This window comes from Dermacentor albipictus, chromosome 3 (assembly GCF_038994185.2).
Source record: "Dermacentor albipictus isolate Rhodes 1998 colony chromosome 3, USDA_Dalb.pri_finalv2, whole genome shotgun sequence".
Classification (NCBI taxonomy): Eukaryota; Metazoa; Arthropoda; class Arachnida; order Ixodida; family Ixodidae; genus Dermacentor; species Dermacentor albipictus.
The window spans coordinates 59,744,195-59,795,928 of record NC_091823.1 but is presented as its reverse complement, the minus strand read 5'-3'; the positions used below and the strand labels follow the sequence as shown (position 1 = coordinate 59,795,928).

General features: G+C 44.6%; 1 protein-coding gene across 2 annotated transcripts; it reads right to left on the bottom strand.

The window, feature by feature from the left end:
• Window positions 1-378: 378 nt before the first annotated feature.
• LOC135898754 (KICSTOR subunit 2-like) lies at window positions 379-51,046 on the bottom strand. Of its 2 annotated transcripts, none has more exons than XM_065427887.2 (10): window positions 50,899-51,046; window positions 50,400-50,543; window positions 49,761-50,062; window positions 48,761-48,898; window positions 45,522-45,660; window positions 33,072-33,164; window positions 29,786-29,880; window positions 11,584-11,746; window positions 10,535-10,633; window positions 379-579 (listed from the first exon to the last, which is right to left on the bottom strand). In XM_065427887.2, exons 2-10 carry the CDS (start codon window positions 50,466-50,468, stop codon window positions 406-408), a joined length of 1,272 nt encoding a protein of 423 aa, XP_065283959.1. In that variant the 5' UTR covers window positions 50,469-50,543; window positions 50,899-51,046; the 3' UTR covers window positions 379-405. The 2 variants fall into 2 exon arrangements, with proteins under 2 accessions (XP_065283959.1, XP_065283958.1); XM_065427886.2 differs by lacking the exon at window positions 50,899-51,046 and adding an exon at window positions 50,610-50,829.
• Between the last annotated feature and the right edge of the window lie 688 nt (window positions 51,047-51,734).

The window sequence follows — 51,734 nt, the reverse complement described above, 5'->3', positions numbered from 1 at the left end:
GTATAGACACAGCACCATAGAAGGAAAGCTAAAGTGTGTGTGTGCACAATGCTCAAGCCAGCAGAGGAAGCCGGAACTCTGCGCTGGCTACCGCAGAGTCCATTGAGCAGAGTGCGACAGTGCATCTACTTGGCTTTATCATTTTTGCAGCCACATGCACTGTGCGTTTCAAGGCCTTCCAACCCTCCACACGCAAGCCGCACGTGTCGTAGACACCAGGACAGCGCGAATGTGCCTCGAGTGTAGGTATAATTGCTACCTCAATAGAATAACATAAATCTGTAAATTTTATATTCAAGACATTCACCCGAATGACCAACTATGACAGATAGAATTCGAGGCCGCTGTGCGCTTCAAAAGCAAGTGAGGTAAGACCCGTGTATTTCACAAATAATTTATTAGCACTTATTTATTTCCCGGCTTCAGCATGCCAAACACCTTGTTGCCCCGCACATGAGCTGCAAGATCTTGCATGCACGATACAATGTAGGTATCCCGTTCTGACTTTCTTGATACATAAATGGCCACCATTGTAATCCGTGGATCCAGCTTGATCAGGAAATAGCTCTTCTCCATTCTCTGCCAGAAAGCAACAGGTGAAGGCACCAAAGTTGACTAACCTATTACAGTGCTAAAACAGGCAATCAGTTGCTCATTTTATTATGCCAAAACATTTCACTACACATCAGACCCGGACAATGAAATTAAATCAAACTGTATTCTGACAGCACGACAAAATGTCAGCATTCAACCAGCTACATGCAGATTTTGCAATATGTCCGAATGAGTCTTCAGGCTACCAAATACCTGTCCATTTGCATGTATTAAAAAGCACAAATTTTAAGGTTTACTTGTTTTGTACCAACCACATTACATGCTGGCAAAGACTTCAGGCTGCGGGCTTTCTTAATAAAGATACATAGTACAGTGAAAGAAGGTAAGTACATAAAGGCACTTTCTTGCATTTAACATTTTCTCCCCCTTTTTGCAACAAACCAAGAAATTTCACCCTGAGGCAGCAGATGATGTAATAAGGATGGTTGGCCGACAGTCTCAGAATACTAACATGCATTTTTAAGCCCAAATCAGATATATTTTTTCTCCGACAAAAATATACAGGGCATATGAGGGTGAAAATAAAAGCTCTGCGCCCTCTACCTAAGCCAAGAAAGCTGATGTGGGGAAACAGCTTTGTTCTGCTGCATAAAGAACTTTTTAGAGCAACTCTACATCAGTTCAGAATGGTACAGCATTCCCTCAAAAGCCTCTTTGGATTTCATTGGTAGATACAAGGTTTATTATTTCAAAAAAAGTTTAAGGTCAAACTTACCTTCTTTATTTCGCATGCCCAAATCACAGTACCAACGAAAATATTCTGAGGCCACAGATTTTATCGTAACTTAGTGTACCTCAGTCCTTTTTGTGCAAACAAAATACAAAACAGATGCCAGGTGGAGCCCTTGTTCACTTTTACACCTAGTGTCTGAGTTCTTTACTGATAAAAATAGTTTTAGATCCTATGCGCTGTGGGAATTAGTTTAAGCGGAGCTTTCATTGGTGTTTGTGAAGTAAGTACCTAGCTCTGAAGACAATCACTGTAACCAGCTGCCTTTTGTGTCAGCAAATTTCAGCTTCTGGCCTACTCACTTGTGAAAGCCTGAAAGGCGATTATTAGGACACAGCAGGTCTTCAAAAAATATGCCCTGAACTTGAATTGCTGTAGGTATTGTCATTAATAGAGATTACTTTTGCACACGTTGGTACATCTGAATTCGATGTTATGGTGAACAGTGAAGAAAAATATTCCTTAGACGTCGACACAACCTTTTTGGAAACACACATCAAATATTGTGTCAGCATTAACTGTTCCATCCACAATCAACCATTTTTGATGCTTCATTGCTTACTGTGATGCAAAGGTTGTGTATGTTCTGTACTTATTGTCTTTTGCTCTTTTATTGGCAATGAATCTGAAACAGCTTTCCAGTTCTTCAGTTCTCCAAGATTTCACTTATGCACCACATCCAGGCTGCCTGCTTCCTTGTGACATGCCTACTATGACATCACGCATCACAATGCTGCTATACATCATGCTCTGTACTCTGTTCCGAGGAACTGATATACTATATTACACTGCTGTGCTACGCCATTACTCAAATGCCTCTGCACAGTTTTATTTAAAAACGTATGAATAAAGGTTAGTTGGTATGATATAGAGAAAGATGTAACTGCATGGTGCAATAAAGCCCTTCAGTTGTTAATCAGCACATGCCTTTGTCCTTTGTCTTTTATGCTTTGTTCTGACATCACACACTTCCCTAACCTGCAGCAGTAGCATAGTGGCTAAGGCGTTGTGCTGCCGAGTTAGAGGTCGTGGTTTCGATCGTGGCTGCCTCAGTTCAATACGGGCAAAATGCAAAATATGCTTGTTTCTTAAAAAAAATTTTTAATTATGGAGTTTTACGTGCCAAAACCATTTCCTGATTATGAGGCACGTCGTAGTCGAGGACTTCGGAAATTTCGACCAACTGGGGTTCTTTAACGTGCGTCTAAATCTAAGTATACGGGTGTTGTCGCATTTCGCCCCCTTCGAAATGCGGCCGCTGTGGCCGGGATCAGCAGCCTAACAGCCTAACACCTTAGACACTGAGCAACCACGGCGGGTGCAAAATATGCTTGTGTACTTAGATTTAGGGGCTCATTAAAGAACCCCAAGGAGGTCAGAATTTATAGAGTCCCCCACTAGCGTGTGTGTTCCTTGTTCGTGCAAGCTCTCACCTGCATTGAAATTATGAAATTTTACGTGCCAAACCACTATTTGATTTTGAGGCATGTTGTAGTATAGGACTGTGGATTAATTTTGACCACCTGGGGTTCTTTAGTGCGCACCTAAATCTAAGTACACAGGTGTCTTTGCATTTCGCCCTCATCAAAATGTGGCCACTGTAGTCAGGATTTGATCCCGCGAGCTATTCATTAGTCTAAACTGCATTTTAACTGTGCCACGGTAAAGGCAAATCAAAATGCGCCAAGTGTCTGAATGCACTCGCTTGCTCGCGAGGAGTTAATAACTCGAAGGACCACTCAGCAGCGTCCCATTGGACATTAATGCTTTGGCATTCACAACTCATAAGAAGTTCTTAGGTGTCCTTGGATTTTTTAAACTGTGAGTGCAATTAAAGGATCAGAATTGGGTACAGTTTGTTCATCTATGCTATCCATTATATATATGTCATTATATCATTGTAATTATCTCTTTATTGTGTCAATGTCAACCCCGTTCTCAACCCCAGTTTCGCCCTTACCACAGGACAAAACAAGAAAAAGACTTCAGCCACTATCACCACTGGGATTCGAACTCGTGTCTGGCAGTGCTACTGTTGCAGCAAATGAGCCAACGGAGCTGCTAAGTTTGCTGACTATTAAATTTTTTTCCCAGCCACAGTAACCACTTACAAATTGTGAGCCCACTTCCATGCTACACGTGGCTGTCAGCTAGTGTTACGTCTGAACAGGGCCAAGGGAACTAATTAGATGTTTGCCACGAGGCAACCCCGCTCGTCCATCAGCGCTTAGCCAAAAGTCAACGCAGCATTGACACCGACAGCTGACAAGTCCAAGTATGGAAATGACGAGTTTACTTCAGCCATACAAAACTGGTGATGATTAATTTTGAATGAATTCGTGAGAACCAATCATTTCACCAGGATGCACAGCCAGAGTGGTTGTTTTAGTTACTGCCGGGAGAAGCCTCACAAGTCATAGCCCGACTAAGCGCAGCCGAGGCAGGCGTGTACAGTAAACTGGAGTCGAGTTTGCTCGTAATATACAGGCTCTCCATAGAGGAATTTTGGAAAAGGTTTTGAGAGGAAAGAAAGAAGCCTAATGAAAGCTTTGTCAAGTTTATGTGTTGCCTGAAGGATAATTTTGCACATTGGGTGAAAGAAGCAGAGGTGGATAATGTCAGTAAACTGGCAGATTTAATCTGCTTAGAGTGTTTTGACAAGATTTTGGCAAATAATGTGCGCCTTCTGGTTAAGGACGGGCACGAAGGTGCATCTGTAAAGAGTGAAGCACAGCTGGCTGATGTACTATGTGGCAAGTCACGGCTTCAGGCCACAGAGCAGTAGTGCAGATTAGAATCAAAAGCCTTCCCCATGGCCACAATCTCGCCTTCAGGGGAAGAAAACCACAAAGAAGGGAGTGTATGGGAGTCCCCCTGACAGTTTCTAACTTTGGGGCTCCCTGTGTAGCACTAATTTTGTATGCAATTATTTGTAAAGCTGACATCGTTGATGTATAAACTTGAACTTGAACTTGAAACAGCCAGCTCCAGAGACACAGTTAAGCCAGAGGAGGAAATATTTCAGATTTCCCCACCCGAAATTCAGGAAGCAGGTCAGGCTGAGCAGCCGCCAACGAGAAGAAAGAAAAGGTGCTTGGAAATGAGCATCAGAAATAGTGCTAAGAGAAAGAGGCATTGCAAATTCAGAAATGTGGCAGAGAGGGCAATATGGCCAAATAAATCGAAAGCCACTAAACCCTGTGGGGAGCACAATGAAAGATTTAGAAAGGTCCATTTGTTGTTTGGAATGTTTAGAGTCAGAGCGCGTCGGAGTCGTCAGACCAGGCTGAAAAGAAAGGGCCGTTCAGCGCGGGTGAGAACAAAAGCCAGGGGGCAATTATGTTCCCCCTCACTGAGTTCCTCTCGAGGTGTAGCCTGTATGACACGGGAAAGTGTGGCGGTCAGGAGACGCGAAGTGGTCATACCAGGCAGTGCACTTGTAGTGGCATGCCAAAAAGGCGGGCTGACAGTACTAAATGTAACGGGGATCTGAAGCAAAGGGAATGGCCTATGTGCCCTTTGTATTTCCGGGTAGACAAGTTTGACAAGAGCTTTCAGACAGTGCCTGCCTCGAGTACGGCTTAAGGAGATGGTTTTCGCACGCATGTTTTCGAAATTATGTTTTTCGATAGGTACTTTTTCCTTAAGCGGATAGGCTTCAAGTTGAGATACACTTGTACTGCCAAATCTGGGTTATTTGTTAGAAACCTGTAGTCGTGCACGTGAGTATCAGTTCACTTTTCGGAAGTGGTCGTGAGATTTTTTTTTCTTTGGAAGATAAACTATGAGACATCCCGAACGTAAACTGCGCTCTATACGCAGATGACATCACCATCTGGAGCCCGGGAGGCTCCCTGGCAGACATGGAGCAGGCATTACAGTCTGCCCTAGATGCCATGGAAGAGTACCTATTAGACTTAGGAATGAAACTATCCTCCAAGAAATCAGAACTCTTATTATTTCGCAAGTGTTGCCAAGGAGTCCGCTACCTAACTCCTCTAGACGAACTTCCGATCACACTGCACACAAGAGACAGACTAAGTCACTACAACTCAGACATCTCGGCAAATTGCTCAGACTGCCCAGAACTTTATTGCTCACTCTCGCACATGCTATGGCAATGTACTGTGTTACCAAAGGGCCCTCTCTCCAGTGAGCCCGAATGGGAAGAAGCCCTCAAAAGCCCGGACTTCAAACTCCAACTCAAGGCCGTCCAGAGGGCCCAAGAACTGGCACAGTGTCACCACATTCCTGTCCCGACTTGGGCATCGCCTACAGTTTCAGCCCGAGCAGCTCCCCCCGTTTGATCTCCAATGGCTTAAGACTCCTCAGGACCTCAATAATGTTCTTGACTGACTGACTGGATGAAAGACTTGTCCTTTAGAGGAGACATTGTTTAACTGCACAATTTAGAAAACGTTAGTACTGTTCCTTTAAGGTGTGTCTCACTCGGACACAGAGAAGCAAAGTGTTAGTGTGTGTCTCGCACATGTATTCTAAGACGACAGCATTTTGAGTATCGCTAAGAGCATGCATGGTAGTATTTTGAAATAAACTCGAATCTTTGTGTAGCTTCAAGCACGTAATATATGCAACCTATTTTTTTGTTATTTCTTTAGTGCGGGTCCTCTGTGGACAAGAGAGATAAAATGTTAGTGCGTGAGTCACACGAAAGTAGAAGATTTGCGAAGCTTACAGTATTTACTCGAATCTAACGCACACACTTTTTCCGATAAAATGGGTCCAAAATTGCACGCACATTGAATTGAGTACGATCCTAAATCTGCGTTACAATATCGCCATTGGCATATTAAAATGGCCTCCTCACACGCGCTTCGAGCCTAGCTGCCATAGCTTCTTCCATGTGCTGCAGTATGTGTGCTTAGGTTAGTGCACTGTATGTCTTCCCAGTCTTCCAGTTTTCTACGTTTGATCTATCAGCATGGAAGTGCCGACTGCGAAGACATGCCGATTTCATCATGATGCCGCAATTAAAAGGAAAGTGATCATGTGTGCTGAGACGGACGGAAATCGGGCCGCATCATGGGCATTCAGAGTTCCTGAAAACTTGCATGCGGGACTGGCGCAAACAGGAGAGGCATTTTACTCCGGCAGCTGCTGCATACGGCGCGGCTGTGCAGCCCCTATCTTGAAAGTGATCTGCGGTGGAGACAGAGTCTACGCATCTAGGCGCATCACGCTGTGTTCTCATCGCTGAGCATGTTGAAGCGAGAGACCGCACAAAGGTCAATTTGCCCGCTCCGGCTACTGCACTTCGTCCCTCCAGTGTTTTGATAGGGTCATGTTTGCTTGTGCGTGCGTGACACCATGTTTGTTAATTTAGTTAGTAAGCGAATGTTTAAAAGTTTATACAGCCGATAAAACTACTATCTACTTTTCGTAAAGCTATATACTAATTCGCTGTCGCAATTGATGCTTCACCTTCCAGGCGAAGCTGCGACTTTTTTTATTTATCACAACTTTAGTGCGCTGGGAGTAAACCTTTATTTTTTCAAATGAAACAAAGTTGTATTTCTGTATGAAAGAATGAGGTGTGTGGTACTGTAAAAGACTTTTCCTTATTTAGGTCATGGCAAGCTGGTGTGCATTGCAATCAAAGCGTTTTTTTCCCCTTTTATTTGGTCATGGAAAACGGGTGCATTTTACAATCAAGGACGCATTACAATCGAGCAAATATGGTATTCGGAATATGTGGATTGCTTTGAGAAGGAAGCTTTGTCTTCACGGCCTGCACTTGTCTTGCCAGACTCTTGCAGAGAATGCATTCTCTGGTGTGACACCAACAACTGTTGTATAGGCGTCGTCCCTGCCAAACTTAAGGAACACAGTGTAGGGCATCCCGTGCCGTACCTCAGTTGAAAACTGACACCACAAGAAGAGGTGCTGAGCACCTCAGAGAAAGTGTTTGTGCACAGTATGGGCCATTCAAAAGCTAGGATGCTATGAAAGGAATGAAAGGCATGAAATTCGCGGTCGAGAGTGACCATTGCCCTCTTGCATGGCTGAAGCAAGTGTCGGAAAAAATGGGGGACTACTGAAATGGAGTCTCACTCAGCAGAAATACAACGTCAAGGCCAAGTATAAGAAAGGGAGCCAGAATAAATATGCAGATGGTCTGAGCTGGGGGTTTAAAGCAACGAACTCAGGGTATTTTTTTTAACATGTTTTGTACGTGTTGCTCGCAATGTTATTGAGACAGGCAACTTATTTCAGTCTTGCAGAAAGCTGACAACAACGAAAAAGAAAAGAAAGAGGGACAGAGAGAGGGGTAGAAAAGCGATGCGGGGATCATATCATCTGGTAGGCGTGTTGCACGAGCCCACTGACCAGTGTGTGTATGTGTGTGCCTGTGCATTCCCAGAGAGAAGGCCACAATGAAGCACGGGCTGGGCCCTCAAGCTGCCGTGTGACATCAACCATCACTTCTAGAACAATCCCCGAGGTCGCGACCGAACATTGACACTATGCGCAACCTGACAGGTGGTCACTTTCAGGTCAAATCTCTTGGCAGCAGAGGTGTTTCTTACGTCTCAACATGGCCAAGGGCATTAATTAGACGTTTGCTATGAGGCAACCCTTACCATCCATCAATGCCTACCCAGAAGTCAATGCAGTGTTGACACCGACTGCTGACGGGTCCAAAAAAGACCTGCCCCGCCCCCCTACCACTACCTGACAGCCTGAACTAATGATGAAAAGGGCCAATGTCAAATGATACCACGGGAACTGCTTCGACCTTGGATTCCCAGGTTGCTAAACAGTCGCTTACTCCATACCATTGGAGGTAGGAGTGCATCGGTGGTGGGAGTGCATTGGTGGTAGGAGCGCATTGGTGGTGGGAGTGCTGTGGAACGATGTGATATCAAGGGCAGGGTATTGCAACCAATTCGACGATTGTAATTGGCTGCGATGCACCCACCAGTTTTCCTAGCGGAGTTGTCTAGGGAAGATAACGGTAATAAAAGCGGAGACTTTTCATGCAGTGGGGCTGACATGTCCAGATGTGAACTCAAACGTTTAACATGCTCCTGCATGGAGTGGGCTTCCGCAGCTGGAGCCATGTAACTAATGTCAAAGAAAGCCTTCTTCCTTCATTCCTACTACCGGACGTATTCGTCGATTAGCTTGGTGGATTCCTGGCCCAAACCTCGAGCTGCAACATTAGGCAGTCACATGTCAACTTTTGTCATTATTTCTGCTCATTCTAATTGTCACAACAAATTAAAAGCACCTTCAGTTGGTCCTCACTGTGTCCTACATCTGTACAAAGCTTCAGTTTGCCACCCCGATTCCTTCCCCAGCAGCAACTGCTTACAAATAAAAAACAAACATCTATGCTATATACACAGCATCTTGCTAGGATATGAAAGAAACTTTACTAATTATTTGTGCTTGTTGATCCCAGCATAATTTTTTAATCACCTCCATGCTGGCCACACAATACACTACATCTGCACAAGGTTTGAGCCCGATAGCCCAATTACTTCATGCGCAGTGATAATTTGAAGTCGTTGATCAAGTTATGGATGCTACACATGGGGCAGACGTGGATGCTGGCACAACAGATATGGTGCAAAGCCCACATTAATCCCTTTAACTGTTGCAATGAGTTTCGAAGAAAAGTTTTAAACTGCAGAATTGTTTTTAGACTCATATATTTTGCGTCAACTTTTTCTAGAAAGTATGATACCAGAAAGCCTATTGAATTTTTACAGGTCTTGTTGAAAAAAAGAAATAGAAAAAGTTATTGTGTATGAATTAATCATCAAAATTGCAAGAAGCTGGACATGTTAAAGAACTGGGGAAAGTTCATAATGAATTAACTCGTTATTGGCACAAGAGGACGCTGTTTGTGATGACAAGTTACCTCAACATTGGCAGTTAGGGGGTTAACGGTCGACTGCAACGAAATTTCACTTTGGCTACACTAGGTATAAACGCATAGTATGTACCATTGAAGCAATCTTGGCAAAGCCACTGGACTGGTATTTGTGTAGTGTTCTTGATAGCAGCCTTTAAACAGCACCTAAGCAGACAATGCGTGCGCCCGGTGGTTGTCGCTGTGACTTAAGGTCCCAGCATGCCACCTTCGAGATTTTTGAGCGCATCACAGGCAGTCGTGGGTGGCACATTATCCCACATGTGATGCTGAGGAGCCAGGCATTCTAGGCCATGCGTCACTCCCAGCAAGTGGTAATGACAGCATCTTTAACGAGAATAGCATCCTCAGCATTGTAAGACCAATTGCTTTTATGGCTGTCCAGCTATTCCACCAAAAACATGGACCAATCCCAGAAGTATTGCAGTCTGAAAGCGTCAGCCAATCCCAAAGGGGTCGTTCACGTGGGTATGTGCTACTCTTCAATGAACCTCTTTGACACCAACTCAGATATGTGCTCCTGGGGCAACTTGGAATGTGCCACTGGGTACGTGCAGCCTTTCATTGAACCTTTTTAATGCAAACTTTGGTCACTATGTGCAGAGGGAACATGTCCAGAGGGAAGCATGTAGGAAGAGGCCGAATGCAGTACGCGCCTAATGCATGACACGTTTCAGCTATTTGCATACTTGCATAGTCATTTAAGATGAGTTCTGCCTGAATTTTTTCAGCTTCGGGGTTAAATAAAGCCAATACTTTCGCAAGCTTTTCATGGCACTTTGACTTGTATTTTAATCATACAGTTTTGCACAGAGGCCTCGGTATATCTTCACTAATTATGCTTCTTACGCGGTCGAAAATTGTGTTGCAGTTGGCCTTTAACTGCTAACACAGTTTAACAGCAGGACACAGAGTAGTGCGTCAAACTGAGTGATGTCAACCATCCTGCTCTGACATATGCTTAAAAGCGAACTTGATGATGTGGAACAATTTTGGTTATGCTTCCTCTACTCTACACAAATACATCAGTTGAGCAAGCAATTACACGACGCAAGATGCAGTAACTCATCAATGAATCTGTTCTTTCTTCTCTATGTTCATTCCTAAATACTACTTTTTATGTAATCAGAGCACTTTTCATCACTTTTTTTTTTCACAGCCTTGACGCATAGTGCAACACACATACAAAGCAAACAAAGAACTACGTATAATTTTTTTTTTGTGGACATAGATTCTACTGTAGTTAAGAAATAATGAAGTAGCAAAAAGTGAAGGCCACCACCACTCACAGAATCATAGAAGTACACAATCCCCTCAGAATTGAGATCATCAGACTTCTTTGTGATGATCATTATAATATTAGGTCTGTGCTGCTTATCTTGGTGTATCTGCATGGGAGAAAACAGAGCAGTATGCTGTTGACTGAAGTCAGAGCACAAATCAAATTTCACAAGCAGGATGGAAATGCACAGAGTCTCGACATGTAAAGTTGTCAAGGTTCTGATCACAGAAGAAACTTGCTGCTCTGGATATGAATAACAATGCGAGGTCTCACTCAATGGAACAAGAGAAAAACATTTGGCAGACTTGTGCGACTCTGCAGCCAAGCTATTTAACACCCCTCTTCCCACATCAACCATTGTTCTGGGTTCAACTCGTCCACCCAAACTTATCTGGTCACCCTGACAAGTACCCAAAACAAAGGCATGAAAGTGCAGTGCATTTGTGATGACTATCAAGTGAAAAAAGGTCACTTAGACATAATGAAACTATCCAAAATTGTGCTCTTTTGTAGCCTGCTTCTATTCCCTGCTGCCAAGGGGAGGGTGAATTACTTATATAATTGCTGCTAAGGAAAGCAGTTGCTGACCTGATGGAGGTAAGTTTCCTTGTTGAAACATCAGCCTGATGCTTCCTTTGTTCAATCACTGCTGATCACTTCAAGGTCTCCATCATTTTGTGAACCCTCCCAAGATAACACCAATACTTCATTTCCTTGGTTTTCCAGACTGCTGCATTACGCTGCCACAAGACTCAGGCAAGCACACCTGCCCCACGTGTTTGCATGTTTCCTCCATTTTTTGTGCTTATGATAGACAGTGCAGCAGGACCTCACTAACCTGAACCTGACAGGATCAGGAGAATATGCATGTTTCACTCATTAGGAGTTTTGTTCACTGAAAGAATGCTCTAGCAGATATACTAGTACTTTATGACACTCTGAAGCAAATGTTTCGGTAGATTCATAGGACGCAAGATTTTTACTTTCGAACTTTTGCATGGTTAAAACATCCACAAGTCACACAGTGTTATGTATATAGTGTTTCTACAGACTTACAGCGGGATAAGAATAGATGACAGGATAGGAGTCAATTCCTTTGGGAGCTTCGACGATGTGGTCTGGGTGGCAGTAACCATGTTCATAGTAGCCTTCAACTCCTAGTGCTTCGAACAGCAACTGGACACACAGTGCATCCGACTTTTTGCACAAGCTGGCTATCCTGGAGAGTATATGAAAAAAAAGCGAGAAATAAAAGGAAGAAATCAATGAAATGAACGGTGTGGCTTCTGAGCATAAGAATTGGTCATGTCCCAGTTAGTGAAGCTCTCGAGCACACAAATTAAGGCAAATTTCCACCAATTATATGTGCAAACTCCTGGAAATGTGCACAACACTGACAGCATTAAAACACTGATGACAGCACGACGACAGTAGCACGGCAAATACAGCACGATGATGGATAACAACGGAAGCAAGATGGCTTAAAAGGGCCCCTCAACGTGTCAAAGAAAGCGTCTTAGGTGACATCAATAGCACTGTCACAATGCAGTAATTCATGTGTATACGAAATAACTATGTGCCACTGTTATGATTGGAGAAGAATGTAATGTGTTATTTGTAGCGCTGTGTGAATAGCAAAATTTTGGGTGCGAAGCAAATTCAAATATTAATGTTCGAGTGCGAATAGATTTTTAAAATTTATTTTTTAATACTGTAAGCCTTGACAGGCTCTCACAGGAGTGGGAACAAAAAATGACAAAAAAGTACAGATTGCTAACAAGACAAAAAAAGAAAAGAGAAAGAATGATCTGAAAATAAGAAATGAAAGAAAAGAAAATCCTAAGCAGTACAGACTAAAAGGAAAGATTAGACATTAGACACTGATTTCGGAATATGAATTGCAAACGGCATACACAGTAAAAAGCATACACTAAAAAAGAACTGCGATCTGCATAAGCATGAAAAACATACACTCCGTGAGCAGCACTTTTTTTTTTCTACAACAGCACAACTTGCTGATCAAAAAAATTTTCAATCTTGACAGTAAATGTGATGACAGACTCTCAGGACACAATATCGCATGGCAGTTTATTAGATAATTCTATGACTGACGGAAAGAAGGAATACTTGAATGTATTACCAGCGGGAGATAAATGGCCTGATACTCTTGTCGTGGTTTGTTCTGACCGAGCACTGGTATGGTGGTTTTAGGTATTCGCGTTTGCTTATATTACTACTGTGATGATAAAGAAGGTAGAGAAACTTTAAGGCATCAACGCATCGGCAAATTGCCAAGGTTTGAATGTTTGCCCTGTTGCGTAGTGTGGTTATGCTAACGTCACATGAATACTGCTTATACACAAACCAGAGAGCTTTATTTTGAATTCCCTCAAATTAATTAAGAGGGAAGATTTGGTGCGGATTTGAGATAATACTGCCGTATTGAAGCATTGGCCTTACAAGGGCCGTCTAACTTGCTAGCTTAACTTTGGGAGGTGCCACTGCAAGTTTCCTGCAAAGGTAACCCAGCTGTCCATATGCTTTTGGGCACGTCTGTTTAATGTGAACGCCCCATTTTAATGCGTTTGTGATAGCAACACCCAAGTATTTAACTGTGTCAGCTTCTTTTACATGTAATCCCATTAGATGATGCGCACAAATTTTAGGGGGACCTTTTTTTGAGTCATATACATGCATGAAGTTTTTGCTACGTTAATTTCCATTCCCCATTCTTGACACCACCTGGCAATGCTAGTTAAGGAGCAATTAAGTCGTATATGGTCGTTAAACGTTCATACTGTGGTGTAGATGACGCAGTCATCTGCAAATAGCCTTACTGTTACATCAGGTTCAACATGAGAATGAATATCGTTAACAAGTATTATAAAAAGAATTGGACCCAGCACAGACCCTTGTGGAACACCAGAGTAGACATCTAACTCTTCAGTGTCATTTATTTTAACATACTGGCTGTGGTTTGAGAGATAGGCGGTTATCCAGTGTACTATGTAGTGTCAATCCTGATATTCTTAAGCCTGTCAATCAATTTTGGATGGGGCACCTTGTTGAATGCTTTGGAAAAGTCTATGAATACTGCATCAGCTTGAAGTCTTGAGTTAATTACTGTAGAAAAGTCATGCGTTATTTCGAGGAATTGAGTTACGGTAGAAAGACCTTTACGAAATCCGTGTTGTTTGGGGTAAAGTAGACTGTTGTCTTCAAAGTAGGTGGTAATTGCTTTGCTAATGATATGCTCCATCATTTTACAATGAGAAGTGGTGAGTGAAATCGACCTGTAAGTGTTTACCAGTAACTTATTACCTCCTTTGTGAATTGGAAGGACCTTGGAAAGGAGCCAGTCCACTGGCAGGGTGGCTGCATGAAGCGTATATACAGGATTACATTTCTTCTGGCGCATCCTTTGTAGATTTCCTTTTGGGTGGATCACACTACGTGTAATCCATGAGTTTGTGTTTTGCATGTTTCAGTCGTGCGGGAACAAACATTCCCTCACAATGTGTTATTATGTCTTTTAGTTTAAGCCATAGATTATCCACTGTACTTTTACTGTGCCATTGAATATATTTAGAATATTTTTCGAAGCATCCAAGTTAAATTACCAAAAAAATGTACTGCAAAACATGGCCAAAAAAGCAAATTTATTGCACAACTAGTGTACTCCCACATAGTTGTTCCTAGAAAAAAGAACAGTCCAATACAGCTGTTCAACAATGGATCAAGTTGAATCACTGAATGTTGTCATGGAGCAAAGCGAGCTGCTCAACATGTCCTGGAAGTAGGCATATCCTACTGCTACTAACAACTGCACCGGACAATGAGAACAGGTGCTTGCTAGACATGCTTGTGGCTGGTATGGCCAGGTATTGCTTTGCAAGATGAGCCAGCAAAGGGCAAGCTCTTGCACCTTGGTCCAGCCACCAGCAACACAGTTCTTCCTTTCGGTGCGAAGTCACATTATGCAAGTACCTTTCTGCTTCTGCTTATGGCGATGAATGATGTTGCTGGCTTAGAAGGGAGTCACAATTCTTCCACAGTGCTCAGTTGGATTGGAAATTTTCCAATGATGCAGGTGATGCAACGTATGGCATCGGTGCAAAACTGGGTAACTTGATATTTTGCCCTTTTTAGGATGATGAAAGCTCATATCAAAGGAAACTTATTTCGCACTCTGAAGATAGCTACATTGCATTTTTTTTGCCAAACCTGTGCCCATGAGTGGTGCAAACAAAGGAAGGAGATCTTCAGCTGCACGCCGACCAGGAAAAGTTTCTACAGGCCAAAAACTAAAAAATATCCAGAACTTGATGACAAGCTTGCAGACGTTCTGAAGCAGCTCCGCGTAGAGCAAGCTTGTCAAGTTAATGGCCCTTGAATCGGTGCACGATTGGGGTGTATCCAGAAGTGACCTTAGAGCCAGTAAACTGGATCACTGAAGGAAAGGAACTATCAGCAGAATAAACTTCACATTCTATGTGGGTGTATTGTGCTTGTCTCTTTCTTTTTCTGATCATCAACATAGGTACATGCCATAGTTTTAAAAAACTCTTGTAACATTATGTTCAGGTGCATTTTTATATTGAACTCTCGAAAATTGGGTGAGCGTTACATTCAATTAAATACAGTATGAGCAGATGCTGTGCTTCACACTTTTATGCTGCACTCTTTCTATTCTGTGTGCACTGATTGAACCACCTCCTCTAAAATATCATCACAGTGCAGTGGCAGCCGTTAACCTTTCTGATAGGTCGAAGTTTGTGAGGAAAATTGAGTTTCCACGCATCACTACAAGTGCTGTGATCTGATTTTTGGCAAATGAAACCATGGTATTTATTTTCAGGAACTTCGAATACTTCGAATAGTAAAAGTTTGGTGTGAATCGAATCGAATAGCAAACACTATTAAAAAAATATTATAAAGTTCGAATACTCGTACACCCTTCGTAAATTGTATTTGTGTGGCATCGCGAGTCCAGTATGAAACGAGAACTGGCGTATAAGTACTGTGCACTAAAAGCTATTGCACCACGGGGGACAAGTCCAGTATGAAAGCTGTGAAATTATGTTTAGAGACATTTTAACTATGACTAAGATCTGAATACAAATGAAACAAGATAACCTTCACAGCAGGATGTGTTTTACATGGCATGCTTTGCCCCGATACTGACAGATGACAATGCCATACTTGTTTGACAGATTTTACATTTTGTTGTTGCTGCAAATGATGCTAATGCTTAATGATGATTTCTTCTAATTGAAATAGGCAAGTACTAGTACACACAGACATGGTATTAAATTGCATCCACTGTTAAATGCCACCTCTGTATTAATTTCAAGGCTAACAACCTGTAGCATCAAGTGGACAGTACTGGCGATGACAGATTATAGCACCATTGTGTTTCTGCAAATTCTGCATTTTGATGTTGTTGCCACAAATGAAACTGACAATCAATGATGATTTATTCTGTAAGAAAAAGGCAAGTAGTACAGGCAGACATGGTATTAAACTGCAACCACTGCTAAATGCTACCTCTGTACGAATTTTGAGTGATAATGAGCTGTCACAGGAAACTGATGGTACTGGTGATGCAGTGAAGTGCCAGAGATGCAAGCAAACATTAATTCGCATTAGCTTGTGTCAAACACGTGTTGGCCACAGAGGCACCTACATATAACAACACAAGTACTACACATAACTGCCACTCATTCTGCTTTTGAACGGAGCTGTGAAACAGACGGAGGCAGGGCCTGTTTCACTCATACGTTCTTATGATACTTCTGTTACCTCCAGCTTTTGCTGATTATTCATGTAAGCATAGCGTGATCACTTGGCTCACTCAATGCTGACATAGCTGTCAAAGTGCATCATCAAATATGTGGTGTAGAACATCAGGGATGCAGAAACAGTTACACAGTGGTGTGTTGTTTTGAAGAATAAGCAAAGTGTGGCAGAACCTTATGAAAAGTGTTGTAACTGTAGCAGCACCAATGAGGCAACGCACCGAAAGATGGGACAGCGCTACTGCCGACGTCGTCTGCATTTCCCCATGTTCACGCCGAATGCGCAATGCCTGTAACTACAGCCAGCGTCTCTGATGGCCACTCGGCAAGTTTAGACAGTGAAAGCAGAGTTGGGCTCACTCGTCGTGTAGTGTCGGAAGTCGCTGCCTCTTCTCCATCATGCAATCTTTCTGATACAACAAGTTCCTGTTGTAGATCTGTGGTTTTATGTCTTTACGCTATCGCATTTCATAAACACATGCACGCGACATCTACAGTATTGGTGACCACGAACTTTCGAAACTTTGCAACTATTTGCTGATTACAGAGAAAATGGAATCCACCGAAGACTCCAGACAAGCCTTCTCCAACCCCGCAGCGACCCAAGCAGTCTCTGCTTTTTTATTCCGACGACTCACGTTCTGGCCAGCTGACCCCTTCCACAACTACAACCATTGGGCATCCTTCTATATCATTCAGGCTCCCCAATTTCACCGGGCTTCTTCACTAGTCGGGGGCCCATGTAGCAGCACCAACGAGGCAACCCACCGAAAGATGGGACAGTGCTACCGCCGACGCTGTTCACGTTTTCCCATGTTCATGGTGAACGCGCAGTGCCTGTAACTACAGCCATCGTCTCTGATGGCTGCTTGGCAAGTTTAGACAGTGGAAGGAGAGTTGGGCTCACACGTCGTGTAGCGTCAGAGGCCTATGTAGCAGCACCAACGAGGCAATGCCCAAAAGATGGAACAGAGCTACCGCTGAAGCAGTTCGCAGTAGCTCTGCCCCATCTTTCAATGCGTTGTCTCATTGGTGCTGCTACACAACCACGGAAACGCCATCAACAAGCAAAACAAGCTTGGCAATCATGATGTGCTTGCTTTTGCTACGTAATACAAATGCGCTGCTGCTATTGAGTGCTGCAGTGTTGCATCAATGGGAGAGTGAAATGTGGATCCACAGCCGTGCAAATTCATATTGAGGGCCGCTTTCATTTGTTTGTATTTCAAAGTTCCGGCAACCAATAACTTGCGTTTGTATGCATTCACCATCATACTTTCTGCTGTTCTTACTTTTCTGACATGTTGAGAATAGATCTAAGGCAAAAAAAAAAGTGACGTCCTTGAACAAGTGTTGGAGGCCCCTTCAATGGGGCCAAACTCAACAAATTTTGGAGCCCATAAAAATTTGGAGAATGCGTAAAGGGACCCTGAAATGGTTCGGACAAATTTTGTAGACGCGTAGGGTACAGCTAAAGTTAATCATACGCACCACAATTTGTGTGCAACGTCTCATATTAAGAGAGCTAGAAACGATTACAAGTTACCCTCCTCCATAGTCATGCATTTTCTCCTCAACTTGTTCGCCGAGTAATCGGGGCTAAGCTCCGCCTTTACTGGTTCTGCGTCATGATGGCACGTCATGTCGTCGACTTCCGGTTCTCTGGGAGCGAGCGCACGAAGCCTCTCCTAACTCTCCGCCAGCTGCTTGGCAGTCGACCCCAAGCGAGAGCTATCGAAGCAGCGTGCGTTACGAGCATTCTATCGCAATGCTGAACGTGTCTGGTATTCCGTTAACCACAGTCGAGTTGGGCATTTCAGTGGAACAGTGGAGGCATAAACTCAAGCTGATGAAAGAACTTTAGCATAGACGTAGGTGAGCTGTCTGATCGGTCTCCACAGTCCAGCCACCCGTTGGTGCAGAGCTTAACTAGCCAAACAAAAGCTAATATTGCTCTAACCAGGTATAAAACATTTTCAACATTTACAAAAACAACGTGTTAACAATTACACTAGTGCAAAAAATTTACACCAGCAGCAAAGAAAACTACATTTCGTTACTGCTACTGTGTGCGGTTGAGCTCTGTGCCACCAGGTGGCTGCACCTTGCAGGCCATTCACATTTGCGCTTCTGCTCATCCCGTGAAACACACGGTCAAATGGTCAGGCCCTGTCCCCTTGCGCTTGTGTTTACTTAAATGCTGGACTCTTTAAACACTATTGCGTTGGTAATATTCCAGTGCAAAGTGACGGCCGCAAATGCGCAAATACTGACGCCAATCGAATAGTGGCAGTCCGATGCGCAGCAGCCACTCCGCTCGTCTGCTGCCTTGCAGAGGGACATATGTCACAGCTTGACATATTGCCAGTGGCTACGTTCGCAGTCTACAACGCAACAAAGTCGAATCATAGTGCTTGCGAAAAGACTGAGACCGACTCTGACCGCAGAGCTCTTGTCAAAATGGAGCACGTTGTAACACAAGCAGACTACACTTGCTGTGTGCCGAAAGTGCTTAAGTGTAGCGAGAAATTGTTCTTCTGCATTCTCTTTATGATACTTTTTTTATAGAAACAATTTAACTAGCATTCTAACTATTACGAACATCTTTTGTACACTATAAAGGTGGAAAAATTACTGGTGACCTGCCCTGGCCAGCCAATTGGATAGCTCGCCATACTGACGTCAATTGGCTGGTTTACGTCATATAGGTAGGAGCGGCTGAAAATTCCGCCGAGCAGTGTGCTGCGATCGGCAGCGACGTACATTTTTAAAGCCTTATAACAAATTACACGCTTAACGTGGAGCACTTTGATGCATCAATTAATGATCAGACGGAGCTACTCTAACAACTCAGTACATTTGTACAAAATCGTTTCAGGGTCCCCTTAAGCTTCACCTTTAAGAGTGGAATGCAAGAGCATTCAATTATCCCTGACTACTTCTCACGCTTTCCAGCAACGGCAGCTTATGTAACCCTAATGTTTACAGGAAATGCTGGCAGCCAAAGCTATGCATGAAGGCGAGCTTTCTGGTAGAAATGCGGCCTCTTGTGTGGGCTGCAATGTGGAGGAGGTGAGCGCCATCTGGAGTTGTTTCAAGGAACCAAGCACGCCACTCTGTGGCCTCCGAGATTCGCACACATTGGCGCACGCAAATCTCGGATGCCGTGGGTGGTCTGTGAATGGTAGAAATACTGGAAAGGGGGATTGTATTTGAGTTTCCACGTAACAAAATTATGTTTTCTCGTATATTCAAATTACAATCTGACACTATCATGTCTGTAGGTTGTTATAAGTCATGCTTTACGATTTTTATGACGTATTTTACTTTGAGAAATTCAATTAGTTCAGTAGTTTCTTTACGTGGTTTGGAATGATTTCTGCCGAAATTATGGTCGACGCTGGGCCCGAGACGCCGATGCTGGATTTTCTATGACATGGGGCCCTTAATGCTATTATGTTAAAAAGCCTAGCTTCAGAAAGGGCAGATGCAAAGCGCAGCCTCTGTGCAAAATTTTACGTTTGATATGTGGGTGCATGAGTCACAAAAGGCTTATAAAAGTAGACATTTTTGAAACTGACGCCAGAAGAATGCCACTATTACCACTCAGCAGAAGCGGCACACATCTCGAAATGCACGGCTCCTCAGCCTTACCTCTGAGATTACGCACTAACCATGGCACAGTGAAAAATCTCAGAGGCGACATGCTGGGACTTGCAACATCACCAGTAACCATACGGGGCATGCGTTGCCTGATTAGGTAGAACTTGATAGGTGCGAGCAATTAAACAACTCGGCTGAGGCTTCCAACTAGGTAGAACATAAAGGCTGCTAATAGAGTGTTTTAGTTGAGTGTGTTTACGGTACGCTCCGCTCCGAGCTGCCCCGCTAAGCCGCAGCGGAGCGCGGACGATTTTCACTTTTTATTTATATGTTTAGCGTAGCGGAGCGGACAGATGGATGGATGGATGTTATGAGCGTCCCCTTTGGAACGAGGCGGTGGGTTGTGCCCCCAAGCTCTTGCTATTATACTGCCTAATGTCCTACCTAGGTTAAAGGGACCCTGAAACGATTTTGGCAATTTTCTACAAACGTACTGAGTCGTTAGAGTAGGTCCTTCTGATCATTAATTGACACATCTAAGTGCTCTGCATAAAGCGTGTAATTTATTATAAGGTTTTAAAAATGCACATCGCTGTTGATCGCAGTGCACTGCTCGGCGGAATTTTAAGCCGCCCCTACCCATATGATGCAAATAACCCATATTACGTCACATGGGCGAGCTATCTGATTGGCTGACCAGGGCGCATGGTCGATAATTTTTCCAACTTTATGGTGAACAAACGATGCTCGTAATAGTTGGAATGTTAGTTACTTTGTTTTTGTAAAAAGAAAATAACTTAAAGAGAATACACAAGAATAGTTTTTTAGTACACTTGAGCACTTCCGGCACGCAGCAAGTGTCGTCTGCTTGTGTTACAACGTGCGCAGTCTTTGACGAGAGCTCCGCCGTCAGTGTCGATCAGTCTTTTCGTGAGCACGATGAATCACCCTTGTTACGTTGTGGGCTGCAGACGTAGCGATTGGAAAGATGTGAAGTTGCGAAATCGTGTCTCTCTGCAAGGCAGCATACGAGCGAACTGGCTGCTGCGCATCGGACTGCGGCTATCCGATAGGCGCCAGGATTTGCGCGTTTGTGGCCGTCACCTTACAGTGGAAGATTACTAACGCAATAGCGTTTCGCAAGTCCGGTATTAGGGCAAACACAAGCGCAAGGGGACAGGGTCTGGCCGCTTGACTGCGCCGGGATGAGCCATGAGATGAGCAGAAAGGTAAATGTGAATGGTCTGCACGGTGCAGCCACCTGGTGGCACAGAGAGCAGCAACGAAGTGCATTCTTCTTTGCTGCTGGTGTGTATTTTTCGCAGGAGTGTAATCATCAACACGTTGTTATTATATATGTTTAAAATGTTTTACACTTGGTTAGAGCAATATTAGCGCTTCGTTTGACTGGTTAAGCACTGCGCCAACAAGTGTCTGGACAGTGCAGACCGATCAGGCTGCTCACGTACGTCTACTCTGAAGTTCCTTCATCAGCTTGAGTTTATGCCTCCAGTCATTTGCCGAAATGACCAGCTTGCCTGTGGTTACCGGAATACCGGCCACCTTCGGCGCTACGACAGAATGCTCGCAACGCATGCTGCTTCGATGGCTCTCGGTCGACGGCCAAGCGGCCAGCGGAGAGGTCTCGCGCGGGAGGAGGCGTGCTCCAACAACCGGAAGTGGACGAAGTCACGTCGCATCGTGACGCAGGACCAGTGAAGGCGGAGCTTAGCGCCGCTCGCTTGGCGAGCGAGTTGAGGAGGAAAGGCATGGCTAGGGAGGAGGGTAACTTCTAATCGCTTGTAACTCCATTAATACGTAACGCTTCACTTAAATTGTGGTGCGAATGTTCTACTTAAGCTGTACCCTATGCGCCTACAAAATTTGTCCGAACTGTTTCAGGGGCCCTTTAAACAATAAAAAAAGAAAAAAAAACACTATGAACTACCACATCCAAATTTTCTGATCCCCTAGTGAACTGTGCTTTTGTATGCCTCTGTCTTTTGTCGTTTCCGTACTTTTCTTCCACCAATCCTCCGATCACCTCTTACTTTTCAGGACCTTCCGTAGTTGCAGCGACCTCTGGCCAAATTCAGGGTAATGAAAGAAAATAAATACACCTATTCATCACTCTTATACAGTAAAACATATATCTATATACACATTATATATATATATATATATATATATATAACTTATTTCTCCTTGAAGTACATAGACGTGCACTTGTAATGCATTACCGGTCCATTTGATCCAATGGAAAATAAAGTGCCGTCTTGGGGAACGCCACGTGATAGCCGGCGCGCTTGCATTCTGCATCCAATCTAATCCTTTCTGACGCCAACACTAGCCAAAGCGCTGCGCGGCATGCTCCAATCAGGCAGCTTCTAAGTGGACCGTGCTCCTCACTCCACTAGCCCGCGTACGGCTAAGCGGAAGGCGCATGCGCATTCGCGCTTCCGCTCTACTTGCTGCTTAGTGGAGCGTAAACACGCTAAACTAAAACACTCTTATAAGAAAATGGTACACTTATTAGCCCTGCAGGTTTGCCGAAATCACTACAGTAGTATATCTACATACAGTTTAACCCACTTATAACAATATTCAAATGCCATGAAAATTTCATTGTTATAACCGATCATTGTTAAAACTGGGTTGCAAGAAAAAATCAAAATAGGGAGATTGCAAAGCCGATCTTAGCGAACTATAATGGCAGGGAGGCCAGTGCTCCTTCCCACTATATCCCAGCCACCTTCCTCCATCTGGCTGCTGATTGTGCTCACTCGTTTAACTTCTTCATGGGATCACGTGTAACAAGCCGCGGCTGTCAGCATTAAAGAATGGCACTGCTATAACTGCAAAGAGGGATCATGGGTGGCAATTGATATGCGAACACCGCCGAGGCTGCGGGGCCCAAAAGGGTTTTTTTTATATATGCGAGGAGGTTGCCACGGCGGCCGGTCAGCCTGAGAAATACAGAAGAAACACTGAAGCAAGATCACCACAAACGTCTCACCACGTATCGTCGCAGTGCATTGCAAGAGAATACCCTATGTCCATCAGCCTTGCTGACATCCTTCTCCAAAGTGTCCAGGTACTCCACGTAGTGCAGTGGAAGGTTCCTTGTGAAAACAAAGCCCCGGAGAGACTGAATCATCTGTCAGGCCTCCTGCGAGGCCTCCTGTGTTGAGGCAGTCTGCCCTACCGAGTCATCGCTGCTGTCATCGCCATCGCTATCCGATGCAAGCACATTTGCGATGATTGCCTCACCGGTTACAAACAGTTAGCACTTAGTTTCCAAATCTATGGCCGTGCGCTTTCTTTCACCATCAACATTGTGCATTGCCGATTATCAGCGAGTGGGTCAGTCATCTTCCGTCTCGGCGGCGAGTCAAAAGAGACTGAGAAACCATGTGGTCAGGAACAATTTTGACGCAAAAGACGAACACGGGGCTGTTTGCAGAACTGCACTAAATGAGGAGCCAGCGAGCAAGATTTGAGCAGCGCAGTTCATTGGCGCAGAACACGAATGGCGCAGTCCATTCGTGTTCGGAGGGATGGAAGGGCAATGGGAGAGAGGCGTGCGGAGAAGGCTGGAAAATGAGTGCGCGGCGGCCGTTCGAGCAGCAGGCCACTGTGCAGTGGCTCGAATTTCTAGTTTTCTTTTTTTCTATTCAAGGATTTCGCATTTCACTGCCTTTCGGCTCGGACACCAAGCAGCCAGACTTCATCGTTATAACTGACAATGCGGCATCGGGGCATCGTAGTAAACGGGTTATTTCACCATGCAAAACATACAAAAGCTGACGGTGCAGCAGCTTCTCATTGCTATAACCGATGCTATATTGTTAAAACCTGTACTGTTATAAGTGGGTTCAACTGTGTTACTCAGGTATTGCCAATTTAGAAAAAATGAAATATCATTGCAGCTGGCCTTCATATGCTGTCATGGTGAAATGTCGCATGTGGTGCCCATATCCTATAGAGTAGATGCTATCAGTTCAATTCCAGCTGATTCAATTTTTCAGTTAATTTGATCCCACCTAAAAATTCCAGCCAACGTCAATACATTTATATGGGCCACACTTTCAATCCTGGAAATGTGCCCGACTGGCTGGATGGCGTTCTTTCTGGTCACACATTGAGCTGATCAGCATCTTCTTTGTCTGCAGCACCCCAGTTGGTGATAGTGCTGCTACAGGTATGTAACTCCTCACTAGTGCTTAGCATGGTAAAAGTATGGCACAGGAAGAATGTAACTCAGCTAATCAGTAAGAATGCATGCATGCAAAGGGGCCAGTGCTTGTCACACATTGTAAGTGTGGAACTACCGTATTTACTTGCATAATGGTCGCACTCGCGTAATGATCGCACCCCTAAATTTTGTCGTCAAAATTCGATTTTTTTTTATTCCCCGCGTAATGATCGCACCCCGAACTTGCCGCAGCGATATGTCGTGTGCTAAGTCTAGGTAATAATGATCGCGCTTACCATCTGTCGAATGCTACGCGAACGACTCTTCAAGACAAGCCAAGCGGCCTGCACGCACCAAACATTCTTAAGTAGATGCCTCATTTCATTACTTTCATCACTTTCCGCACATCTATGACAAAATGAGGTACAACCAAACTTGCCTTTATTATGGGTTGGTTTTATAATGGTTGATCTCAACAAAAACAATAAAGGCGCCTTTCGATTCTTTTCATCTGCTTTTGCACTCGTGAGCACGCAACAAATCTCGCGCGGCAATGATAGTAGCCACGTTTACTCTGATACGTTAAAAGTGTACCCTATTCATACGCCGACGCTTGTAACACAGCTAAGATATTCGCCCACCCTTAGCGGAAACGTGCCGTATTAGGATAGTAGTGAAGACAGATGTCGCAGTTTCCGCAGTACGTCACCCCATGCATTTCTATGTCACTGGCAGCTAAGCGCGCCCACCTGTTTCTGTCCCCTCAAAGTGGACATGGCTACGTTACTGCCGCAAACTTGCCGATATTAACGACATTATTCATCACTGATACGGAAGAAACTGTTTCAATACACGTAATGTACTCACGAGAAGAAAAAAAAAAAATCGCGTTCGGCGCGCTCGGCTTGCTCCGCCGGCCGCCATTTTTGTTTTGGTGTCCCGCACCCGCAATCTCGCATCCCGCAGCAAACGCGAGGCGAAAAAAAAAAATTTTTTTTTCGCGGTAAATTTAAACCGCGTAATGATCGCACCCCTGAATTTGCGTCAATTTTTCTGACAAAAAAAGTGCGATCATTATGCGAGTAAATACGGTATATACACTTTGCAAGAAAGCAGTTGCCCCTATACATAAAAGAATTAGACGGAAGAAGACATATCGCACTTCGGTGGGGAACCTCCGGCAGCTGCGGCTGCAAAAACAGCCCTAAGTGAGAAGGGCACAAGCAGCAGACAGAATAAGATAAAGGCAACATGTATAGGGATGCGTGCTAGAGGAGAGGTATGAACACCATGTGTTGAAGAACGGTTGGTGCTCGGCACAAGGCTCCCTCTATAGTCATGTCATTATCCGCAGCACACACAACCTGCAATATTGGGCTCGCGTGACCGGGACTAACTGTGATGTGCTGGTTGATTCATTTGTTCTTGCGAGCATCGCCCCCTGTAAGGCCAAAAGGAAGGGATTGCATAGCTGTGGACCACTTGCTGCGTAACTATGTTGATGATGCAGGGAGGCTAAGCCTAAATGTGTCGACGCTCGCTACGTCGGCTGTTTATGAGCCTGTTGTGTTGAGATCAACTGCAGTTACGGAAGGATCAACGTTGCTTACGTCACTGGTATGAGGGCGATGCCGGTAAGATTAGTTTGGGGCACACGGCATACCCATGGCAGTAGACAATGAGTGAAGCGTGGACTTCGCACATTTTTCGCTGTTGCATCTGCCGGGGCCTCACATCACTGAAAGTAATTGGCAAGCTGGTGCAAGCACTGTAGTTGAGGTTGTGGAGGATAAGGGCAGAGTGGGGCCGAGAGTGCCATTAGCAACATGGAACTATGACAGCACAGGTGTAAGTATGGTGTCACTACAGGAGCTACTGCTTGGAAGACAGTCAAACTTGCTTGTCTACTTGTATCATTCAGGATTATCGGCAAATAATGATGATTTGGCTCTATGATGGTTGACTTCTGCTGGCTCAAGAGTCCTAGGTGGCTCATGTTGTTAGCAGAGTGGATGAAGAACAGGTGACAGGTTCAGGACATAGTGGGGATGACATCAATGAAAATGCAGTATGATGGGAAGATTAGTCGCCTGCAGTCTCTTTGTTCATCTTATCTGCTGTGGTTCCTTGAGTGTACACTGATAAGACGCAAATTCAGTGGTGAGCTGGACGGATGAAAGCTTGCAGTGACGGTGATGTTTTAGACTATGCTGAGGTATTTGCAGTACTGTCGTCATTGTACTGCACGATGTGGTTTGTGCCTCCAAGTGAGTGGTGGTGGGCATGAGCACATCACAAGGGCATTTGGAGTGCCCGAGGACAAGTTCGGCAGGCTTGGGGGTCAGGAGAAGACACAGTAGTGTTGCAAATATGTCGTCGGTCAGCAGACCATATTTGAGAGACAGTTCAACTGTCTGTGACTGTGACTGGCAAGAGGTGCTATTGGTGGGCACACAGGTAGTGGCGCAGATGGCAAAGATGGAACCAAGCCGCAGTCGAGGCTAAATTATGGCGTTGCTGGTGAGGGAGACGTCAATGGCGTGACGCTGAAGTTAGCCAAGGCGTCTGCCTTTAGGTTGTCGTAATGTGTGGAGGAACTGAGCAAGTATGAGGACTGGCAGAGAAGGACGTCAGCAGGGAGATTAACACCAGAACTTGGTATCTGAACGGTTGGATCATGATCAAGTTCCGAGCCATGGCAATCTCCATCTTGACAAACCAGCCTAGAACATCTTGCTGCTCAAACCTGGGAAGTGACTGGTTGAACTGAGACGTCAGCCAACCTGCCATAGTCATTCCGTTTGAAGGACAGGTGTGACACACCCAAGTCCCCAATATGTTGTTGAGGTCACCATTGCTGATGACCACCAGGGCCACATTTACATGAGAAGAGCATCAGCAGCCCTGGCATATGAACTGTCCTGGCCAACATGTCAGAGTGCAGGCCCAGTAACTTAGAACATTCCTTTTCTAGCTCGCGCTCTGCTGGTCATCGACTTCCTTTGCAAACCTCCTGAGCGACTGCTAGTGGCACCTTGGTACAAGTGAAATTTGATCAAGTTGGTAGGAATTCATGTTACTGAAAGGCAGGCAAGCCTTTCAGTAACATGGACACAAGACACAAGCTGCCGCGGCGGGCCGCTATATACTGTTCTCGATCGCATGCGCCTCACACATTTTCTCAATTACATGAGATCTAGTGGCCGGAAAACGTATCATACGATCACAGTTTGCCGACGTACTGAACCCTGGTGCCGAAAAACTGTGTTTTCCGGGAATGTATGAACCGGTAAAAATGAACGTAACTCTATTGGGTCATTTTTTGTGTTCTCGATTGCGAATGTTAGCGCCGGGAAAACATATATAACAGGAACGTATCAACAAAACTCTACTCCCACGGCAGTTGCATTTCGCTGGGAGCGAAATGCGAAAACACCCGTGTACTTCGATTTAAGTGCACGTTAAAGTACCCCAGGTGATCAAAATTTCCGGAGTCCTCCATTACGGCGTGCCTCATAATCAGAAAGTGGAGAAAGTGGTTTTGGCACATAAAACCCTATAACATATATATATATATATATATATATATATATATATATATATATATATATATATATATATAAATTCTACTGTACCAATATATATATACTATAGCCCAAGATAATTTCAAGCTATCAAGGAGCCTTTAAGCTAAGATAGCAAAAAAATAGAATGAAATAAGTCTGTGGTAAGGTCTGAACTGAAAACCTTTGCGTGATGTGTGCTTGTGCTGCATGAACACCACTGTTGCATAGAGTAAAATTGAGAGAGCCCACAAAAGGACATGCACAAGCCTGAACAACACAGTTCTGTCTGTGTCCTTTTTCTGTGCTCTTTTAATTTTACTATATACTATGAACCAACTAAACCAGCAGCGAGCCTTGTTAACCCCTGAAGCTGTTGCTGTCCTTCCCTACACTTTTGTTAAAATGATGTGCATACGTATGCAACCTAGCCACGAAGATGTCAGCAAGCAAATTACTGGCTATGTAGATGGTTCTAATGGAATTGATGGTGTTCTACATTAAAAACCTATGCACTCTGCTATGAAGGCAACAATAATGGCTTTTTGTCAATCTTGAACGCTAAGAGTTGTTTAACCTGTCCTGAAATTACATACGTATAATACAAAGTTTAAATGTGAACAAACAGCGCAGGAGACTATCCAGCCCACAGTGGCACACTTCTGAAGTACAGGGTTTTAAATGCATAAGCATTTCAATGCTCACCCAATGAGAAAACTGTCTGTCTGTCCTGCAAGATGATCGCTTTCAAGATAGCGCCCACAGCAGCGAGCGAATTCACCTTTATGCTGCCTCTAGCGTCAACGCAAGCTATGCTGCAAGAACACAGAGCACACGAAGCTGTCAGCACTGTCAGAGAAGAAAGAAGCCTTGCAACAATGACGACCTAACAAAGACTGAGTTTATTTAGCAAAGAGGAAACAACGTTGCAACAATGGAAACAACAATGGCGGGAAACAACGTTGGGTACGTAGTGGCTCTAGTGGTCACATCCATTACGAAACTGAAACTGAGGATATCACACCATCGCAGATTGCGTTCGAGATTGGGGCCCATGTGTCTCTCTTCAACACGAATTCAGTGGCGAGAACACAGAGCATACGACGCTGTCAGTAGTCAGTGCTCCCTGTTGCTATCGCATTCAAGATATGGCCCTCGCGGCCGCGCCAGATGGAGCCACCGTCAGAGTGCGGTTGATCACGGTTTATAATGGTTCTGCGCCCATGGATAAGGAGCTAGAGAGCAATAACGGCTTATAGTGTAATGATTGAAACGCCATCAGCGCACATGGCGCCGTCACTTGCAGTAGTTGGCTTGTGTCATCAATTCACCTAGCGCTGCCATCGGCAGCAGTTTGTGTCCCCACAGCGCTGTCATTTGTACTGGTCGGATGAACTTTCATAACACTGATGACACCGGCCTGCGTAGAGAGGAGCAAGTGGCCGATTGCTTACACATACTTAAACAACTCCCACAGGACTTCCTGTGTGTGTGTGTGTGTGTGTGTGTGTGCGCGCGCGTGCGTGCGCGTGCGTGCGCGTGTGTGTGTGTGTGTGCGTGTGTGTGTGTGTGTGTGTGTGTGTGTAAATATATATATATATATTGCTTCTTGTCCCTGTAGGGGTGTGAACTGTAGGGGTGAAATTGGTGAATTGTTGCTGTGAGGCAGAATTCAATAGCTTCTGAGCCACCATGTAAAGTCATACAGGTCATACACCACATCATGTCAAGTCCTACACCATGTCAGGTTATCATCACTTTCAGGAATACTTTCGCTTTCACAGCAATTTGTGTGACTAGCGCTGGATGCGTCAGCACCTAAGGGTAACAACATTCCTGGCACAGTGCTGAATGTGCTAAAACAGCGCGTTTGACACTGCACCAAAAGTGCTGTATGCTGACACATTTGGTGCTAGACATGCGAAACCTCGTGAAAGTGAAAGTATCCCTGAAAGTGGCCAAATGAGAATACTAGGCCATGATTGCTGATATCCTTCTAATGTTCACTAATGTGACACAGTATGGCCACTTTTCTGTCCCATGTCCAAAAAGGTTCAGATGCAGCAGTCTCTTCAAGAAATACTCAATAGGTGTCATACCTCTGACAGTAGTCAATGGTCATCTTAGAGCCAAATGTTTTCATCTCCTGATGTGTTGCCTGCCGACTCAAGATCTTGTAGAAGTAGAGAGTATACTGTAAAGAAAAAGTTCTTCATGCTTCAGTTCAACAAGAAGTCACAATGTAAGCAGAATAAGAGGGGAAAGTAATAATCTACAATACAAGTCTGTTGGGATGAAGGTGAAGAAAGAAAACATTTCTTGACAATACAAAATGCGTAAGACACAGACATGGGCAATGACTACCTGTAAGGTATATTCATGGTACAAATCCAATACAAATCCCTTCCCCCGCACATAACATATTCACAGTGTGCAAATTAGCAGTCATGCACATTGTCTATTTTGTGTCACATCAAAAAGCATTTTCATGCCTTTTCCAATGTATAAATCAATCAGCCCAAGTTAGCACTCTGTTGTCAGTTGAACAAAATTCACAAGATGTTGAAAAGTGCTAGCTAATTAACTATTTATTTTAGCAATGATGTCTACATGCAGGTTTTTACTGAACTTCATTCAGCATTTTCTAAAAATTACAAAGTGATCTTGTAGTCTATAGCACTTGTGCATCGAGTGCAGCAGACATTAATATTAAACTGGGGGAATGTGTAAAGAACTTGAACTAGGGTCTGCTCTGAAACAAATGATAGCTTTAGGCAGACATTGCTGCTGCACCTGATTTCTTATTTAGCTGGCGAAGCTATGGCTACATCAAGAAAGTGAAGAACCATTCCACTTCCAAGCAACCAAGGCAGACAGGATGAAGGCCATTACAGGTTGTATGGTTTTCCATGATTACTACAGCATGTGCGCTAATGAAAGAGAACAGTTGGAAACAAGACACACAACGGTAACTGAGAAGGCAAAAGATACTTTTTCGGAACACACTTCACTACTTGTTCAGTTTGTTGAACTCAAGTTATTTGCAATGTGCTACTGTGCACAGTGGTGTTCTTGCCAGAAATTACATAGTCTTCTTTAACTGAAATCTTTTATTCAAGTGAAACGGCATCTATTACACATTCAAAATTTAATCAAAGAATATATATACACAAGTTGGTTATGCCAAAAATTATAATACTAACAATCCGCAGAGGGATTTGAGTAAATGACACAACTTATTTGTATATTTCAATGCAGAAAAAAGGCAATTTCAAGAAAATTACATCTCTAGTACCCAATGAATTGCTATGGTATGAATGGAAATGTAGTCTACTTCATTGTTAAGTTGCTTGGCATTAAGAAATCATGAAATATTTGCAACCGCCTGTGCATTCTATGAAACAGTACAGCTATTCTACGGCGATTTGCTGTTCCTCACAAAACAGCATCATATGGCATGTAAAGAAAACGCCATGGCTTCTCACATGTTAATGTGCTGCATAGTGCACCAGGATACAAGTAATGAAGTCAGCAAAATAAAGTGCATTGAGATACAAGTAACAAAGTTGACAAGGGAGTCGCAGGCCTGAGCAGCACATGCTGCACAGTCACAGCATAAGCTGAAGGAGCGGTTCCATAGGAGAGTGTCATAAACTGCTTGAAGACGGTGACTGCAAGTACTGAGTCCTGAGATTGCTTGGGTGCAGCCACGTGTGTAGCTCTACAATTCACTTCTTCAGGAGCAGTTCATACCTTGCGAGGAGGCAGCATAATGTGTACCAAAGAGTAAACACAAGTATTGCAACTATGCGGAGCGCATGTCTCATCCCTTGACAAGTGGCAGGATACAGAGCAACTGCTACATGTTGTGACACCTGGCAGAATACAATGCAACTGTAATGCAAAGTCTGCATGTATTGGTGCTACGCGGCACACACCTCACATTGCATGACAAGTGGCACAATGCAATGCAACTGCTACGTGGCATGCCACCTGGTGCAATACTGTATAGACTCGTGTAAGGACTGCACTCCAAACTTGACAGCCAGAAATTTGGAAAAAAAAAAGGATTTCATCGGTGATGCAATTGCATTCGGTGCTCCGATGCTGCGCGCACATACTGGCACATTTTCGCAGGCTGCATGATTCTAGTTGCCCCTAACAGATAGTGAGAGCTGCGCGTTGACCTTTGATGAAATGGTACATTCGGGGATCCAGGGTGTGCAGTAGTCATGGCTGCGCTGGCACCACTTTGTCCAATAGGTTAGGTTTTATGTAAAGGCCACACCTTGTCAAAATTGTGAAAACAAAGTGCTGCCCCTATAAGAGTCAGTATGGTAGTATGCAACTACAATGCAAAGTGTGCATGTATTGACGATACACGCACATATCTCACATTGTGCGACTCCTCACACTCTGCAACGTCTGCACAGGGCATGTTTTCGCGGCTGCTAGCAAGCGCTAGTGTGGCGCAGCTGAGAGCAGATGACCCCCGCGTGTAGGGCCAGGGTTCAACCCCGGTGGGAAATGGGTATCTTTTTCTCATTTCTGGTGACAGCTGTGAGGGACACCGGCAGCGGTAGACAACATCAACTGAAACAGCTACTGGATTGAGCCCATAACAGCTTACAAGCTCACAGATGATATCTTGATACAACATGCCAATACTACATCAAAATAGTACAGCCAGTGCTGCAGCACAGACAGCACGGATGGTTTGAAGTGCCATGATTTGGAAAAAAAGACAGCTTATACACGAATCTTCATTTTTTCTCAAATAGGCAATCTAAACATGAAGTGTACAAGTACCATCTTCAAACAAGAATACATATACAGTAAACACAGGAATTAAGGACATCCTTCCTTTACAACTGAAGTTACACAACAAACGGAAGCAACGTGTGAAATTCCGAGGCACTCAACAACCATTACATGGAGAAGCTTTTGATTGAAGCGACCTGTCATGACCTAATTACTAGACTTCATATTGCTTTCAACGTTCTCCTTCTGGAAGCAAAGTTACAAGTTATGACTGTGCAATGTGTACAATTTATGTGTGCATGCGTGCAGACATTTTCTTGTAAGAACTTAGGTTTAGGACAACGCTGCGACCTCCTGTGCAATGCCTGCAGCTCTTGTTACGAACAACTTATTTTTAATTTTCTCTAACTTTTCTTCAATCTGTAAGCGAAATGAAGCAGCTGCCTAGCTGAGCCCACAAAATGTGACTGTCTTGTTGTTTTGTTTCTTGTTTGCAGCTCAATAAAAGAAATCTCTTGAACAGAACACTCAGAGTAAGTAATTGTGTCAAAAAATTGGATCTGCTGTGGAAAAGAGCTCAATAGTATTTATTTTCTCAAATTTAGCTGCTGTATCAGCACTGACCTTTCCAACCATGAAGGCATTCAATTTGTTGACCCATGTTACCAGTTGTGGAAGCCTGTCAGCTCGCAGCAGGGATGAAGCTGTTCGACGGTTCTGCAACAGATTTGTAAAATAGGAAACAATCTGAGCAGTTTCTCATGAAACCGTGTCGTGCCTGCTAACAGTCCTCAATAGCCAAGAGAAATACGAAACTTTTCTGCTCACAAACAAATGGCTGCTTGCTATAAGGGTGGCCAGGTATATTGTTTAGCCATTGTTTACATGGTGAATATGGATACGAATACTGCCAGAAGACAATGAAAGAAAATGAAAGGAAGTAACAGGCTAATACCACAGTGTTGCATCTCTTATGGAGTTAAGAGGCACTAAAAGTTTGACGCGATCTTTTTCAATTTTCAAGGGGTCCTAAACTGTTTTCCAAGTTAATTTGTTTTTCAATGGTGGGGCCAAGGCACTGCTGCATTACTTACAATCAAAGCAATAAAAACTTTCTGCCTGCTCAAAACCACACCTTCTCATAATCCTTACACTAACACCTGAGTGCATGTGGCCCCCAAAAATATAAAGAGGCATGAGTTGGCACCAGGGTAAGTTGCCCGAGTGCTTTCTTTCTTTTTCTTCTTTTGTTTTTTTGCAGAAAAAGCTCATTAGGAATGCTTTGCCGTATCTACAATGGTCCGATGCTGGTATTCACAGGCTATAAGGAGGTGTTCAGCACAGCACAGATACCAGCCATCATGGAGACAATATAGTACAGCCAAGGAAAAATGCAAGTGCATGTCAAAAGAACTATCTGCATGAAGCAAGCTACCATAATTGCCCACAATTGAAGAGGTACACATTTATAAGGCATTCAGGCAAGAAGACAAAAGCAAGACAACAATCATTATTCACTGCATGCACTCAAAAAGTCAATATGCCAGACTATGCCAGGTTAGGCACTAGATTTAAAAAGTAACAGCTCAGCTGCCTGCAATTTGCACATGACATTGTTTGGTTAAAGGTGGGAATGACCTGCACAAAAATACTAAGTCTCTGAACCACCAAAGTGTAAGGGTAGGTTTGAAGAATAATGCACTGAATATGTTCAATATGGCTAACAGTAACAGCACGATGAAAACAAAGGAGGGCCACGCTACACGAGCATTGACTATCAACTGAAAATTAATTGGGCAAAAGGGCTTAATATACACATCCACCTGCACAAGCCCCTGCAAGCCAACAAGAAAAGCATGACAAAAAATTTGCACTTAGATCAGTTACCACGAAAGAAACAAAAGAAAGAAGAAAGGTGTAAAAATGACAGTGAAACCAGTGTGGCATGCAACTATATCAGCAATTCCAGTCATCTAAGAAAGAGAAAAAAGTTTGTTTTTGAGAGCTACTTAAGGCTGACTCGCACAACTTTAGCTTGATTTTTGTGTGCTATAAGCTGCACTTATTTTGCCTGTGAATTGATCCCATGGCAAAACAGTATTTTTGTCAGTGCAGATTCTGCAATACATCCACAGTCGCAGCAATGCATTGCTAAGTGGGGTGTCGAACCAAAATATTTTTGGGTTCGGTTCGTGTTCACGCTTTGTTCAGCTCTAGGGCTAGAATAAAAATGTTTTGAACCGGTTCATTCGGGTGACATCAGGTTCAAAGAAGAAAAAAAAATGTTTGCATGCAACTGGTCGAAAAAAACATGCAATGCTTTTGGAGAAATCTAGAATTTCCCTTGGCTACTAGCTGTGTAAAACTACTGCAGACTGTTTTCTTTCACATGGGCATTAACATTAAAACAGATTACCACAAGAATGATGCGCTGTCACAATTGTGTCAAGGGGTCGGAATTTGTACATTCAGCCAGTTTTGTAATGCCCTGTGTGCCTATACAATGCTTCACCGCTGTCACCCCTCCCTCAATTTTTCTCTTTCATTGGATTGTTGAAGTTTCCTGCACTCTGTCTGTCATATATAAAATCAACCAAATACCTAGTCTACTGTTAACTACCCATGTGTTATGTGTTTATTTTATTTTGATGAATTAAGGCAGCTAGTTCTAAGAATACATGTACGTAATATAGTAAAATGGAGTGCTGAGCTTGTTGGTACATGTTCAGGGCTGAAAATCAAGCACAAGAACAAGACAGGACAGGAGAGGCGGAAAGACAGATGTTCTCGACTCCCTCATCCCTCACAAGCATCCCTCACAATATCACAACAAGCATCCCTCACAAGTTGTGTGGAATTCACCTGTGATGTGGCATAGGAGTATGCGTTGTATGGAAGTCATTTTTGAAGTGAACTGAGAGATCGAAACAACCAAACAACTGATTATGATATAAAAGGCATATGTCAACTGGTGATAATGCATTTTCCAAAACATGTGAGCAAACTGGATCAAAGAATTTCAGATTTTGTTCAGAGGTAGTTTAGATGTTCAGTAAAGGTCTACAAAATATATTGACGAGAACTTTCATTTTTTGTTCACATTTGAGAGCAGCTTGCCGGCAGGCATGGATTCTGAGAGTACCAGATAGTCTACCGCATGCACGACATATATCTACCCCCAGTAACAGCAGTGGGCATCTTTTACACCTCCATTTACTCTGGCAGTCAACAAAGGCACATTCAGGGGCCACAGAAGGAAAGTCCTTCATACTAGGTGTCCCGTTCCAAATGTGTAAGTTGTCAATGGTTTTTAGAACATCCTCAACTTGAGATGTTGACCCAGGAAAATTATTTATGCCTACATCACTGCATTCAACAGGCTTGCTGAATATTGACACAATGCTGTGGGGCTCCCACACCGCGGGACGGTGGGTGCAACGGCCGGTCCCATGGAAGACGACTAAGCGCGTATGCTTCACGCTCTTCTTCTAGCCCGCCATTAAAGAGAAAAGTATATTTTGTAAGACTCGTCTTCAATTTATGTTACATTTTTCTGGTGGAGGTGCGGGGTACATGCTACCACGCCCAGATCGAACGCCGTCTACAAGCCCAGTACGAAGTCCGGTCGAGCTGACTCCTGTTCACCTGCCTTGTATACTTGGACGATGTCGTCGTGTTCTCGAGCACATTTGACGAACATCTCGCATGATCCGAGAGTGTCCTTGCTGCGATCCATACTGCCAGCCTCACCATCAAGCCTGAAAAGTGCTACTTCGGGTTCCAAGAGCTCACATTTCTTGGCCATGTCGTTGGTCCTAAAGGTGTCCGACCAGACCCAGACAAGTTAGCTGCCATCGCCGAGTTTTCGCCACCCACAGAAAAGAAGGCTGTCCAACGCTTCCTTGGTTTGTGCGCATATTATAGGCGCTTTGTCAAGGGATTCTTGAGAATTGCTGAGCCTCTGACACGGCTTACACGCGACAATGTGCCTTTCATTTGGGCGGATGAGCAGCAGCAGTCGTTCAATGAATTGTGCCAGCGTTTGCAGGTGGCCCCGATACTTGCTCATTTCGACGAAGACGCTGACACTAAAATCCATACTGACGCCAGTAATACGGGTCTCGGTGCAGTTCTTGTGCAGTAGCAAGCAGGTGCAGAATGCCCCATTGCTTATGCAAGCCGCAGTCTCACCAAGGCTGAGAACTACTCAACCACTGAAAAAGAATGCTTAGCAGTTGTGTGGGCAACTGGTAAATTCCAACCCTACTTGTACGGTAGACCCTTTATGGCTGTCACCGATCACCACGCCCTGTGCTGGCTTGCCAACCTCAAGGATTCTTCAGGCAGACGAGCCCGTTGGAGCCTGCGCTTACAATAGTACGACATAACAGTTGTCTACCGATCTGGGAGGAAGCACAGTGACGCTGACTGTTTGTCACGTGCACCACTCCCTATGACGTCATCGGACCCTGACCATGACTTGCCATTTGTCGGCGTTATTGACACCATAAAGATGGCTGAGCACCAGTGCGCTGACCCTGAGCTGCTGCCACTGATCGAGCACCTTCAAGGAGTTGAAGGTGCTTGATCAACAACGTCCTTTACAGAAAGAACTGCGAAAGCGGTCCCAATACGTACCTCCTTGTCGTGCCGTCGGCGCTGCGCCAAAACATTTTGCAAGCCTGCCATGATGAGCCATGCGCAGGACACCTGGTATTCGCTAAAACATTAGCAAGGATACGACAGAAGTATTACTGGCCCCGGCTTTATTCTCCTGTGAAACAGTACGTGAAGACCTGCCGCGATTGTCAGCACCGCAAGAAACCACCAGTTAAACCAGTTGGCTTTCTCCACCCTGTGGACCCTCCTCAAGCACCGTTCCAACAAATAGGAATGGACCTACTTGGGCTATTCCCAGTGACCTCTTCGTGCAACAAATGGATAGTCGTCGCTACCGACTACTTAACTCGGTACGCTGAAACTGAAGCTATTCCGCAAGCAAACTTGTATGAAATGGCCAAGTTCTTTGTACGCCACATCGTCCTACGACATGGTGCACCGTCTGTTGACATCACCGAGCGCCGTACAGCATTTACAGCCGAACTTATGCAGGACATTCTCCAGCTGACGCATTGCTCTCACCGCAAGAGCACTGCGTATCACCCTCAGACCAATGGATTAACGGAACGTCTGAACAGAATGCTGGCTAATATGCTCTCCATGTATATCGACGTAGAGCACAAGACGTGGGACGAGATTTTACCCTACATAACCTTCGCGTATAACACTGCTGTACAAGAGACTACGCAGTATACGCCGTTCGAGCTTCATACGGCCGTCACGTCACGTCCACACTTGACACCATGCTACCTCTGGCTAATAATAGCCCGACCAGCGAACACGAGAAGAGTTCGTACAAAGAGCTGAAGAAGCCCGCCAGCTTGCTCGGCATCGTATTCGGAGCCAACAGCATGCCGACACCCTTCGGTACAATAAGGGTCTACGCGACGTCCATTACAATACCGGCGCCGTTGTGTGGATCTGGATGCCCGTCCATTGCCGTGAACTCTCGGAAAAGTTGCTTCGCCGGTATTTCGGTCCCTACAAGGTTACACGTCGCCTCAGTGACGTTACCTACGAAGTCGTCCCCTGCAGTTCTGGCCCCGGTTCGCCCCGTCATTGTCCTCGCGCTGAAGTTGTTCATGTAGTGCGCATGAAACCCTACTATGCGCGTACCTGAACGCCGAGATGCACCTGAGGTGCTTCATTTCTAGTCGTCGCTGAAAGAACTTTTTCACGCAACCGAGACAGTCGCTTTTCGCATGGGTGGCAATTGACACAATGCTGTGGGGCTCCCGGACCGCGAGACGGCGCGCGCAACGGCCGGCGCCATGGAAGATGACGAAGCGCGTAGGCTTCACGCTCTTCTTCTGGCCCGCCATTAAAGAGAAGTGTATATTTTGTAAGACTCGTCTTCAATCTACGTTACAATATATACACTTGCACAGCCATGTCACTTTTCACATGCAGGCTTTCGGTTAAAAAGCACACATGCACCATCACTTGTGCAAAGCAGAAAGCTGTCGTGGAACACAAGGTCACAGAACCCTCCCAGATTGATGCGATGTACCACAAAGGAAGGTGTCGGAAAGCACAGAGTTTATGCTGTGTAGAACATTTTTTTGAATGGTGATAAAGTGCAGAAGTCACTTGCTCCAACGACATCGCTGCCCTCGTTGACTTTGTTGTCTGCATTCTGAGCTGTTGCTGTTTCTGGCAGGGTTTCAAGCCCGGTACCGCCACTTCTGGTCCCACGTGTATATGCAGAGGAAGCTGCACAGCAAGCTTGCCGTCTTGGCTGCTTGCGAGGACTCTTCACCTTCTTTGAAAAGTAACTCGGCACTCCTTCAAAAATACATGGCAAAGCATCCTTGGCAAGTCCCACTCTCCTGTTGCCCGCCATCCGAATGCGGCCATCAGTAGCTGTGGACCATGTTTTGAATATATAGGGAGGAGCGAAATGTTTTTCACAAACCCGGCCTGTGCGTTGCAGTATTTGGTCTTTGTGAGGGATCACCTGTCTCTAAGCGTCAAGCCTGGCTTGGTCGTGCAGCGGCGTAACAAGCGATAACTTCTCTTTACACGACTTATAACCCATGGTGCAGAATGGTACAAAGCATTTTCCGATTGCAAAGCACACCAGTACATTAACTATGAAACACATCGAAGCGTAAGCACACGTGAGCACGATCACAAGAGCAGGCACATCGGGGAGGGCCGGCGTGGACGGAGGGGCTTTAGGTGGGCACTAGTTTCACACGCCACCTCTCGAGGAGTCTCCAAATCAGAATTTAATTTGCCTCTCCCCACGAAGAGTTACCTCCGCGCCATTCTCTTACCTAACCTATTCTTAGACTTTGGTGTGACGTCGCAAATTTCAAAGTATATTTTTTTTTGTATTTGGGTCTTTGTGGCTCAGTAAAAGATCTTGAAAATTGTTAACTTCTGTCTTTGGCTACTTTAGAATACAATGAAGTCCACCTTTATCAATAAGAAATAACTAGGCCCAAGTAGACGGCGTCAAAATCGATGATGTCACAGCAAGCTGGTGCAAGAACTTCGAGGCGGCTTCAGAATCCCTATTTCTTTCTTGCATCTTTTCTTGGTCATCAAGACTCTTCCCATGGTGATTTTTCTCTTAAGTGTCCCTTTAAGCTGTAACTGCTTGTTGTGTACTTCTCAGATAAGATGTGCAAGCTTTGGTATTCAGCAAGTACTAGAAGCTCAATTGTGCTCTGTAGAGTGGCAATTTGGCCATCTGTCAAAACTGTGCCCTCTCCTCTGTAGCTCAAGTTTCAGCCATTACATCAGTGCGCCAACCGCCGCTGTATGCATGACTTCGAACTTCGCTCACGCGGCGGAAGAAAAAAAATTTGGCACAGACACTGCTTACATGTGGGAATGTGAAAGCATCAGAGTCCCTTTGGTGAAATGTTTTCGATTTATGTTCTTCCACGTGCATTAGAGTTCTTTCTGCTGATTCGGTGTCTATATTTGCATATATATTGGATACAGACGGGCTCATTTTATATGCTCAAGATGTGGTGCCACCTAATCCCCATTGGCTTTGCCATCATGTGCCCAATGACACAGATACTAGGCACACCTTTAGTCAGCCTGAACCGTGGAGCCGCCGTGGTGTCAGGGAAGCATGCTTGTCTCACACTTCGGAAGCCCTGGTTCGGTTCCTACCCAGACCAAAATGTACCAAATTTTCTTTTCAATGCCATTAATTTACTCTGTTTGCAGGAACCTCTGTGAGAAATCTGATGTCAATCTGAGCACTTTTGACATGTTTCAATCTTTGCGCCGTCGCTCATTTTTGGTCATGCTGCTGCCACTGATGAATTTTTGCCTAACGAGGTGTATAATGCTTTCGCACTAATTAATAATGAGAGGTAGAAGGGTTCATGGCATTAAGGGGACATTTAGACTCGCATGGCATTTCATTTCAGGCCTCTTCCTGGAGCCCTGTGATGCTCCTGCCTCATGGCAACTTTTATATTTATACATTTATTTATTTCAGGTACCTGCAGCGCCCAAAGGCATTATTGCAGGAGGGAACACACAGTTAGATAAGCTCGATAAAATACAAATCTGAGCAACCAAAAACAACACAGCAATAGAAAAGTTCACGCCGCTACTACAAATTCAACAGAAATGCTCTGAACGATGCTTCAGTGTGACAATCAGCAATTTCCTGTGGTAGCTCATTCCACTGCTATATTCTGTGTGGAAAAAATGAGTGCTTGAAGACGTTTGTTCTACAAACAATTTCTCTTGTTTTTAAAGAGTGGTCATTTCTGGGAGATAAGAAATGAGGAGGCAAAAGGTAAGTTTCTTCATCTATTTTAACCATACCGAAATAAATTTTAAAAAGCATTCCTAATCTCATGTTTTCTCTGCGTGTGCTTAATAATTCCCACCCCAAGCTATCCTTAATAGTGTTTCATTGGTTATGCTTCGCAGTTTCGCTGAACTGCAGAATGTGCCAAGTACCTCCTTTTGTGTAACGTGAGTGCAACTTTCAACACTTGGTGCACACAAAGTTGGCACATTCCCAAACCACTATGGGAGGAACTGCGCACAGCCTCCCCTGACAGGAGTGATGTAGACAATGACAGCACTAACACAAACGCAGAAAGAAACCCATGTCTGCTAGTTGAAGAAACTGCATAGGTGGTGGATGTTATGCAGTTATTAGTCACAAAAACGGTACTACTAAAAAAGTTGTGTCCTTAGTTGAATGAGATTTGAGGTGCATTGCAAGTCTAAACTGACTTAAAATTTTCAGGTAGACTTGCTGAGGTTGATAAGTGGCTGTCACGTTCTGCTGCTGAACCTCACGGCATACGGTTTTGTTGAACATAACCCCTCCATATATCATGGAAATTGGAGGTAGTCTCAAGTCACATTAAGACTGTGCTGTTGAAAGCTGGAAGCAGGCTGCATCGGCCAGTCATCCTACATTCCTGCTGTGCTTCTCTGCATTCAACGCAAGAGCCTGGTCCCCTGCTGTCACTTCTCTCAAAATACGAACACGTGTAAAGTTTGTGTGTCGCATGCAAGGTAGCCAGTGTTTTTAACAGGTTCAGTGCTGCAGCACTTATTCAAGTGCCAATTCCTGTGAGTGGTGACCCACCAGTCATCATAATATTTATCTGGTGCATGGTGACCCACAAGCGAGTCTCCAGGGGGATATATGTCTGTGAAACTTCCCAAGAATGCAGAGAGATTGTGCTACAATGTGTCAAATCAGAAGCAACAAGAATTTTATCTCTCTTTGATTTGTATAGCAGAGATGTCCCTTATGCACCGGAGAAAGGCAATCGCAGCCTCAGAGGGGGAATAACACCTAGCGCACCAGTGCACTATGTCATAGTGAACGAGTTGAAGGAACACAAAGAACGATGGGATTTAGTGTGAGCATGCAGGGCACGGCGCTTTATACGACAACCAATCACTAGATCACACAGCTTTTTAAAGATGAAGAAGAAAGAGCCTGACAAGTGCGGAATACTATGAGGAGGAGAGAGAGGTTGAAAAAGACGGACACAAGGGCACGGAGCCGAGAAGTAATGCTGTCGGTCTAGTTACGGGCTCAAGTTCCAGGACTTCTACCAGGCCAAGGTAACCATCTGGAAGAATGCTCAAGGCCACCCTGTGGCTTCTACACTTTCTGACCAGTGATCTCCAGCATTACAGGCATTATGGGTCTGAATGCAAGCAAAACATCGCCCGCCCGTCCTGCGACCACTTGGGCGTGTTTCGTACTATCATCAAGTGTCTGCAGTAACCCATACGCACAAGACCAATGCCCTACCTCTTCACTCGCACTTCGCAAGTACGAGCGGCCAGTACAAATTTCACATTACGTTGTTAACCTTCCTTAAAACATTTAAAGTCGCATATTTGATGCCATTTGTGTTAGTAAATTTAGCTTGTGTTATATTATCTACTTTATGGTTTAAATTCACATTTTCATGTTAAAACTGGCTTCACTGCCTTTTTACCCCCCCTGAGGCAGAATAGAAAACTTAAATGATGCAATTCTACCTATGCAGTGGGGTATTCACCCTCATGTACAACTTGATTGAACATATTGTACATATTGTTTATACGTGGGAGCGGGTAGACGTCCTTCTTTGTAATGCTGTTCAGATGACGGTAGTCTACACAGAAGCGCCATGTGCCGTCCTTCTTAACCAACACCACAGGTGACGCCTAGGGACTCGATGAAGGCTCAATGATGTTTTTATCGAGCATTTTGTTCACTTCATCTTGAATTACTCGGCGTTCTGACGCAGAAACTCGATGCGGTCGTCGGTGAATAGGCGCAGCATTGCCAGTAAGAATCCGATGCTTGACCGTGAGCGTCTGGCCTAAAGGGCGATCGTCGAAGTCGAAAATATCGCGGTAGGACGATAATACTTCGCAAAGGTCTTCAGCCTGCATAGAGGACAGGTCCGTCGCAACCATTTTCTTTATGTTGGGATCAACGCCCGAGGCTGGCGCAAGGGGCATGCTAAGTTCGCGAGAACCATCGGGCAATAACGCTGCCACGTATTGGTTGCTGAGACAATCAATGGTGGCAAGGCAAATACCTTGCGGTAGAATTTGCTTTGCCAATCCAAAGTTACAGACAGGCATGCGAGTGCGGTTCGCAGTGATTGTAAGTATACTGTGAGGCATGGTAACGCCATACTGTATTGGGATGTCGGGCAGAGGAGTGACGAGGTACTCGCCATCAGGAACTGGTGGGAAAGACAACAGTTCAATGTAGGCTATGGACTTTGGCAGCAGGCGAAGAAAGCCGGTGGAGCGTAAGTGGCAGTGGGGTGCGTCAGAAGGTTCTGCGAGCATTGGCAACTCAACACGAAGGGTACTGGAAGAGTAGTCAATAAGGGCAGAATGGGCGGAGAGAAAATCGAGGCCGAGAATGAGGTCGTGGGGGCAATGAGCAATTGTGGTGAAGAGGACAGGAGTGTGGCGGCTGGCGATGCTGACACGTGCCGTACACATGCCGATGATAGGCACAGTACCGCCATCCGCAACGCGGACTACGCGTGCCGACGCTGGGGTGAAGAGCTTGTTCAGTCGTCGTTGGAAGGCAGCACTCATAATAGAAAGATGTGCTCCTGTATCGATGAGTGCCGTGACAGGATAGCCGTCACCGTCAGGAAGGTTTCGCTTTGTGGGTAACGTGAGCAGAGGATTTGAGGGTAGGGTCGACAAAGCAGCTTCACCTCCAGAAGCTGCAGTGCCTAGTTTTCTGGGTGGGTCTGGGAGGCGATAGGCGGCGAAGAGAAGCGGCGGGGTTGGGGCGAATGAGACTGGTGGTGTCGAGGTGAGGGCGAGCGGCTGTAGCGAAGGTTTGGAGCAGGGGCATTAGCGGTAGTGGGTTCGTGGCGGGTGGCCTAGGGTACAGGAGGTCCAAAGGTGCGGGAATAAGTGGCGGCGTAAGTCCGAGGAAGTGGTGGCCATAGGTTTCGGCAGTGACGGGCGATGTGGCCGATGCAACAGCAGTGGAAGCAGATCGGCTTGTCATCAGGGGTACGCCATTCGGACGGGTTGCGGTGAGATGTGGCAGAAAAGGACCGCAAGGGACGAGGGGGACCGCTAGATAACTGGGGAACGCTGGGTCGAGGCGTGGAACACATGGTGTTCAGACCCATGTTTTCAAATTCCTGCCTGACTACAGCCTGAATCATTGTAATAGTGGTTGCTGGCTGATCGGGAGGCGTCGTGGAGAAGGCTGGCGAACAGGCAACCTCGAGTTCGCGGCGAACAATATGGGTGACGTCGTTGCAGGTGCAGGTGGTGGTCTGACGTGGTCGACCCTCACATGTTGACGTAGCAGCAGTGTTGGGTAGCCGCGCAATGTGGTGTGAGATACGGCGGCTTTTAGCCTGTTCAAGACAACGATATTCTTTTATAATGGCGTCCATAGTCGAGCCGTTGCCGAAAACAAGCAAATTGAAAGCGTCATCGGCGATGCCTTTTAGCACATGTGCCACTTTATCTGCTTCAGACATATTATCGTCAGCTTTACGGCACGGCATAGAGCCAAGACGTCGAGGATGTAGGTAACGTATGGCTCTGTAGATGACTGAATACGAGATGCAAGAGCCTTTCTCGCGGCAGCCTTGCGCCCAATGGAGTCGCCAAACAGTTCCCGTAGCTTTTCTTTGAAACTGTCCCAACTGGTTATTTCGTCATCATGCGTTTGGTGCCACACGCGTGGGGTGCCGCAGAGATAAAAGATGACATTGGCGAGCATAATCATTGGGTCCCACCTGTTATTAGCACTGGCGTGTTCATACAGCTTGATCCAGTCGTCGACATCCTGTCCCTCCAGGCCAGAGAACACACCTGGGTTACGGTGTGGGGCAACCGTGACAATCGGAGCCGTCGGGCAAGCCGAAGCATGGTGACAAGTTCGGTGTGCCGACCACTTCGGAGTTCCGTGGTGAGGACGGGGATCGCTGACCTCCACCAGAAATGTTACGTGTGGAAAGACACAGACGAAAGATGCTATTTACACGCTATTTACACTGGAGCCAGGCAGCCAGGCTGACACTCGCTGGTGCCAAGGGCACCGACTAACTTCTTCCTCGTTCTCGCGGCGGCTTGTCTCTTGAGCATCGCTCCATGATATTGTAATATTATCATCACACCATATCCCATTCATCCTGTCAAGTGGCTAGTATGCTTGGCCTTCAGTGACGTGAACACAGTGTCTCTTGTGAGCATTGCAATGAGCTGAATGAACTGTCAGTGACTTGCGGCACCATGCGATTGACCTGTGATTTCAGTGACGTATAGAGGAGTCCTGTTCAACACATCTGAAGACATGGTTTACTTGGTGCATCTGAGCTGGTTTACTTTTAATACTTATTGTGCACGCAACATAATTAAACAAGTATTGTAATCAAGGAGTCAGTAGTTATCTAACGAAGCAAAGAAAGCAAAACAAAAACTATCTGTCAGTAGTCTTTCAAGACTGCTACTTACTTCAGGTAATAGGAGGCTGGCATTCCACTCTCCCAACCTTGCATGAGCCTCTTTCAGGTGAAGCAGTGCTTGCAGAAACTGCCACTGGGACAACAGCACCTGAGCCTCAAGCAGGTGATGCAGCGCTTCCATCTCCATGCTGCACATAAAAAAAAAACTCATGGGTAAGCCTGTCAGAGTGCACAGAAGCTCAGATGCAACTCAAAGAAGTCAGGTTCCTGCAGTAAGATCACATATGCAGCAGTACTGTGTGGAGGCCTGCTAAGCAAGCAGCAGAATTTGTCATAAAACTGGAGGCAGTTAGCTTTATCAGAAAGATAACAGTTGATGAAGTAACGCTGTATGTCAGGGGCACTATAATGTTAAGCTATTCTATTCTTACTTTATCCCAATCTGCTGACGTCAAAGTAACATAACCACCAAGACAAGCATGCGCAGTCACCAGCGAGGTTGTTTCAACAGCACAATCAAACACTCTCTTCATTTATAGGAGGTGACTTTTGCTTGGTTTCAAAGGGAATAGCACTGCCTACTGCGACAAGTCATCCTTATTTTATTGGCTGATGGGAGGCAATGACCGCAGAGAAGAAGAGAGTGCTTCAGTGGGGCCGATCTAGCACAGTGAGAGTAGATAACTTGTAGGTTAGGAGAGTGGTGCTGGCATTTCAGATTGGTCCGTTTACCCTTGCTCAGCTTGCAGTGGCTCATTGATGGTTGCAATAGTGTGCAACATGGCATTAAAAATGCCACCTGAACTGATGCTTCGTGAAGAAAATTTGGCAAAGCGATGTTGTATGCATGCCGAAAGGGCTCAGCATTGTTATACTGCCACATAAAATTGTTATTCTGTGCAAAGAAATCTATTCTTGTTGGCCGCTCCAAATACTTGGCACTGGAGCAATCAGTGGACAGCCATCTTCTAATCTTTCCGGAAGGGAGGCAGTCTCCAGCTATTCCAAGAAAAGTCTCAGTTTTGTTCGGCATATTAAGGCATCTTTAGTGCACACCTATCGCTTTGACATGGTGAGTTTCTATGGTTTTGATATGCTGCATGACAGACAGGCAAACTAAGCATCGCCCAAAGACATTTTCACCAATTGCAGAAACTTAACGGTGACAAAGCCATAAAATTCGAAATAAATGTTCTTTTTTCCCCAGCCTAATCATGCACAATCAGTGCATACATGTCATCTTGAGATGGAGACTTTTCACAGTTTTCATGACATCTCGTGACAGACAGTGGGTGGGTCCTCAACATAAAGGAGGCCTACTTCAAGTAGTTCCTCCCCCCACCCTCTATTCCATTGCTCCCTTCCCTTTAAAGAGGGATAAATAAAGTTTTTCATCATCATCATCATCAACAAAGTTTGATTAATTGTGGAGGACTAACAAGGGAAAGGAACAGAAACAGAGTGGAATAGCTTTACTTCATAGTACCCCAGGCAAGGCAAGTGGATTAACTCGTCTAGCAAACCGATGCTTAGAAACAGCATATTTAATTTTGTTTGCAGCAGTGATGCGAGGAAACAAATAAATAAATGTTGACAAGTTGTGCCTTTTTGTCATCAAGTTCAAGAACCGTTACATAAAGGAACTGGCAACCAATTTTCTTGTAACCCATTTTTTTCAGTGCAATGGAAAGCTTACTAGTCAGTGTCTAATCATGAAATGGTAACACAGAAAATTCCATAGAACATATCTTATCAGGATTTTTCGATCTGCAGTGAGGATGTAGTTGTTCGCTGGAAGAATGCTGAAAATGGTGATAGGCGAGTGCAATAGTGATTATATGCTGGCATTAGTGGGAGGCAGACGACAAGTGCGACCGCAGCTGTGAGAAAGTATTATTTAGTTTGTCAAGTCGATGTTCCTTCGATTCATGTTTTCCCCAGTGTTGAAGTATTTCTGTGATAATAGCTATGTGTTTTCATGGTTTCCCATCCAACTGCTTTAGTATTTAAACATTCAAAACAAAATGAACCAGATTAAAAACGAAATGACGCTTTTACATGTGAGACGCAGTTCAACGTGTTGCCATAGCCATGAATGTGCTTTTGATTTCCAAAGCATAGAATGAAGCGCGAGTGTCTAATAATACACCAACTGCAATTTTAAGCAATAGTCATGCTGTACTTAATGACAGTTGACTTACGTATAGTAATCTCAGAATATATCTAAAGTACCAAAATTTCCCTGCCAGGCCTCATCACTTACTGGTTTTTGAGGCTTTCTTTACCAATTTAAATTTATAACTCCTACTTAAATCGCGAACAGCATGCTAGATTCTATCACTGTAAATCATGGTCATTTCATTTCGATAAACATCTCGCAACACATTCTGGCCACTTGTCAATCCCTTTAAGAACGCTGACATGCTTACATAGGGAGAGCAAGCACCTCACTTGTGCAAACTGAAGCTGCGCTAGTCATGCATAACAGCGAGTGCAAGTCTATGGTGTCGAAAGGAAAAATTATCATCCACCTAACTGTAGCCCAAAGCTACAAAGGACACCAAATACGGGTTTCTCAAAACACAAAGCTTTGCAGTTGAAGAGAAATCTGTCTGGTCCAAGGATCGAACCATGGACCAATGCATTTCTGGGATGCTCACTTTATCATCCGAGGTAAAACCAGGAGGTTAGCTGATCGCATGGTGAGGGTGAATTAATGGACAACTCGAAACACAGGGACACTGAATATGGCAAATCAGTTCTGCAGAAGCACACAAGGTGGAAAAAGGTTCATGAAAGGAAGGTTCATGACAGTTTTCTTTTTCATGAACCTTCTTGCATCTTGTGGGCTTATGTAGAACTGATTTGCCAAGTCTATGTGGTGTATTATTTTCTCATCAGCATGCTGTTTAGGCAAGACAAAATACGAACAAGCCAATTTAGACTTCTTAGAAGCTTTATGTGCTCCAAGCCATAAGTAGTGTCAGACCTTTCTTAAGGTCTAGGTCAACATGCTTTACCTATGTCTCATCTTCAGCACGCAAATGGAAGATTGTTGTCTCTGAGGTAGCTCTTTTGCATTTTTCTATTGCTGTGGTACAAACATGCCACAACTGTACATGTGACCTTTATGAAATGAACATCGTAAGAGCAGCATCCTGAGGTATCTACAGACAATGGTTATTGATAATGCTATGAGAAACGCTAATCCCTAGTTCGAGCAGTTATACGAGTGCTAGCTATCTAATATTGCCCTTGAAGGACAAAAGACAAACAAAAAGCGATCACCTGAATGATGACTTCAGTGGCGTCAAGATGGGATGATGAAAGAGCTTTTGATTTTGCAGTATGATATCATTCAGAGCAGCAGACAGCTCTTTGAACTTCATCATCTTACCGAGACTCTGAGAGTACAGCTTGTCATAGCTGCAAGCACAGTTAAGGTACAATACACGGGCCAAATGGCACACACAATGTTTAAAGGGAAGCTGAAGAGGTTTTAGAATTGGAAGAGTTACGATGGTTTCGAAGGCTGCCATAGTATAATTGAACTCCTGAAGTTATTTTTTCTCGATTGTGCACGTAGGAGCGCTGCAATCGCCGTTTAAATTTTCGTTGAAGCTCCGGCCACCTCGCACACCAAGCGTAGCGGCGAAAGACGGGGTGCGAGGATGACGTCAATACAGGGGTCACGTGAGTGCTCTGTTCAAATCGCAGACCCCACTGACACCTAAGACAACGTCAAGATCGTCAGAACCGTCAGAGCTTGTCAACCGACACATGCCATCTCCCACAGATGCTGTGGCTTGTTTTTGCTAAATAAAGCGAGTAGCGGTGACTTTTGGTCTGTTAAACTAGGGTTTTCATATTCAGGGGGTGAAAAACTTTAAGAATTTGTTGAAATATCACTTTTTTTGAAAAGTGCTTCAGCTGCCCTTTAAGGTCATCATTTCAATACTTGTATGTAAAGCAAATGGAGATATTACAAGTACATCATAGCACAACACAATTAAGAAACAGAATCAAAACAGGTGTTTTTGTTTACGTTTCATGAGTCCTTGTTTTTACTGAACTACACTCAAAGCACTTATGATGACATATCAAAATCATGCTGCAAGCCTCATAAAAGTACATTAATTGTTAATGACAGCCGTTCACACAAAGCATAGGGACATACCTAGCATGCTCTGTTAAAATGTTCTGTTGCATAAGCAGGCCTCTTTCCATGACTGATATATTGCACCCTTTTCTTTGAGAAGACAAAACAAACAACTCATTCTAAGGATACAAGTCAACTGATCGGGCACGGGCCACAACAAACGAGTGTAGCTGTCCACAGAGGTGACTTAAGAAAGCATCTAGGACAGGTGCCTGAGGTGATTGCGACATGTAAGATGTGCCACTCTGGAAGGAACCTATCACGAAGCTCGGACTCATAGAGCTCAAAGACATGGCCGATGGCGACGGTGTCATCATTGGTGAGCAGCTCGAAGGTGAAGGACTGCAAGAGATTGGTGTCGAACAAGACGCTTGGTCTTTCAGCCGGAGGAATTCCAGTCGCAGTGCCTCATACAGTGACTTCAGGGAGGTCTAAATGGTTTGGAAATGCACAAAATCATGTAAATGACAGAAACAACAAACAGATCACAGCAAAAATTGTAACAAGGTTTTGCTTTCATGATGAAGCTGAATTATAGAAATGATTAGAAGACGCTGCAAAAGCATGAGAGCTTCTCCGCTAGGAACGAAGTAACAAATAACACGGCATTTGCCCTGCAGTGTGTTTAGATGCTCTTGCACTGCGAATCACTGTTTAGAGTCATTCAAAATCACAAGCGCGGATTACTTCGCAGCACTAACCATGTGATCAGCGCCATGTTATTAATGTTTACATGACATAAATGGCAGCTTTGGAATAAGCACTCACGTCTTTTCTCAAGAAACTTTTTGGAGCCAAATACTGCAAGGACATGTACAGCTTTTCCGCGACGGCCATCTGCGACAGCGCTGTAAGGACGCTGCTGAACAAGTAGTTGGCGCCTGTTTTGCACAAAACATCACGTTCTTTCTCCTGCAAATAAGATTCACGAGATGACACCAGCCGTAAATGTTTTCGACGAGCGAACTTCATACTTACAACGATCTCTTTCGCTTTGTCATAATTAAAGTGCCCAAGGCTTGAGAAATAGAGCTCCAAAACTTTCTGCTCTTTTGCCAGAAAGTCTTCACAATCCATGTTCCCGAAAAAACCCGATCATTAAGTTCTGCACCGGTTAAAACACTCCATAACCACGCAACCAGAACAACGAAAACACAAATCAGCTGTAGACAGATTGGATCAGCTTGGCTTGTAATTGTAATCGTAATTGAACGGTCTACTGTGCAATGTGTTATAGCAATAAACATAAACAATATACAGCATTTACTTGTTATTGAGAAGCGTCCGGCTTGTAAAATTTGGCCGAAGTATTGCATGGCGTTCTTGCGCAGCCTCCGAGTGTCGGGCGCATCGTTTTCACGTTGGTTGTGCCACTGCCGCACATCGCGATCTGACAGGACAGATGTTGGACTGGCACTGGTCTCGGCACATAGAACTTTGGCACAGTGTTATTCTCTAGCAATAAATCTGCGCGAAAAGCCGATTCATTGCTCTATGCAAAATTCTGTGGGACAAAGCTGTGGCAGGTGAAGAACGCAGCGACTTCAACACTGCTCTCGGCTCCCGTCGTAGGAAGAAAGAGTGGCCTTCGAGATCGGCCTCATTTTTCGTACGGAGTATTACACGGATATGGCGTTACGTGATTTATAGCATTTTTCGCCTCTTCCATTTTCGTAGTTGGTGGTCGGTGGTTAGCTAGGTCGCCAAAAAAGTACATATAAATGTATAACTCCCTGGATGGTTCACCTTATTTCGCTGACACGAAGGCGCCGATGCAAAGGGCGCAAGCTCTTTGTGAGACGCACGTGAGCAGCGCGAGAAGACACGAGTGGCTAGAGCACTGCATGTGCCGAAAAACTGGACCTGTGCCGGGCCCGTGACCATTTATTGAACCCTGAGGACAATAAATGAAAAATGTAATATGAGAGAGCACGGCCCGGACCCGCCATTGGAATCTGCATGCTGTGACAATAAAACCTTCCAACACGCTTTTTCCGAGAGTACGTGTACAGCTCACATGAAAGGCCGACATAAGTTAAACATGGTTTAAGGATTTCTGGAAAGGCATTCAAAACTATTAACTACGCTTACAGTGTCCTCATA

Bases quoted from the DNA above. Each gene is read 5' to 3' on its own strand.
- LOC135898754 (XM_065427886.2), bottom strand. From the start codon at position 50,708: ATGGATTGTGAAGACTTTCTGGCAAAAGAGCAGAAAGTTTTGGAGCTC. The intron at 48,899-49,760 runs GTATCCTTAGAA...CTGTGCTTGCAG, and splicing joins CGTGCCCGATCAGTTGACTT to CTATGACAAGCTGTACTCTC. The intron at 29,881-33,071 runs GTCAGTGCTGAT...TTTTCTTTACAG, and splicing joins ATGCCTTCATGGTTGGAAAG to TATACTCTCTACTTCTACAA.